Source organism: Cajanus cajan, chromosome 2 (genome assembly GCF_000230855.2).
Source record: "Cajanus cajan strain Asha chromosome 2, NIPB_CcT2T_4, whole genome shotgun sequence".
NCBI classification, from domain to species: domain Eukaryota; kingdom Viridiplantae; phylum Streptophyta; class Magnoliopsida; order Fabales; family Fabaceae; genus Cajanus; species Cajanus cajan.
The window spans coordinates 21,440,772-21,512,860 of NC_138518.1; the positions used below are offsets into that span (position 1 = coordinate 21,440,772).

At 33.3% G+C, this 72,089-nt stretch overlaps 1 protein-coding gene and 1 long non-coding RNA gene across 2 annotated transcripts; both read left to right on the top strand.

The window, feature by feature from the left end:
- Positions 1-6,328: 6,328 nt before the first annotated feature.
- LOC109804718 (RNA-binding (RRM/RBD/RNP motifs) family protein) lies at positions 6,329-16,217 on the top strand. The gene is made up of 4 exons (XM_020366545.3): positions 6,329-6,586; positions 6,678-6,746; positions 15,852-15,958; positions 16,028-16,217. Exons 1-4 carry the CDS (start codon positions 6,478-6,480, stop codon positions 16,100-16,102), a joined length of 360 nt encoding a protein of 119 aa, XP_020222134.2. The 5' UTR covers positions 6,329-6,477; the 3' UTR covers positions 16,103-16,217.
- Positions 16,218-30,634: 14,417 nt separating this feature from the next.
- On the top strand, positions 30,635-31,804 carry LOC109805268 (uncharacterized). The gene is made up of 2 exons (XR_002240278.3): positions 30,635-31,106; positions 31,445-31,804. It is a non-coding gene; the product is annotated as an uncharacterized LOC109805268 (long non-coding RNA).
- Positions 31,805-72,089: the final 40,285 nt, after the last annotated feature.

A 72,089-nucleotide genomic window follows, 5' to 3' on the forward strand; every position in this document is an offset into this window, starting at 1 on the left:
CAAATTAAAATTTCCTATTTCTTCCTTGTCTTTTGAGTTAATAATAGAGACACCAACTAGTGGTTCAGTGTCTACTTCTGAGGTCTGTTTAAAATGTCCTTTGATTATTGAGGGTAGAGATTTCATGGTTGACTTAATTTGTTTGCCTCTAAGTCAGCTAGATGTTATTATGGGTATGGACTGGTTATCTTCCAATCATGTCCTTTTGAATTGTGCTGATAAATCTATTGTCTTTGGTGAGCTTGTTGAAAAAGTGAGTAAGGATTATTTGACTGCCAACCAAGTTAAGGTATCTTTACAAGAGGATGCCCAAGTGTACATGTTGTTAGCTTCTTTGAATTCTGAGAGTAATGTTTTGGTGAATGAACTGCCTGTTGTGTGTGACTTTTCGGATGTCTTCTCTGATGATATGACTAGCTTACCACCTAGAAGAGAAGTAGAATTTTCCATAGACTTAGTACCAGGTACAGGACCTATTTCTATTGCACCTTATAGGATGTCACCCGTAGAGTTAGTGGAGCTTAAGAAACAAATAGAAGACTTGTTGGAGAAGGGGTTTGTGAGGCCTAGTGTATCACCTTGGGGAGCACCCGTACTATTAGTTAAGAAGAAGGATGGTAGTATGAGATTGTGTGTAGATTATTGCCAGTTGAACAAGGTGACCATTAAGAATAAATATCCATTGCCTAGGATAGATGATCTTATGGACCAGTTGGTGGGTGCTTGTGTATTTAGTAAAATTGATCTTAGATCGGGGTACCATCAGATTAGAGTTAAGGGTGAGGATGTACCTAAGACAACATTTAGGACTCGTTATGGACACTATGAGTATCTAGTAATGCCTTTTGGTGAATGAGATGTGGTTGTGGTTCTTCACACCTATGACCAGGGGTGAGCACAGCCCTAGGTTAGGGGTAACGTGACCTTGGCACAGTGTTATATCAGGGGTGAGCACGGCTCTGGATTGTTACGTGGGTATCGTGACCTTGGTTAACATGTCAGGGGTGAGCACGACCCTAGGATAGGGATAACGTGACCTTGGCACAGTGTTATATCAGGGGTGAGCACGGCCCGGAATTGTTAAATGGGTAGCGTGACCTTGGCATAGTGTGAAGTGCAAGATTTGTGATGATTGGTTTGATTGAGAATTATGACGTGATGACAATGCATGATTGATTGAAATACGATATGTTGAAATATTTACGAATATTAAATAATATATTGTGTTTTCTTATGTGCTATATATATAGATGTTTTCTTTTCTCACCGTGCGATTTGTGGATATTTTAGGTGAGGAAGATCTGGCTACGAGTGGTATCTAGAATGCCAACGGTTGAATTGTCAGGATGCTCTGATATTGTGACATCGGGGCAAAAAGGATTTTTAGAACATAGTTTTTTATTGTAAATGTTATTTTGAAAATAATTTGAAAACTCTTGCATTTCATTTTTTTGTTATTGTGGTTATTGAAGGATAATTTTTAAGATTCTCATGTGAACCCTTTTACCGAAATTGAAAAAAATTATTTATAAGTTTTTATTATTACAATATATATGTTGGGGTAGTAAGGGTGTCACAAAGGCCATTGGACCTTTGACTAGGTCCATGGTTAGGAAGCTAGAGGAGGCTTCTACAGAGGAGGTGCTTCTTAGACCTTTGCTCTTCATGAGCATTGAGTATGATTCCTCTTATTAGTCTCTTGAGTTTCCATTCTACATACATTGTATAGTTTGTTTTCTTGTACCTTGTATATAATAGATACTTGAAGAGGTGTATTTTTGCCTTTGTATTTGAGAGGCACTTTATTTCCTTTAATTAGCTATTGTATATTGTTTCTAGGGTAGGTTACTTGGGCACTTTGACTCCATTTAACCTAATCTAGAAATACACTTTTTTCTTATTTTTCTAGTAGTAGGATTAGGAGTGGCATTAGCAAGCTAGAGAGTGTTACTAGCAATTGGACCAAGAGATGGACCTAGGCTAAAATTTACATATTAGACTCATTTTTCTCCTAATTTTTCATAGATTTGATTTAACTAGGTTCCATTCACATTGGATGAACCTAACTAAACCAAATAACATTTTTCAAAACCGGTTGGAGCATAAATGAGAGCTTTGAGCCACCCACCTTGCCTAGTCCTTCACTTGGTCGGAATTTCCTTCTACCTCTCAAAGCTTGTAGCATAAGCTTCTCCTTAGCTTGTTTACCAAGCAAGCTAAATGAGAGGCTTGCTCTCCAAGCTTCTAAACCGTGGAAGGTTGGCTAAATCTTACCATGATTCCTAGTGAACCATTGTTAAGGTTAGCTTGCCCTCCAAGCTTCCCTATCCTATATATTTGTTTTTCCTTCATTGTAAAAAACTTTTGGCATATATTGAGATTTATTTTTGAAGATTGTTCAGAATTCTCTCTTCTAAAAGTCCCTAAACCTCTTTAATATTCATCCAATTCTCTTGTCCCTTCCCTAGAAGAGTGTGGTGAGAATTGAAAAGACTTATCTCTTCATCAAGGAGTGGCGTCTCTTGGAAGAGTTCTCCACCAAACCATGGTGATTCTAAGGTCTCCTCCTCCATTAAAGACCTTAGGCAAGCTTAAGAAGAATCAAGGAGCAAAGATCTAGGAGGAAATTGAAGGGAGTTCCACATCAATCTGGATTCTCCATAAGGTTTCCATCACTCACCTTGTGGAGAGAGAAAGTGGCTTATCCAACTTCAACTATAACATCAGTTGGTATGTCTTGAGAGAAAATCCTGCAAAAAAAATGCAAGAAATTAGTTATTATAGAGATTGATTGGAGAGTATAGTAAGCATGTGCATGGATGCATGGTGCATGGATTTAAAAATGAAATTAGTTGAGTGTGTTGTGTACCATCACTACAAGAAAAATGATGAATTGCAACGAACAAATTGCGATGGTTATCCTGAAACCGTCGTTGCTTTGATATTGCGACCCTTCATACGACTGTTTCTCCCAATTGTCGCAAATTTTTTTTACATTGCGACAGCTTGTAGTAAACCATCGCAAAATTTTTCAACATTGCGACAGTTTGTAGTAAACCGTCGCAAAATTTTTCAACATTGCAACAGTTTGTAGTAAACCGTCGCAATCTATATTTAGAAATTTATCTATATTGAGGTAGTTTATAGTAAACCGTCGCAATCTACAAGACAAAAAATTGAAATAAAAATTCACACAAAATCATGCACACTCCAAAATTTTATAATTTTACTTTCAATAAAAAAATAGAAAAATAAAATCATAATGACATGTAATTACATTTAGAAATGTCAAAAAGGAAAAATACTTTAATATACTATATTAATTTTATTTCTCTATCTTTTAAATTATTTTAGAATAAAAAAGTTTTGTGTTAATCCTAGGAAGCTAACAATTAAAAAATATATATATGTATATGTTGCATTTTTTTATGTGTTAGTGAAATTAATAATACATCTTAATTGTGGATTGAATCGAGAATATTGAACAACTAATAAATAATTTATGAAATTTATTATTTTAATAGTTAATTAAATATGAGATATTTGATAAATTAAATTATCTTTTCACACATATTAACTTAAAAATCACTTCTAGGTTTGAATATAATACACACACATATATAACCCCTATTTAATTAGAACTTAAAAGTTATTTTTAGTACAAACTAAATATTATTTTGTTCAAATGTGACGGTGAAATTTGATAAAATTTAGGATTAAAAACACATTTAATAGTAGACTAGACCAAAAGTAATATTTTTCTTTTAGAAATATTATATTATCTTAATAAACTTATATTTTATTAATAATTTTATATATATTTTGTTTAATATGAGATATACAATTATCATCAACAAAAATTTAAATATATATATATATATATATATATAGAGAGAGAGAGAGAGAGAGAGAGAGAGAGAGAGAGAGATGATGAATCAAATGACTCACAAAGTAACTCTTTATAAAGTTACTCCGCTCAATAACTCATGTTGTAAGTTGAATTTTATCAATCCAATTATTAAATTAAAAGTTCTTAAATTTTATTAATAATTAATATAGAAAAAATTGATTAGAAAATAAAACAAGGATAAATATATTTTTTCAATTTTATATCTTAGATTTAAGATGAATAAATAAATTAAGTTAATTAATAATTTATTTAAATGTTAAAATTTAATTTATAAAAATAATATTTTAAAAGAGAAAGGTTATAATAACACCGGTGTAACTTTTACTAAGTATTACACCGCTCAATAACTTTATATTAAATGTGAATTTTATAAATTCAACTGTTAGATTGAAAATTTTTAGTCTTAGATCATATATACAAAATTTTATATTAATTCAAGATGATTTAATACTTCATTCTTGTAAAACAAAATTGACGTAATATATACATTTCAAAATATACTAAAATATGAACACTTGATTACCTTCAAGTTGTTCAATTTTAACAAAATTTGATATAAACATATAAAGTGATATGAACTTTTAATCCAACTGTTGGATTTAAAAAATTCACATTTAATATAAAATTATTCAGCCGTGTAATACTTAGTAAAAGTTACACCGTGTTATTATAATATTTCTCATTTTAAAATATATAAATTATTTAAACTTTTAAATTTATAATAAATAATTTAAGTTGTATCATAATATTAATTTTAAATAGAAATAAGTAGATTGTTAATTATAAAGTAAATATATATATATAAATAAAGATTAATTAAATATAATATAATTATTTTTAGTAATATAATTATTATATATTTATCACGGTTCGGACACACCAGAATGAGAGAGATCCAAAGATAGTATAAGTATGAGATTGTATAGTTGAGAATGACTTAAATGAATTAATTTGTACTATTTATACTGACAACATGTATCTGCTTTTCTATAGCTTATCTCATCAAAACTCCACAGTTAAGTGTGCTTGACTTGGAGTAATATATGGATGAGTGACTTTCTGGGAAGTTTCCTAGAAACTGTGTAAGTAAGGACAAAATATGCAAAAAAGTTATTGTGAAATAGAATCCTTGAGAAGAATATCAACCGAATTTGAGAGGTCTATAAAATTTAATAAAATAAAAAATAAATATTTAGCGATTGATTTAAAAGCAATTAGTGCGTCAAGTAGCGTAAGGGTCGCAATTCCAATTTTGCGACAGTTTGTGCAACAGTTTCAATAACCGTCGCAAAATTCACTCGTGACAGACATTTTTACGATAGTTGCAATGGTGTCTCTGCGGCAGTAACCATCGCAATATAGGTCGTATAACTATCGCAAAATCGTTATTTTCTTATAGTGTATTGCTCAATTCTCTCTTTGACGAGAGAGAGTCTATTATTGGGAGTAGTGGCCATTGCCTGTGGGTGGTTTGGTTTAGGGAATGGGACATTTCGGAAACTAGCAAGGCAAAAAGAATGGAATCGATGAGATTGGAATAAAGAATAGGTGTCTTGGTACGGACCATTATAAAGAATGAGTTACTTTTTACAAGTGATTTTCACCTGCACAACGTCCTTTTTTATTTCCTAATCATAGTGCAAAATCATTTAAAAAAACGTCAACCAGCATAACATTTTTAATTTTAAAAATTTATGCGCAAATTGTCAAATGGTTTAATGCTTTCAAGTTGTTTGTATTTATATATTGAACGTGTTATATAGTGTGAATTTTTTTTTTCCACTTTTTATCATCTTACGTGTTAAAAATAATTTTTTAATAAAAAATTTTAAATTAATTTATTTCAGTAATTTTTTATTTTTATTTTATTTATTATGACCAAAAAGCCTCATTTTTCATAAATTATGTTAAAAAACACGATCTTGAAATGTGGTGCAATTATTGAGTTGTTACCAAAATATAGTTGCATGACAAAAGACTTCAATAATAACTTTTATAAAATAAAAGAGTTTTGAATTTGCATTAAAAGAATATAATGGGCCATTAGTATCATAAACAAAAGGATAAAAATGTATTAAGGAAATGTCACACCAAAATTTGATTAATATTAATTATATATATATTATAAATTATAAATTATTATTATATATTAGTAGAATTACAACTCTTCACACTTCTATATTTATTTAAAAATATTTAAATTATTAATATTTATTAAATCAATTGATATTATATTTAAATTTTTAAAGTCTTATAATTGGTATATATATATATATCACCAATTTTCTTTAACTTCTACTCACTTTAGATTTAAAGAGAAATTAATCACTATTTTCGAGAATAAATACTTATTACCTATATTATATTTAAAATGAAAAAAAAAAAAAAAAACTTATTTTAGAGCTAAGCTTTCTCTTGGTGCGAGACCCGCACGCTACTTTTTTCTTCCTACTCCTACTCTTGTTCTACACTTTACTGTGGTTCCTGCTGCGAGACAATTAAAAAAAAAAAAAAAAACAGACATTCTTGATTGCTTGTTGTCATTTTACGTTTGAACATTTGGAAATATGATGAAGATTTCTCTTACAACCATTTCGAAAAGATTCCACGTTCCTCCTTCTCAAACTCAATTCCGATTCTACTGTTCTCTGCCCTCGAACAAGCTCTTCGTGGGAGGTCTCTCTCTCTCTCTCTCTCTCTCACTTCGATTTTGCTTCTGTTTGTTATACCCATTCTTCAGTGTTTATTGACTCCGAGAGTGTTTCAGGCTTGTCATGGTCCGTGGACGAGAAGTCCCTCAAAGACGCATTCCTTTCCTTCGGAGACGTCACTGAAGGTATTATGTCCTTAATTTCTTTTTCCCATGTTTTTTATATGCTTCTATGTGTTCGACGTTTTGTCTCACTGAACTAATGTTGCAAAAATTGGGACTAACGGTTGTTGGAAGTGTAATTTTTGTAACATATCAAATTTAATAGCATTTTTAATCGTGGTGTTTCTATCTCTGCTTGATTCTCGTAGGACCTAGTTATGGTTATATGAAAGGTTTTCAATCGTGGTGTTTGCGTTGTTGTTTCCAAAATTACAGGCAAACACGGATGAATTGCAAACCACACTTTGAAACTTGATTCTGTTTATATCTGCTATTGATGCTTATTTTCCTTCTACATTTCATTTTATTTATTTATTTATTTTTAATTTTTAGATCGATTATGTTTTTAGTCATTAGACTTTTGGCAATTTTTGTTTTTAGTCATTAGACTTTTGGCAATTTTTGTTTTTAGTCCTGAATGCTTTTTTTATTTTTTATTTTTTTATATATATTAATTTTAGTTCCCAAACTTTTACCAATTTATATTTTTAGTCTTTAAACTTTTACGTCAAAATTTTTTGTTCATGTATAAAAATTTCAGAAACTAAAACTAAATAAAATTTGTCTAGGAACTAAAAACAAAAATTAATAAAAATTTGGGAATTAAAAACATATTTAATCCTTAATTTTAATTAGCTTGATTCAATTTTTCCTTGTTTGTTCATTCCTCTGTGTTGGGTCAGTCTTATTTTTCTCGGACTGTAATGTAATTTGCAGTGGTGTTTTTGACTTTGCATTCACCTAATACGTGGAACAATAAGATTATAAATATAGACTTAGAGAGAGAATAAAAAAATGCTTGGAAATTGTTCCTATAGTGACTAATTGAGTCAACTAGAAATTTATTAAAGTTTGAGCGGTTTTTAAAAATTAAAAAGTGGTGATGGAAATGGAATTAAGAAGCAAAACATCTAACCTCCTTTTAATAAAGATTAGTTTGATAGTGTTTGATGGCTGAGCTGAAGAATGTTTGTTCTCGTACTTCCAATTTGATGTTCTGCACTCATCAATCAACTATAGATTTAACTTACAAATATCAGTAGCTCAGTATTGCAGGAGAATAATATAGTAGTGATATATATTTTATTAAGAAAAAGAAACACACATCTCATGTTCTTTGTTGACTCATGCTTGAATGTATTTGATCATCAAGCACAAGATGATTGGCCAAAGATTAAGGAGGTTATGAATTTTGGATCCAGAATTGGAGGAAAACATGTCTGAATCTTGTCATTTGGATTCGGTTCTGTCAAATTCTAATAGCTGTTATAAATTTATGATGATTTTTTTTTATTAAAGCCGGAATCCACACAACACAGAAAGGTGAAACACATGATTTTTCAGTAATAAAAAATAAAAACAACAAGTGTGTATCATTTCTGAAATATGAAATCAACAGTAGTATGTGGTATTCCAACTGCCACCGAGCTCGAAGAAATATATTTATTATATTAAAATATATGATCACTAAGACATTATTTTACTTATTTTTTAATTGATTTTTTTTATTTGTTTGAAATTGTCTCTTTTTTGTTTCAGTTGTTATAATTGAGAGACTTTTTCTGTTATGTAGATTGTAAAAAAGAAAGTTTAAAAATACTATTGTCCTCCTTGTGCTACGTCATGGGCACACCGAAAGCGTAGAAACTGGATCAGATTTATTGAGTAAAAGGGGAAATTCCCGAGTATAGTATGACCGCTGAACTTCGAGGGTCTGCAACTCCCAATGCTCAAAGGCCCTAACTCTTCTCAATTAACAAGATGAAACAACCCCTCTCAATCCCTTTTCCTATACAGCTAATGGTCTCCTAAGTCCTAACCTAGAACCTCACTCAATGGACCTAATCAATTGTAGACCCATTTCCCTTCTGTTAGATCCTTTCTTTGACAGAAGTAAACACCCAAGAAAACAAAACAGAAGTACCCACAGCAGCACTCTCATTTCACACTGTAAAACCCAGTGGACTAAAACATACAGATTACAATTCCCCCCACCTCTTCATTTAGAGGGTTATTTATAGTAAAAACTTACAACTACAGCTAACCCCTTACGACTTAGTGACATATATATGTAATATAGATTTCTAACCAACTAATTTTCGCCTTTTATTTTTCCTCCTATAATAGACTTGCAGGGTCCGTTTTGGAAGTTCTTTCTCAAGCCTAACACCTTTCTAACACAACTGCTAACTGACCCTATCAATATGCCTTATTTCTTTTTATCCAAACCCCTTACAAACTAACTGAACCTAAAGATAAACCAAGGCCCTCAATTAACTTGAAGTTATTAATACTCTCCCCTAATCATTCACCTTGTCCTCTAGGTGAATAGCTATGACAGCAACAAATAAAGCTCTCGTCAATGTTCTGATTGTTTGAAGAATGGAGACCAAGCCAACCAAACCACTGCAGTCTAAAATTAACTTTGAATCCTCCTAGGGTAAACATAATTATGTGAATACCTCCATTCTTCTTTAATTCTCTTTTTCTTGCAGTAATTTTGCCCATAAGATAGATTGTTAATGCTGTTGCAATGTTGATGAGGTCTCATTGCTGCTTTCCATTTTGTTGGGCCATTCAAACCAAACTAAACCATTTTTTTTTTCCAGTTTGGTTTGATTCGATTTTTGTGGTTTTTAAAATTTATTATTTAAAATTCAACTAAAAATATATAATACTATGTTATTTTTTTAAAATCGTATGTTAAAAAATATACTAAAAGTATATAAATACTAAAATATTATTTCCATTTAATGTAGTTAACACTAATCCTTATCTTATTATTTTAGTAAAAATATTTCTTTAATAAAATTTTGGTTTTCATATTAAATATTTTTTCCCCATATAGTTTGTCACTTAAAAAATTATATTTTTGAATGTTATAAATAATTCATAATTTTTCATTTTAAAATTCAGTTTAGTAGCTTACAATTTTATAAAACACCTTTTTAAATATTATAACATATATTTGGAAAGAAAAACATCTTTTAATAGTTACAATTTTATAAAAACATTTTATGTTTTAATGGAGTATTAGATAGCATTGCTTTATTTGTATGTTTTGTATTCTGTTGTAAGCTGAGTGGTTGTGCCATGTCAGCAAGCTAGTTAGGAGTGTGGCTTCTCTTGTAAGCTTTATATGCCTATATAATTCACTCTATCATTTTTAGAGAGTGATAGAAAATAATAATAGAACATAATTCATTTTACTTTTCTCTCTCTCAAATACTTCACATGGTATCCAGAGCTTCCCGAAGTCTCGCATGGCTTTCGATCCAAAACCTAACTCTTTCACATCTCGCTCGTCCCACTTTGCCACTTTGCTTCTTTTTCGTTTTCGATTACAGAGAAATTATCAAATGACAATTATTTTGTCTGGCTTCAACAAATTGAACTTGTTCTTCGCGTGTATAGATTGCATCATTTTTGTGCATCACCAAAAATTATGAGTTGCTATCTTACCGAAGAGGATCATCTTGCTGATAACGAGAATCTTGCGTTTGTAGCCTGGGAGTTGCAAGATCAACTTCTTCTTGCATGGCTTCAATCTTCGCTATCGTCGTCGATTCTACTGAAGGTTATTGGATGTCGATATTCATGGCAACTTTGGGAGAAAGTTCATCATCACTTCCATTCGAAGACTAAAGCTCAAGCTCGACATTTTCGTTCTGAGCTTTGAAACATCAAAAAAGGTGATCCATCAGTTTCACATGTTCTCACTCGCATTAAATCGATCTTTGATTCTCTTCTTTCAATTGGAGAAACTATTTCACCATAAGAGAAACATGATGTGCTTCTTGACGGTTTACCTACTAAGTATGAATCCTTGGTTACATTAGTGAATAGCAAGCCTTAGTGGTTTGATTTTGATGATGTTGAATCCTTGCTTTTAGCTCAAGAATCTCGTGTTAATAAATAGAAGGACATTGTTGATTCTGTTTCCACTCCGAATTTAACAGAATCCAAATTACTTGAATCAGCTTCTTTACAAAATGTGTCTGTATCAAATACTACACCTCAGGTAAATATAATTGGTATAGCACCTCAACTTGCAAGTGATGGTTCTCAACACTCTCGTGGATTTCAAGCAAGTTGAGGTGGCAAGTTTGGTTGCAAAGGTGGTAGAGGTGGACTGTGGACGTTCAGGTAGAGGAAATATTCAGTGATTATACCTATCAGCTTATCCTGTTGGCTTTTTGAAGAATCCTTTTCATTATGTCCGACCACAGTAGAGTGTTACTTCCTCTGCTCTTGCTTCATCACCTCAAACCTTTGTTACTAATGTAATTCCTCCACAACAATCACAAAACTTGCCTGTTGATTCAAGAGCTCCTCATCATGTTACTGCTAATCCAAATAATCTTGCTACAGAGGTCCCACTGACTGCTCCTAAACATGTGTTTTTAGGAAATGGTAAAGGTTTGCCCATAAAATTTGTTGGTTTGGTGTCTTTTACTTCTCCTAAAAATCCAAACACTATTTTACATCTTCACAATATGTTACATGTTCCATCTACCACTAAGAACTTAGTGAGTGTTAGCAAATTTGCTCGTGATAATCAAGTTTATTTTGAATTTCATTCAACTCATTGTCTTGTTAAATCTCAAGTTGATCACTCTGTTCTGCTTGAAGGTCATCTCAATGTTGATGGCCTCTATTCCTTTCCTCATTTTTCTTTTAGCTGCTATTAGCCACAACACATACCATCATCAATCAAGCCTTCAAGTTCTACTACTTTATCAACTACTTGTACTTCTAGAGTTTGCTCAAACACCGTACAATCACCCACTCTCACCACATTGTCCTTATGGCACAATAGGCTTGGCCATCCTTGTTTTTCCGTTTTACAAAATGTATTTAAATTTTGTAAAATTCCTGTTTCTAATAAAAATGAGGTTCAATTTTGTGTAGCTTATTGTATGGGCAAATTTTAGAGGCATCCTTCTTCTCCTTCTACTACTGTGTATTCCACTCCTTTGGAATTGTTGTTTTGTGATCTATGGGGACCAACACCTATGCCTTCTTCTATGGGATATCATTACTATATGTCTTTTGTGGATGCTTATAGTCATTTTACATGGATTTATTTTCTTAAAAATAAATCTGAGACTCTTACTATATTTAAACAGTTTCAAGCCATGGTTGAACTTCAATTTAATCATAAAATCAAGTTTGTTCACTTTGATTGGGGTGGTAAATTTCGACCATTTACTCAGTTTTTAATTCACAGATTAATCTGTCCTCACACATCATCAAAATGGTGTTGTTGAAAGAAAGCATAGGCATATTGTTGAAATGGGATTAACTCTTCTTTCTCAAGCATCCTTGCCTATGAAATATTGGGATCATGCTTTTCACACTACTGTATATCTTATTAACAAATTACCATCTTTATCTCATAACAAAACTATTCCCTATCAGGTTTTGTATAATAAAGATCTGGATTACACCTTTCTTAAGGTTTTTGGGTGTGCATGTTATCCTTTACTCACACCATATAACACAAATAAACTCCACTTTCGGTCAGCAAAATGTGTTTTCTTAGGATATTTTTCTTCTCATAAGGGATATAAGTGTCTTGATAACAATGGTTGTTTGTTTATTTCCAAAGATGTTACTTACAATGAGCAGCGTTTCCCATATCAACATCCCATACCATCTACATCTGTTTCAACTTTCAACCAGTTCCACTAATTTTCCTCTTGGGGTTTTGTCCTCTAATGATGTTGCGTCTACTACTACTTCAAATTCATCTTCTAATTCGTCACCATTCTCTACTCATAGCTTACCTAATTCTTCTCCTTTTAATTCCTTACTGCCACCATCCTCCAATATTCATCCAATGCAAACTAGATCCAAGTCTGGAATTGTTCGACCTATACTGCATCCCACACTTTTGCTTTCTACTACTGAACCTACATCCCTTAAACAAGCCTTATCATCTCCATCATGGAAAACTGCTATGTCTCTTGAATATGATGCTCTAATAAAAAACCAAACCTGGAAACTTGTTCCCTTACCTTCTAACCGTATTGTTGTTGGCTGTAAATGGGTTTATCGTATAAAGGAAAATCAGGATGGAACTATTAATAAGTATAAAGCTCGCCTTGCAGCTAAAGGATTTCATCAAAAGTTTGGTCGTGACTATAGTGAAACTTTTTCGCCTGTCATTAATTTTGTATTATACACTATGCATTATGCATGGTATTAAGTATCGTAGGAATCGCGATTCGTATCGTACGATACGATACGATTTCGTGCTTCAGCGATTCGAATCGCATGGTGTATCATTTTTGATCTTGAATCGTTTCCGAATCGTTTGTATCGGGTTTAGAATCGGAAAGTCGCGATTCTGGAAGGTCTCGCACGATTCTGGGAAGAAACGGGTCGCGTCCGAAACCGGGTCGGGTCATGCGCGACCCGGTTCTGAAAACCCTAAAAAAATGATTTTTTTTAATTAAAAAAAGACGAAACTGAGACAGAAAATGCCGATACCCATTCCTGTACATGACCCACTTAGTGGGTTTCACTTTTAGTGGTCCCTTTGTCTCGTCCAGGTTCCCAGCTTCGTTTGGGTTGCTGTTTGGGTGGCTATATTGCTGATTAGAGTAGCAAACAGTCCCTTGTATATGCATATATTTAGCAACAACAATGATTTTTTTGGAAGCTTTGTTGTTGAACTGTGCAGTCATTTCTTTTGGCTTTGAGACTGTTATTATTTGTATAATTCTATCTTTGTTTGTATTTTGAAGCTTATATATTACTGTATATTTATGTATGACTTCATTTTGTCTGTTTCTTTATATTAAAATGTGCTTAGAGTGCTTTTATATGTCTTGTATGCATATATATATACACTGTTTTTATTGATCATGAATCTTACGATTCACGATACGATTCGATTCACGATTCAAAAAATAAGTTTTCCGATACATTATGTGTATCTCGATTCAACTACCATGGCATTATGCATTAAGAAAAAATAAATTTACAAATAAATGTGGTTTGGTTTGATTTGGAGTGGTTTTACATTCCAATTCAAAAACCAAATCAAACTGCACAGTTTTGGAAATTGAAAAATCAAACCAAATTGTTAATTTACAATTTTCCATCGATTTGTGATTTGTTTGATCAATTTGTGGTTTTTCATTTGGGTTGGTTTGGTTTTGAACATCCCTAGTTGTGACCTTCACCTCTGTATTGTTGATCCCTTTTGAAAGATTAATTAGGACAGCTAACCACAATATTTGGTTTCCCATTGTTCAGCTGTGGTTCCATGGCCAAGGTTGTGCTGACGACTTGACCACTCAAGCCAAAGATATTCCCGCCATAGATCGTATTCGTTAGCAGTGAGTAGACGCCTTATTATGCAACATCCTTTGGTTCACCATCGCTCCCAACCGCCAGCCCCAATATTAGGCCTTTCCCACTAGTTACTAGATTTGGACCAAAGCAAGAAAGTGCATTCCAATGATGTCCATAATCTTTACAGTGTCATCACCACTATGATGAATACAAAGTTGGAGAACATGGATATGCAAACCTATCATGGTAAGCTCAATCTGCTAATTGGTGATTATGCCACACTTATGCCCTTTACTAGTGATACAGACGTGTTTCTCAAGCAAAATGAGTTCCTTATGGTGTTGTCTCTTGTCGGTCTCCCATTTAATCTTGATGTTGTCCACAATTAGATTTTGTCAAGACCAACAATGCCTATCTATGACATGGTCCAAGAACAATTGTTACGTCTTTGCACTCCACATGCTTTTGAGCACTCCACCCCTTTCAGCAATTATTTCGCTCTCGTCTCCTACTCTTTTACTCGAGGTGGACGATGTGGGGGTCGTGGTGGCATCATTGGCCTTGTTGCAATTACTATAACTGTTTTAGCCATGTTGAAGTTGAATGTTGCACCAAGGTTAAAGATCGGTCAAAGTTAGTGAATGTGGCCCATGTTACTTTTCCTGCCCTAACTACAGATGTAACTGTCTCTGTCACTGAGTATAATGAACTTCTTTAGCTTTGAATAGCTAACCCACTTGCCTCACCTATTACTATTGTGGTTCGGTCGCCTAATCCTATCGCTTTTGTTTCCCAATCTTATTCTCTTGGGCACTAGATCCTTGACTTCAATGCCTGTGATCATATGATCGGTAACCAAACACTTTTTCTTGTTTGTATTTTTCAACCTTTCTACCCTATGTTACTCTTGTAGATGGCTCTCAAATCCCCATTTGAGGCCTTGGACTAATAAATCCACTTCTTAACCTTTCCCTAAATTTTGTCTTATTTGACCTAAGTTGACATTTTAATTTAATAAATCCAAAAGTCTTTTTTTCACAAGCTTCAATGCGTAATTCTCAATTAATAAAAGTCCTTTAAAAAGGCTTAAATGAGCCTATTAATACTCCCAGCCTAGAAGTAGGTCTTAATCGGAGTTAAGGTGCTTAAACAAGCCCAAATGGAAGTCAAATACCTAAATACATACAAATTTGTAAAATACGCCTAACTAAAGAGGTTTGCTCAATGAATTCAAAACTCTGATAATAATAGAGATGAGGAAAATATGCTTAGTCAAAGGATGTTAGCTCAAACAAAATTTAAGTAAACAACCAATTGTTCAGTCACTGATTATGTCTCTAATATCCAGATAGCCTTATTCCTTTTTGGCTTTTCCTTCCATTTCTTCTCGTCAGTGACTGATTTTGCCTTCATCTTTGGCCCTCCAAGATCTTCAAAGGAAATTTTAAAAGGATTTTCAAGTCTCTCCCTGGTTGGCAATCCTAATCCTTTAACAAAATGCATTGAGAAAAAAACTGAGGCCAAATTGGAAGAGTTGTTGCATACAATGTCCGGCCGACTGTTTAATGCTTTAATTGAAATCTTCTATTGTTATTTTTATTCAATTATTATTTAAAACATTTGCATTTGCATTGCACTTGAGGGCCCACTTGCATTTTTCCCACCAATATCTGATTTGTTTCTTTCGTTGATTCACATCAATTCAATATACAATATAATTATCCTTGATTCTGTTAATGTCTTGATTGGGTTATTTTCTTGTAGTGAGGGTAGTGTATGATAAAGACAGTGGCAGGTCTAGAGGCTTTGGATTTGTCATTTTTTCAAATGAAGATGATGCCAAATGTGCTAAGGATGCAATGGATGGAAAGGTCAGACATAAAGTATACCATATATCATTGCTTGTAGAAGTTCCTTCTGAAGTTGATGTTTTCTTGCAGGCACTTTTAGGTAGACCATTGAGGATAAACTATGCTCTTAAGAAGGCTCGTGGTGTACCTGTTGTAGTTCCTTGACTTTTAGATATTGTACATTCAAACAGACGTTGAGTTTGATTTGCCTTACAAAATTCATGTAGGTAAATTCTTATTAATTGTTAGTTGATGGCTACAAAATTTGTTTTGATTTTCACGATATGCGCTCAATTTGTCAAATGAAAATGTAATTTACAAGTAACTTCAATCATTTCCTTAAATCGGGATAAAAGTAACTTAAAATTTGTAGTTTAGGGTTTAGGGTTCTAAATTAATCCTAACAAAACATGCTTATAGTTATGCAGACAAGTCATTGAGTGATGTGACAAATTATGCTCGAGATGACGATAGGTAGGATTTGAGTACAATATTCTAATAATTGTCTACGTATTTATGTTCAAAAAATAAATTCATACTTGCATAAGTAATAACTTTAATTCTCAGCTCTGTATCTATTATGTACCTATATACATACATATATTTACATCTGTTATCCATATGTGTGAAGTCAATAAATTATTTAAATATTAATAAATTGTTACAACTAAAATTTGCTAGTTAAAATTTGTTGCAGACTTTTCTGAGTTAAAATTAAAGCTGATTTATTACAACTAATGGTGAGAGTTAAACTTTCAAATTTGAATAAGTTTTATGTAGATCTAATTTCTGTTATCATGTTGAATTTAGTCTTTTTTTTTTTTTTTTTAATTTAAAGTGAACTATTGTAATTCCAATCTCATGGTAATTCAGTTTTTTCATAAAGGAAATTTTACGAGTTATATGCCTATAAAAGATTGTGTATTCTTGTTAGTGAAATATTGTATTGTGCAGCAGGTGAAGTTGAGTGATTTATTTTTCAAGGTGTTGAGTGAAAGTATTACTTTCAACCATATAGCTCATTTGTAATTCTAGTGTCTAATGGTAATTTCTAGGTAATCTTGCAAACTTGTGAGTGAAAATTGAGGAAAATAAAAACAAAATAATTATTCAAATTATTAGTTTTAAAAAATTAAAGATATGTTGCTTAAGAAAATATTATTTTATTGAATCAATTATAAATACCTCATTAAATTGATTTTTGATTTAAAAATAAATTAAATATATAAAATTTTATATGTGTGATAAATTAATGAAAATAAATTTTGATTTAAGGATATTTTTTTTAATAATAGTTAGTGTAATTTTTAGTAATATTAGTATTTTACTTTGTACAATGCACAAGTTAAATGTTTATTATAAATTTAGGGTTTTGAGTTCAAGAATGAGAGTGAGAGAAATTACAATTGAGACAATTAAGTTTTTGAAAATGTGTGAGAGAGAATAGTCTGAGTCATTAAGACATGAGAAAGATCTCATCGTTTGTAGAATTCTTTGAGCTTTCTATCTCAAACTCAGCTTTGAGAACTTTGTCGCATTCATTTTTCTTGTTGGGTTCACAACTTTTCAAAGAAATAATGTTATTTTCTTGTTAGGTGAACTTCATGAACTCGAAGAGCTCTAAGAAGTTCATTAAGCGTCAAGATTTGTAGGTCTCGAGCTTTAGTGATTGTTGTGGCTTTGGGTTCTCAGATCTTGGGTAAGTTGTCTAAGATCTTCAGATTGTATTGAGCTTTAGAAAACTTAATTCGTAGGGATTTTAATCCATTGAGAATTGTTTGGAAGCGTCCAAACATCTCATCAATGATTTTTTTTCTCCTTCATGGAGAACAACTCATAGTGCCTCTGAAGAGTAGTTGCTCTTTTGAACCGCACGTCTTCTGTCCCTTAACGAGTTACCTTGATGGCATCCTATATTTCTTTGGCTATAGAGTAGTTGCAAAGCTTGTTGTACTTGGTTCATGACAATGAGCATGCAATGAGATAGCACCTGCGCCTTGGTGTTGTTCTACAAGATGTTGTAATCTTCCTAAGTATATTGATCCTCAAGCTTAGTGACAGCAACATCACCTTGTGTTATAATCCTCCATAAGGGATACTGGGTGGACTTAATGAACATTTCCATTTAGTCAGTTTAGTATGGGTAGTCTTCTCCATTAAAGGTTGGAGGCCTTGTAAGAGAAGCTCCTTCACTACTTCCCATTTGGATCATTTTCCTTTAGCACAATTAGATGCTCAACCTCATCAAAGGTTGATCTCCAATATCAAACTGTTGAGAAAAGATAGACATTAAAAGAGGATTGAATAATGTATATAAAAAATTTGCATGTTTTGCAATAAGTGAAGTAGTATCTACAACAAACGAAGGGTTGGCAAGAGTAATCAATGAACACAAGATTTTTTTATACTGGTTCACCTCAACTATTGAGGCTATGTCTAATTCTCAATCCAACCAGATTGAATTCCACTAACTTTGAACAAAGTTACAAGTATTATTTCATGGATCCATTTCTGGCTCAACATAAGTGTTCTTTGACTAGTCTCTTCAAGTCACTACTCAAGTATTCCTTTTACAAATAAGCATCTTTAAACTCAACTACAAGTATTCTTTTATAGTCAAGCCTCTCCAGGCTCTATCCTATAACACTGGTTATGAAGGCATTATAAGGTTGTTGTCGTCGTCTCTTTTACATGTGATTACAACGAAAGTTTAAGTGCAAGAAATTTGTTGAAGGTTTTCAATGTAAATGGTTCTTTCTTGAGTTGTATGTGTTCTTTATTTCTTTTGTTAGTGTCTTTCTTTCTTTTGTGTTCCAAAACTTCTTATATAGTAGCTTCAAAAGAGATAACCGTTGCAGATTCTTGAGTCTAATTCACAAAAATGTTTTATCTTACTCCTTGATCTGATCTAAAGAGAGAGGAAGTATTCATAGGTGCATTAAATGTTTCAATTAATGTCTTTCATCTAAATGTACTCCTTATCTTTGATTGATCAAGCTATTTATCAAAGTAGGATGGAAAAATGGTAACAATAGGAAGCAAAGTTAGTGTGAGGTGAGAATGTAGTACTTCTCCTACACCTTTTCTATGAGATCCGGGATCGTAGTCCTTTATTTTGACGCTCTACATTCTTTTATACACCTTTAACAGAGTATGAGTTCCAAGACAATGACTTTCTATTTGTTAAGGTATAAAGCATTCATTTGAAATTTCAAACGCGCCAGTCATAATAAATAGTACACATTAAGAACATGATAGACAATTGTATGTCTAATTTGTTTTGTCTTACAGATGCTACTTTGTCTTACAACATCTAAAATAACGTCTTTTCAAAAATGTTTTCTTACCAAAAGACATAGTGTTTGTTATCATTAAAACTTACAAATAATGAGGAATCTAAAATCGTCTTTTAACTTAATAAAGAAGAAAAGGTGTAGAAAACATCTACATAAAGGAATCAAAGCTCTTGATATCAAAGATGATGGAACAAGGTTGAAGTAGAATGATGTACTTTTTCAACTAACTCTATTTAGCTCCCAAATCTTCTTCCATGGATTCCATAAGATTCAAGATCAAAAATGATGGAGAAGGAGGGAGTGATGGTCCACCACTTCCAATGGTGGATGATAAACAAGAGAGGAGGTTCTAGCCATAAGAAGGATACCTTGATAAAAGAACTTAAGAAGAGGTTTCTCCTTCAAAGAGAACTAAGACTTTTGGTAGAGGGAAAAATACAAGAATGTTTCTCATAAATATCAAAAGTGTCAAGTTATACAAGAGAGACATCTATATGTAGGAGTTAGTAGCTTGTGGTGCAAGCTAAACTAAGTTAGGTTAACTTAAACTCAAACTAGTAACCCTAAACTAACCTTACTAGGGTTCAGCCAACCAAGCTCCAAGTGTCACTTTGTTATATCTAAAATGGCCAATGAGAGGTTGCCATATGGACCAATAGGGAAAGTGTGAGTCTTGTCATCATCCTAGACCTAGAAGAGCCATTAGGAGCTTGCCATGTGACATGTATGTTTGGTGTGACTAGGCAAGGCCATGCACTATGTTGGCTTGCTTGGATGGATAATAGACCGATTTTTGTATATCTTTCTATACATTGTTCCTGGTTTATTTGACTTTTATTAGTATCATATTGTGATATATTAGCTTTGATTTGTTCTAATGAGTCATTTTGGTCTTAGTTGTAAGTTCTAGTTAATTTCTATAATTTTTTTTCCTATTTTGACATTGTTTTTTGTGTAGGCCATGTCTAGAGCTCCTAGCATCGGATTTGGACGTTTTTGGTGTCCTTGGAAAGATAAGGGAAAGTTCTACAATTTCTGTATTAGAAGTAAAGGCCAGTTCAAACATTAAATGACCCAAAATTGTGTTTCTCTCTCTTGCTTACACAAATTGGATTGTTGTAACATGATTATGATGCATGGCTAATTCGTTAATCGATTCTAGGTTTCAAGAACTATGGTAAAATCTGGGTTCCCGATCTTTTTACGGAAAAAATTCTTTGTTTTTCTTCTTCTTTGTTTTAGGTTTTTCTTTCATTTTTAATGATTGTGAATTTATTTTTGGATCTAGGATAGGATAGAGATTGAAGATTAATTTTATATCTAAATTTAGATTTAAATTTAGACCTAAAATAACCTAAATTTTCTAATTCAACCATTCACCTTTCTTGAATTTTATTAAAATTGTGAGATCGCAATTGCGTTTCATGTTTTGATGGAATTTATAGATCTAGATTTATATCTACATTTTTTTATTAAGTTCGTGTTGAATTAGGTTGATTGAGAATTTGTATTTAATGTTGAACTATGAAAATTTTATCGTACGAATTGAAACCTTGAATTGATACTTCTTTGATTGAATTTCCGATTCCTAATTCTTTGTTTGCTGATTTTATAATGTTCAAATATTAAAAATCCTCTTCCTAACTATGTGATAAAATATAAATTTAATGTGTTTGTGTCTTCATGAAGAATGACCTAAGTTGTTGGGAAAATTATAGTAATTTTTATAGTGATTTGACAATGCTATCAATGGACAATGGGAAAAATGATCCCCATATGTCTTGGACATTTAAGCCACTTGCACAGGGCAAGTGACATCCAAACTCCTGAAGCAAAAGGCCAAATTTGGCCCATTGAAGCCCAACATCAACCAATTGACCTTTTATAGTTACACCCCCTAAACTACTATTTATATCCTAAAAAGAAAAAAAAAATACAAGGAAAAAATATCTATATTACATGACCAAAATACAAGGTCAAAATAAGAAAAGTATTTATAATGGTAAAAATATACACAAAGAGAAAATAGGCTAAAAGACAAGCCTGTATGCTAATAAGATCTTAGACTTTTTATCTTCATAACATGCCCACTCTTCTTGTATCATCCTTAACATTTCCCTTGTGATAGGTCCAATGGTAGGCACTATGTCCTTAAAAGCTTGCCATATTTTATTAGGAAAACCATGACAATTTGATAGAAAAAGCATTCATAATGGTCTTACTAGTGAAATATCTCTCACTCACAATGATAAAAAATTTGTATTACAACCTCTTACACCTATCCAAGTGGAACATGATGAAATACAAATGAAACTTATGAGGGAAAAGGAAAATAGTGATAGGAGTAAAAAAAAAAGGAAAATGTTTTTTTTCAAGTGGTAGTTATGAAATATAATCATTTTTCTATATAAATACAAATCAAAAAGCTTTCTATCATAAACAATCCATTATTGTACCACTTAATGAACTGGTAAAGAACATATTCCATCCTTCTTGGATGGAAAACTTAAATAGACTTTTCAATCTACACAAAATGAGCTCTCCCATATAGGTGTTTTTTTTTTTTGTTCAAACATTTATAAAACTTTTGATATAGAATGTTTTGCATATGGATTAAGTGTGGGAGTTGTTTTATTGAAGGGTGGGCACCCTATTACTTCTTTAAAGATAACTTTTTTTGATACCATTCTCAACTACCTTATCTATAACCAAGAGTTCAATGCTCCTTTCCAAGTATTTCAAACATGGGAACAACACTTTGTTCCTAAGAAGTTACTTAGTCATGGTGGCCTTAGACCACCTCTATCTTTAGGAAGGCAAGAAACTTTTGTTGTAAATAGTTTAGATTCTACGAGCCTAGGTGATCATATAGGACACTCAATGCAAATCCTTTTAGACTTTAGTAGTAGTACACCTATTTTAGCAAAATATATTTGTAGTATAAATATTGTAGATAGAACAAAAAAGGGTTCAAGAAAACCCAAAAAAAAATAAAAATCTTTATAGATAGGTCCATTCTTCACTTAAAGAGGAATATTAGGCTAGGCCTCATTGATCATAAATAACATTTTTAATACTTTCATTTTATTTTCTTTTTCAAGTATTAAAGACAATGAATGAACTTGTGATTTGAGGACAAATCCTTTTGAAGAGGAAGGAGATGATAACATCATATGGAAGGGGGTAATCTTGAAGGAATCGATGAGGAATGGGCTAAACTTAAATAAAGAAAGACTAAACTCTTATTGATCCTTAGGTCCTTTTTTAGCTTACTTTCTTTTTCTATTTTGTGTGTATATTTTCTCTTGTAAATATTTTATTTATTTTGACCTTGTATTTTGGGTCAAGTAGTATAGGATTTTTCCCTTACATTTATCTTATTTTAACGGTGTAACTAGTAGTTTAGAGGAAGTGTAACTAGCTAAAGTCATGTAGGATTTACTAGGATTATATGTGTCAAGATTTTATTTGGGCCATGACTTGGACATCCACTTGCATAAGCAAGTAGTTTGACATCCAAACCATGCTAGATAATCCATACAAGTAGTTAAGTTATCACATGGATTTCTTTGAACAACTTATATTAGTAATCATTAGTTTGTTAGTTGTAATGATTAGGTTAAATAGTTGGAGTTAAGTTACGTTAAACTAGGTTATTCTTAATCTAGGATTAGCTTGACTTGCTCCATAAGCTTCCATACATGTAACTAAAGTTGGTTAGCTTAAGTACAAGATAACTAACATTGATTACACTTAACCAATGTTAGTCTAACTTACACTATAAGCCAATCAAACTATATATATATATATATATATATATATATATATATATATATATATATATATATATATGTTCTCCATGTACTTTGCCAAAGGACTTTTGAGAGTATATGAGAATGCACCTTTGAGTTTTCTCTCCCAAAAGCCATAGTTCTCTTACTTGTAGAAATCTCTCCCTAGGAACTTGATGGAAAACCATTCTTGAAGGCCATAAGACCTTTGACAAAATCAATGTCAAGAAGGAATGCAAGAGGAGTGGGCTTAAGGTGAAGGTAGAAAGCCTAAGCTTTTGTTGAGTTATAAGCTTACTTCATAGTTCATTTTTTTCCTTGTAGATATTTTCATTTATTTTGACCATGTATTTTGAGTCAAGTAGTACAAGCAAATTTGTCATTGTATTGTTTTTACTTAAGGATGTAATTAGTATATTCGGGAAGGTGTAAATATTCAAGTCTTGTTAGACTTATTTGGGTTTGGATGGCTCAAACTCCTTTTGGCCCATTGGTATTGGACATCCACTTACTTATGCAAGTGGTTTGGATGTCGAAACAAACTCAAGTTTGTCATCCAAATTACAAATTAAGTCACACGACTTTGATAGTGACATCTCAAAGTAATCATTACTTAGGTTAGGTAGTTGGTGTAACCCTCTTCTAGATTATAAATATTAATCCCATGTAATTAATAAGGTTAATAAGTTTTCATATAATTATGAATAGAAAAGATACTAAAATAAACAAATAAAGTTCTATTATATAATAGAACTATTACAAGTGTTCTAATACAAAGTTTCTAAATATTACATAATATTCCTTCTATGCACATCATAACTTATCAAAATAACTCCTCATCCTAAGTTCTGGATTTTGCATCTGATGTCTAATTTTGATTCCTATTTTCCTGCTTTAAGAAATCTCTAACATCTTAATTTCAAATATTTATGGGGTTAGACATTTAATTTCATCCATGTCAAACAAACAAATCATACAACCAGGTAGAGGAATTTATGCAAATTACTGATAAACACAAAATATTATTAATTCATCAATATTAACAATTTAAAATATGCAGTATACTTAGAAATGTAGGTTTTGACTCAAAATATTTTTTTGACTTAGTACTCCATTACAATTTTTTCTCTTGAGTGTTTAGTGAAGTTAGAACTTAACATCACTCTATTTAGTGATTCGAAAATACCTCACTAAACACGAACAAGTATATAGTAGTCAGAGTGTCAGTGCACTTGGTAGGCTACCATGGCATAGAATCAAATAAAGATTGGAAATTTGTGGGATTGCCCATGTCCCAACTTCCTAGGCCAAAGGTTTATCCTCCCCGACCAGAGGTCTTACATATTATACTCAACCTCATTTATTATTAATGATATCGATAGTTCAAACCATAATTTCATATTTCATATACTATCTCATTCTTTTCTTCACTGTCCTTCATCACTATCAATGTCACATCACACTATTAAATGCTTTTGATAGTAAATTTAAAGAAAAGAATTTCAATAAAATCTTTAATCAAAACTTTATTTCTCATTTCTTTTACTATCAATCGTCCTTGATAATAAAATAATAATATTTTCAAATTTTTCACAAACTCTCTTCCTTTTCCCCCAAAAAGTTTTGACTCAAAAATCACATTATGCATTATGCTCATGCAGTATGTAATATGCATTAATAAAAATTCATTATTTCAGTAATAAATCAAATCAAATTATTTTATACAATTTTACATATGTTTAGTAAATTAAATAACTTTTTTATTTTTAACTAATTATTAAACTAAAATATTATTTTTATTTTAAATTTATTTTTTAATATACTTCTAATGTTATCCAAAAAATTTAATTGAACCTATGATTATTTTTTGATATTTCAATTCTACCACTAATTTTAATTACTATTTCTAATATTACGCTTGGTTAATTTTAGTATTCTATTTATACCCTTGATCATTTCCTACCATTCTATGGCTCTTATTAATTAATTTTCCATATTCTAATTATGTTTCAAACTATTTTATAATATTCTAATTTTACCCTTAGAATTTCCTAAATTTTCAATTTACCCCTACTTATTTTCAAAAATTCCAATTGTACCCATACTTTATTTCTAAAATTTCAATTGTAGCCCTGAACATTTTCTTTTATTTCATTTATGTGTCGAAGTTGTTATTGAAAATTGCCATTATACCCTTAATCTTTTTTGAATATTTCATCTGTCCCTAGCATGTGAAATGACCATTTTGTCCTTGGACTTTTTGAAAAATTTCCATTATATCCCTTTCTCCAACGTTGGGGCTGCACCTTCTCCCATTATAACATCCATTTTTCAATTTTTCAACATCAAATAATCAAATCCAAACACAATTATCATCCCAAAAATGAGAAACATATCAAATTTACATCAAAAGCAATAATTTCAACATAAAATCAAAATTTAATCCAAGTCTTCTAACCTAAGGTTTCAAGTATCTAACCAAGAAAATGATGATCAAAATCTACTCTGCAACTATCCTAAGCATAAAAACATGAATAAAATTAAACATCTAATCCATACCTTTTTCTCCAAAATTTTGCTTGTTTTCTTTCAATTTCTCTTAACTTTCTCTTCCCATTAATTTATTCTTCTTCTTCTTCTTCCTATCTCCTTCTCTTCTCCTTCTTTCATTATTTTTTGTTAAAAAATATGGCCTAAACAAGTGATGGAATCATGTCAAGGAGGTCAAGAGGTGACACCTTGAAGGATCCAAGAGGAATGAGTTAGACATGAAGATTTGGGCTAGTCAGAGCCCAATGGGCCTAGTGGGCTTGGAAGGCCCAAGTTGCTCCTCACATGGGCCACACCTTGAGATATCCATTTTCTTATATTTCGTAAATATTATATAAGTATAGATTTCATATATTTTTGTCTTGTATTTTAGACCACATAGATTAGCATTTTTAGGCCATAGGCTTATTGAGCCTATTTTTGGGCTTCATGAGCCTTTGGGCTTTTGGTACCCAATATAAGGCTCATTTTAATTCTTGTAATTTTTCTTATTGATTGTATTTGGTTGGCCATTGTATTTAGGCCATTATAGTAGGGTTTCAAAGGGAATACATATTAGGTGTGGACATTAGGATTTTAATTACATTTAAGAGTAATTAGAGTTGCATTTGAGTCACATGTTTTGTGCCAAGGGTAGCTGCACATATGACTAATCAAATGAACTCTAAATTACACTTAAATGTAATTAGGATTCTAGAATGGGACGACCACATGGGTGACATGGCTTGGACATGCAACTTTGAATTCAAATTTTGAATTTTGAATTCAAAATTGGCGCCAATTTACATGGATCCTTGGCCTATATATGCATGCTCCCATTCATTTGTATACACTTTGATTGATATATGATAATTTCTGAAAATTTCTTCAGCCAAGTTCTCTCTCAAAGTCCCTTATCCGAAGCTTAGGTTCTAGGAATTTTCTCTAGGCTCAAGCTATTTAGTGAGTAATTCTTTACTCACTTTGGCATTGGTGCTTCCCTCCTTCACTTTGCTCGGATCATCCTTTCATTCTAGCTGGAATCAACGTCCAACCATCCTCAAAGAGAAGATCAAGTGACTGCACAAATCCAGAATGAAGAACATCAATCTTCTTCACTAGGATTTTCCATCAACAAGAGGGGGGTCAATTGGTTTTCCACAATTTTTTGCCAAGTTTTCTTGGTTTTTAAAAATTTTCTAAATTTTTCCAAAGAAGTATGTTGACTTATAAATTTTAGATAGGATACTTAGTTCAGATTTAATATAAGCCTAAATTCATTCAATTCTTAATGCAATGAACATGCCCAACAACACATCAATAAGCATGAAAATAGAAATGTAAGAATATGAATTCAAGTTTAGGGAGAGAAAAGAATGCACAACTAATTTTATATTTGTTCAACCACATCCACTTATAACCTACATCTAATATTCAATCAACCCGATTGAGATCTTCCACTAATCTTTAATATAAGAAGTTTTACAATCATAATACCACAGGTAGTACACTTTTACACTATTAAAGAACCCACATCCCTGAAAAGAACCTACTTGTAGCACGCCACTACAACATTCTCTTCTCTTAAGAAATCTACTTAAGATAACAACTAGTACAAAGAATTAAGGAACAAATTCACCTAATTTACAAAATAAGTTAGATAAGATGAATCAACCATGTAGCTTAGCCTTTCACCCTATGAAAATGATGATCAACTCAATTCTTGTAAACTTTATTGAGGTTACCACAAATGTCAAAAAAAAATTTCTTGTAGATAGCAAATGTGTTACAGAGAGTGTTTTCATAAAATGATATCACAAATATTTAAGTCCCTCCGTTCAAGGTGTGGAAAATTATATATATAAGTTTTTTAACTAAAATAATCGATTATTTACATGAATAATTAATTATTTTATTCTTAGCAATTTTGGAAATCAACCAAGAACATTTTAGTTGATTATTTTGAGCAATAATCGATTATTCCAAAGACCTATTTCTAAAATAATCGATTATTTTGATGAGTAATCAATTATTATAGCAACTATTATTCATTTAATTGAAAAATAAAGCAAATAATTAATTATTACTTGAAATAATCGATTATCTTAAGTGAAACTTAATATCTCGATTTTTCATATATACCATTTCTCTTTACAAATAAATCTTTAATAAATATCCAAGTCATCAATCATCTTCTAGATAGAAATAAAATGCAAAATTACTTATCAAGTACAAAATACACAAGTAACAAAGCTTAAAACCACACAAAACAAGATACAATTTGCACTCTTATTTACCAAGAGGCTCAAAACACAAAGTAAACTACAAGTTGCACTGTTATCTCATAAGAGACTTATTTGTGATCATCAAAACTAAATAGGATCATATTTTCATCTTAAGCTTGATCAACATTTTTCTCTTCAAATTTTGATGGTTTCCTCTTTTTCCTCTCTTAGCTGTGAGCTTGGATTGAGGTTTGGGTGGATATGAGTTTTATTTTGTGTTGTTTTTTATCTTATGATTTTAGTTCAATTTTTTTTTCCAATTTATTTGGGCCCTCCACCGACACACTTTTTGGTAAAGTGTTTTGACCCATTTTGTGGTGAGACTCTCAGTCAAATGGCTTCCCAAAATGAGCCACCCTTTGATTTTCTTATTAGACCATCTATGTAAGAATTTGTACCATTTTCAATAAACTACCATTTAGGTTACAAATTTCTTAAATTTTCTTAAATCTAATTTCTCACATTTTGCAGGTTTTCATAATACTATCCAGAAAATAGTCAAATTCGATAATAAAATACATGTCATTGAATTTATAAAATTTTGCTGGATAACATTGCATAAATTTGATTCACAATAAACTTACATAATATTTATTACAATAAAAATATAATCATTTATAGAAAATTATACAAATAAGTAATATAAAAATTAGAGTGTTATAGTTGGAGTTAACTTAAGCTAACTTAGGTTATTCTTAAATTAGGATTAGCTTAGCCTGCTCCATAAGCTTCTAGACAACTAACTAGATTTCTAGATATTTAACTATAATTGGTTAGCTTAAGTACAAATATAACTAACCATGGTTATTTTTAACCATGGTTATTTTTAACCATGGTTAATCTAGCTTGCACCATAAGCCAACCAAACTCCATATAATTTATCTTTATACCCATTTTATACTAACTTTGAGTATTATATAGTGTTTTGGATGAAAATTCTTCTCCAAATTCTCTCTTTCAAAGCTTAATTCTCTCTTTGAAATTCTTCCTTTTTTTCTTTTCCTATCTTTAGTATGGTGAGAAATTGAAGAGACTTATCACTTTTCAAGAGTGTAGCGTCACCTAAGGGAGTTTCTACCTTCTCTTGTGTGTTAGAAATGACTTCTAACATCAATAGAAGTCATTGAAGAAGCTTGAAGGAGTCCAAGAAGTGAAAGATCCATTGAAGAAAATTGAGGGAGAAGCTACTTCAATCTAGTCTCTCTTAAGGTTTTCATAAAATCTTTTATCAAGGAATTCCTTCTTGTGGCAAGATCAAAACCTCTTACTCAAGGAAAGTGGCGCACCCATTTCTCTTCTTTCTCACCATTTTGGATTTTCTAAAGCTTTTATCATCCATAAAAGAAGATTGAGCATAACAAGGAGACTAGTGAAAGAAATCACCAACCATCTCTCCAATGATTTTCATCAAAAGCCTAATACGATTAGTACAAATAGTGATTCATATAATAAAAAGCTCTATTAATTAAATGTTTACATTTATTGCACATAATGAATATCTTACTTAAACGTTGAAGTGCCATTTGCAACTATCCATCCCTCATTGTGCTTGGAAGCTTAGTACAAGAAGTAAGAAGATAGGAGAATATTACCATAGTACTTGTAGACCGGTACAAGAAAGATTTGATTTGCTCAAAAATTTAGAAAACCCAAATCATTCATACTTTAAATTTTAGAGGTTAAAAATATAAGTAAACTTATTAATTAACTTATTTCTTAAAAAAAAGAAAGAAAGGATAACTATCTTAATTATGAGTTTTTTTTGGATAATTGTTTTTAAAGACGTGATGATAAAATAAAAAAGGATAAATAAAATAATTTTCTGCATAATTTGCTAAAGTTCTATTATATCAGTTTTATTAACACACACATACATATATATATATATATATATATATATATATAATTTTATAAACAAATTATTTTATTTTCTTTCATATTTTTCTGTCATAAATGTCTTGAGAGAAATTCTAAACTACATGTCTTTAAAATGATTTGTACGTATCCAAAACTATGTTTCAAATAACTATTGGTTCTTAAAATGATTTATGAACTAGGTCCTTGTCTTTTTGAATTCTAAACTCTGTCTTCAACTATAAGTGTTTTTGTGTGAAATTTATGCCATGATGCTCAAAAGGATGGCAAAGGAGCCTAGCCTAGTGACGTGCTTGAGTGCTTCGGTAGCGAAATAATGTAACCTGAGGGGAAAATTTTGATATATGAAAAGAAATATCAAAGCAAAAGTATTCATCAAAATGAAATCCACTACGGTGGATGTGGATGCGTGACTCAATAATTTTTATTGTTAATTGAACTACTAAGTGGGACTATATAATCAATATTTTAAGACAATGGAAGGATGAAAGTCAAAAGCTACAAAACTTTTTAAGAAGGGTAGGAGTGGAATTACGCTAATTAATTAAGGCAAGGCAAGGAAACAAGAGGGGCAGAGGTTGCTTGCGCAAATGTAGCAAATTTGGTCTTCGTTGGCAAGCATCAAGAATAAAGAGAAGGGAAAGATTTGGACTTTGATGTTTTTTTTTTTTTTGTTTTTTTTTTTTTATGAAAAATAATTCGATCAATATTTCATATTGATAATTAAAGATTGACCTACATAGAAAATTTAATTTTCTATAAACAAATATTATTTTAATTTAGATCAATATTTTAAAATTGATAATTAAAGAATGATCTATGTAAAGAAACTTAATTTTTTGATGAATAAATATTATTTTAATTTTGACTGAAATTGATCCTAAGAGTAAAAGATGGGGTCCATGTTGAGTTGAGGGAATGTGGTGGTTAAGCCGAACCAAACAGATTTATCTCTTGTTCTAAATCTGCACTCAAACGCTCACGCACTTCCACCGTTCATTTCTCTTATTTTCTTTGCCTATATTTGTTGGGCCATATCATCTTTATTGGACAGAATTGCTCACACAGAACAGCTAGACATCCTTAACACCATCCTTTTCAAACATCGACAATACTTGCCTTCATTCAACCCTTTTCTTCTTGTTTTCTTTTTCCTTTTTATTTCTTTTAAGAAAATATCCACCCACACCCCACCATTTGGTCGCTTTCCATTTTGTCTTCAAATACTGTCAAAGTTTAAGTTTTTTCTTCCCCTGTCCCTTTTTTTTGGTGATATGTTTATTTGATGATTCCATTGTGCGGGTGGTGGCAGCAGCTGGAGCTGAGGCAAGTGAATATAGTGAGGCTTGATGCTGTCAGGCCTACTGGATCCAAGAATACAGTCTTTGATGACGTGAGAATCTTTCTCAGCCAAATGGGTTTTCTTAACTTTTGTGATTCTGAACTCCAATTCATGCAAGCTCACTATATTCTTGGTCTTTCTCTTCTGCTTTGAGTATTGATTTGATGTTGCTGATGGTGATATTGGCTAGATGGCTCAATCTGTTAGCTTAGTGATAGCATTGCTATTATGTGTTTTGTTTACATTTTTTTTTTCTGCTTTTTTCTTTGTTGTTCTTTGACCCATGTCAATATGCAAGAAGTGGATATATAAATTAGTTTCAAATAAATAATTATTTATCACGGGATTGATTTATTATTATGATCTCAGTTCTTATTTTGTTTTTTTAGATTTTGGTAATTTTGTGCATTTATTTCTACTCCATGAAATGATGGCCAATTTTCTGGGAAAGGAAAAGGGCGGAAGAAGACGCTTCTTCACTTCAGCGTTGGGTTTCTACATATTACTGTAAATGGAGATGCATGCAATCCTGGAGCTTTTTGGTCAGTGATCTTGTAATTTTGGGGATCTTTGTGGTAAAACAGAGACCCTTCAACATCCAGGGACTTGATATTTTCTTTTAATAAAGAGTATACTTCTTTTTATTTGATCAATTCCTATGAGAGGAAAGTATTATTTTCCGTCATGATTGTAACAACCTTTACATTTGCTAAGGGCAGTTTCATTCTATGACACTTCATATAGTGACACCTTATATACAGCTTTTCATTGATATGAACTTTTCACTAGTTAGAATCCTTCATGCATTACCCTTTCTGAGATGTTCATCCGTTCTTAGAATCAACCGTTGATCCTACATACCAATACAAGACTTCAACGTATTTTGTCTTTACTTATACAATTTCTCTCATTCTAGTGTGTCCGAGCTGTTATAATGATTCATGTACAAATCAAGGAACAAATCCATTCTTCTTGACCTCCAATGATCCATACATTTTTCTTGAAGCTTAGAAATGTTATTAGGAGAAAGCGCGCACAAAGTCTTCTAAGGAAGGAAGAACAAGAAGCGCAACTTCAAAAGGAAGGTCTCCTTGTTGAAAGAACTTAAGAAAGCTAGATTCCTTAAGCTATTTGGCTCTAGATTTGAGAGGGAATACTGAATGAAAATCTCATATATAATCCAAAGTCTACAATTTACATGTAAAGGAGGCCTTATATAGAGCTAGGTGGTGTCTTGGAAAAGCTAGGTTAAGCCTAGGGTCAAGTTAAACCATGGTATGATTTACTTGACTCTTAGGTGCGACAAATTTGAATTTAAATTCAAATTTGTTACGAAACCTCTCCCCACCATGTGCTCTTGCATCTAGGAGGTTAGGCTAATGCATTTAGGTGTCCTTTAGAAGACATTTGGGGATACATTTGGGACATGCCATGTACGCTACCCTTGACCAACCACATGAAGTTCAAATGCATTTCAAATGGTTCTTAAATGAAACTTAAATATATAATTGCCATCTAGGTAGGCCTATATCCTATCCAGTGGCCCAAATACACGACCTAAAGAAAATCCTAACTATGCTAGCCCAAAATACAATGCTTATGAAAAATACAAGATACAATCAAAAACATTATTAGAAAAACTTGAACTTACAATCATGTAATAGCCCAACTTTAATCAATATGAGCCTATCCCACTCTAAACTAGCTTATCCCTCTTGGGCTCTCCTTGTCATGGTTCTTGTAGTAGGTCTCTTAGCCCATGTTCCCCCAATCAATAAATGATGAAACAACCTATTATCATTAAGAAATTGTTAGTCAAAAGTTGGCTAACCTAATGGATAGTGTATCTAAAATCTGTTTGGTGATATTGGTGGCAAGAGTTATGATACGCATAAGCAAAGAATTCAACAAATTGGTATGGGATTCAAAATTCAATTAATGTTTTGATAATTAATAAATAAAAAGATCAAAAGTTGGGGGCCGAAAAATAAAGGATCATGTTTTTAGTGGTTAGAAAAGTATAAAATCAAAAAGCCCTATGCTGTCAGAGCACTTCCTAAAAAATAGGATCATGAAGTATTTGCCAACACTAGAGCCTAGTTGAAATCAAGTAAGATAACCAAAACTGTTGAAATAACACTAATTAGCGATCAAAATTGTTGAAAACATGATTTAGAATATTAGTCATAATTTATTTTGTATGTGTGTAACAAATATATTTGAATGAACGGTCATCCATCTAAATAAATATTATGTGTTCGATTTTTCTTTATATCTTGTCGAATTTACAGATTCCAAAATTTAAATTTTGTCATATTTAACTTTTCAAGTCTTTCATTCGAATTTTAGTTAGTTTACCTATACCTTAAGTGCTTTCTGTAGTAACTTCAGGACCCATATTCGGATGAAAGGCAAATTTTCTCTTTCGGTATTCAAATCGCTTGATCAAAAGTTCAAATTTTGGAATCGTGTTGCAGATAAATTAACCGAACTTCACCCAGCTAAACCCAATTATTCACGGGACAACAAAATTGGCACAGTTGATGAGACCATTGTAAGTGATCTCATAAAGGAGTTTGAAGCAAAAAGTGGTTCAATTCAGTTTATGTAACTTCATTCTAGGAAAAATATATGCAAAAATGGATTAACAACCCTAGAAAAAGAAGAAAAATAGATCAAATTTAGGAGATACCACACTAGGGATGCAATCATCCTTAATGACAACAACTACACCCACTACAACATCTTTCACATTTAACAACATTTAAAAAATGTTACCAAATTAAGAAAAATGTTATCAATCATAATTAGCAACACTTTTACAAATGTAGTATAAAGTTTATGTTGCTAAAAGGTTTTAGCAACATTTTAACATATCAATTGTAACATTTTATAAATGTTACATATTGACATCTTTTGTAATATTTTAGCATATCACTTGCAACATTTTATAAATGTTGCCAATTGACACCTTTTACAACATTTATCAAATGTTACAAATTTATGTTTCAAACATCTAAATTATAACAACTTTGAATCCATTGTTTCCTTTATAACTTCAAACAGTGAATTGAAAACTTACTATATTATAACACTTGCAAGTATGAAGTTATGCATTTAATGAATTACAATAAAGATAAATTTCTTATTTAAATCCTTTTTGTCCATCATGGCATCATTCAAAAGGCAACACTAATTTGTTCTTTGTCAAAGATAAAACCAAAATCATCTAAGTGTTACTATTGCATTTTTCTATGAATTCTCATTTTGAGTTGTGTAACTTCCATATCAAATAGTAAGATGCCTTCAATATACACACAATCTAAATTGCCACAACCACCACCACCACCATATTCACTCTAAAACCTGCAACATAAAAAAAATAAAGGTATAAAAAATTAAGAACAAGTATAAAAAAATGGCTATATTAAATGAAGTTAGCAAAAATACACACAGAAGGGGGGTTGAATGTTTGTATGTGTTCGAAGGAATATTTTTTAAAATCATTTTGTAAAGATACTCCTTTTTCTTTTAATAAAAAGAATATTCAAGTACTGTTGAAAACTTGTACAGGCTTGTCTGACTATAAAGCCTTTTGCGTCCAATAAAACTGATTGCCTGCTTCAAGAAACAAGTTGAGTAAATAAGTTTACCGTCTGAAAGGATTTATCGTCCAAAAAAAATGTTTCTTCAAAAATAGTGGACAAATGTGTTTTCGTCTAAAATTTTGTTGAAATGAAAGTAGATGAAAGACGAAATTTTTAAACAAGTAATGTTTGAGAAGTAGAAAAAGATATTGATGAGTCATTATTTTCCCCTATTTTCTTACCTTTCTGTACTTATTTTAATCTCTAATTTGCGCTTAACTGTTGATTATATCCACTGTTTTCTATTTGGGCTTTAATTGGACCGGTAATTCATATTTTAACTAATTTGAGTTTTCAAAATCTAATTATTCCAAAATTTTATTTTCAGGGCAGTTTAGTAATTATCTGGGCTTGGAATTAATTTCTGGATTTCAAGTGGAGCTGCCACATCATCTGCCATGTCATTTTTCCACCTCAGCATTTAATTTCATTTTTTTTATTCTGTTTTATTTGTAATTTTCGGGTCAGACCTAACCTAGGGCCCATGTTGACTCTTTTAGGTTTATTTTAGGGTCCTAAGGAAGCCACCAACCTCCAGACTTGATGTGACCACGTTGGGGCTGCCTCTCTTGAGTTTTCTGGACGTTTTTCCTTCATGCAGCTACAGTGTTTTGATGTTTCTGATTCCCTGTTGCTTTCATTTACGTTTTGCTCTCTTTAGCTTCCATTTTCGTTTTACTCTCTTCTTCTCCTCTTATATGCATTTTGTATCTGAACTGAACCTTTACATTTGAAATACAGATTGTCATTTTCGTTTCCTTCTCTGCCTTGCATTTTCGTTTTCTGTTTTCATTTTAATATGGAAGGCTAAAAACCCCTGGGTTGGGTTCTTGTTGTGGATTGTAATCTCTCTTTGAGGTTGGGTATGTTTGTATGTCTCTGTTCTGCTTGTTCTTCTCCATTTAACCTCTTTGTCCATGCTTAATGGGCTGTGCTCCAAGCCACAATTGCTTAATCTGTGAAGAGGTTGATGTTGTATACGTTTGCTTAATTCGTGTAGGGAAATCTTGAGTTAATCTTCGCTTAGTTGGTTAACTCGGATGGAACAAGGATTAAGTGGTTAATAGAGTAATGTTTGAGAACCAGGGATAAAAGAGTTACAATTCGAACAAGGAGCCAATCCATTTTTACTTGCTGTTTTATTTCGTTTTATTGTGTTACGAACTGAAAACCTGAAAGCAAACCCGCCTACTGTGTGTTTAAGCCTTTAACATTAAACGACGGTCCTTGGGAGACAACCTAGGAGTCACTTCCTAGTACTACATTTAATTGTATTTATTTGACCGGATACGACTCCGATCAGATATGCACAGATTTTTATACTGGTTCACTCAATTTGAGCTACGTCCAGTCTCCTTCAACTGAAGGATTCCACTAATCACTGATGATTACAAGTATTCTCAACCACTTATGGCTCGTCAACCTCACATGTCGACGCTAGTATTCTTAACCACTTCTGATTTTCCAAGTATTCTTGACCACTTCTAGCCCACTAGCTTCACTTACTAGCGCTAGTATTCTCAAACCACTTTTGGTTCACAAGTATTATTTCAATCAGCCTCTTCAAGCTTTATAGAAAATGGAGGTGTTGAGTGTGTTTGCAACTCTCACAGAGAGGATATGATAGTTTCTACACTCACTAAGGTGTGTAACCTTAGTTTTACAGGAATAAATGTCTGAGTGTTTTGTTTACTCTCGTAGAGAGGATAAAATATTAGCAACACTCACTAAGATAAGCTATCTTAGTTTTTACACAGATATAGAGGAAATGCTTTGAGAAGAAATGTAGCTTATGCTTTTTCGCTTTCTTTTTCTTATTGCACGTTTTCTCTACTTCTCAGTTCTCTACATCTTCTTCTTTGCCTTGATACTTATAGCCTCTTGATAAATCTGCCCATTGTTTGAATTCAAATTTTCTCGTTGGAGTAGAGCTTCATGTCGTTGCATATGGAGATTTGTTCATGGCTATGTAAATATTTTCATTTAATGCATTTGATCTTGCATTAAATGTTTGCTTGTATACGTGAAGTCCTTCTGTGTAGTTAATTATTTCAATGTCTGACTTCAATCATGATCTAGGTATATTTGTACTTTTCTCATTAGTTTAGTTGCTGAGGTGCTGTCTTTCTCTGAAAAGTAGGTGTCCTTTTTCTGACACACGCAACTTTGACTTGTGAATCCATGCTTGTCTATTTTTCTTCTTTCTATATTCAGGTTTGATGTCCTTTTGTGTTTCTTGTATGATTTCACTCAATGTGATTAGTGGACTTTAGACGCGCTTCATTATTTTTTGACTGTGTCTGGATACATGATTCTTCGTCTGGTCTTGACTATCCTTTACATCTAGTCATGAGAGTGATGACTTCATTTGCTTGTTCGTTAGGCTCTATCTGATGATTTTACAAATCCATGTTGATGTTTAGCCAACTTTCATCCTGTTCTTGACTTAGTCTCATATGATGCCTGTTTTGGTCTTACATCTGATCCCTCAGGCTTCAACTAATAGATTCGTCTTATCTTGTATTTGATTTAGGCCTGGATCAACCTTAGTCATGATACTAGCTTTGTTATCATCTAATGTCTTGTTCAATTTGATTATGCTTGATCATACTTTGTCCTTCATTTTTGCCTGAACTTATTGTTATCCATCTGAAACACTAATGCACATGTTAGGAACAACAATATGTATTATATTTGTCATATTCAAAACCTTGGTGGGAATTGCGAATGCGCTTCGTCTGACTTAACATTAAATACTGTCCTAAACTCTTAACTCATTCCTTAGAAATTAGAATTGGTAGATAAAGTTAATATTCTGCATTTGCTATGAATTTTTCATAGTAAAATAAAGTTGATATTGATAAAAATGTTGAGGTCCTTAAAATGATGTTACAGTTCATGTACCAAAAGGGGGGACCAATCTCATATCTCATTTTTTTCGTCACTAGATCCTAGGACATTCCATTCCAAAATAGGAAATAAAATTAGAATAAGATACTAACCTGAATGGTTTTAGCAAGATTTTCCTTATTCTGAATGCCTAAAGAAAAAGACAAGAATGAAATAAAAGAGAATAAGTTTCTTCATAAGTCAAAATAATATAACAAAATGAAACCACCAAGATGAAACTCTTTCAACTTACTCTTCTTGTGTTGTTTCTTGTGAGTTTTTCCCTCTTTTGACTTATCCAAGTTAGTCATATCAAAATGAACTTTGGGCTTATGTTCTCTTTTCCCCATTTGTTTTATTTGAAAATCATTGATTGTTCTACTTGTGCCAAGTGGAGTGCATTTACCTATTTAGACCATATATCCATATAAATAAGGTAAAAAAGAGAAATAAATGTAGTTAATTCTTATAACGTGTACTAATGCAATTTCTTATTATAGCTCACTTTATTGTTAAAAACTTGATACAAAAACATACCTATTTGATTAGACTGAGCCAACCTATTTAGAATCAACAAAATCAAAATGAAAAATGTCATAAATCATAATTTATGTGAATAAAAATTATTATAAATTAATAAATTATAAAAATAACCTTTCATTTAATGCAATATGTTGCAATTGTCATAAAAAGAGATTCAATCAACAATAAATTACTTTAAAATGAAAATAAGGCTTAGACTTACCTCATTAGTCATGGACTTCCATGTTTTAACAACCATTTTATTAACCTATATTTTTCAAAATAAAATATTAATTGGTTTATGGCTAAATAAAATCAAAAGTAATTATATCAATTTAATAACTTTCACTTACCCTTTCAACATTTTCTGAATCAAGATTTGCTTCATTGTAAAGTTTTTTAAATTTTTTCCTGTAATAAAGATTATTACTAAATAAAACAATAAAAAAATAGAAAAATACATTAGAGAAAGAAGATTACAAGAAAAGGGAAAAGACATTGAGTGGACACTTTAGCATATTAGGATCTTTTTCAATAGCAGTTTCTTTAGCCTTTTCTTCATTTGATTTGCTGTATAAAAATAACAACATATGAACCATAATACAAAAAAAGTTAGACAAAAAAATATAAATAAACACTTTAAAGACTTAAGCAAGTGAGGTGAATTCACCTTTTGACTAACTTCTCAACTTCAGCTAGATTTTCCACAATTTGAATTTCTAAATTAAGCAAGATAAGAAAAAAGTAAAAGAAATCAATTATCTAAAAAGTAAAATTTGAATTTGATCATGAGAAAAGGAGCAAGAGGTATCATCCGAAGCCAGGTTCCTACTTAAAGCATCAACAAAGAGGACTAATAATCTAAAACAGTTAAGACTTGAAAGCATTCATTGAATCCAAGAAGTATCTGCATTAGATAATAAGAAATTATATTTGAAAGGAAAGTATAAATTCCAGCAATTATCATACAAATAAATCAACTAATCTCTTATGGACTTATTTAAGAAGCAGATAGACTACAAATTATGGTTATCCTTTTGCCTCTAAAAATAGGAACTGCTTAAAAACCATCAATACATTGTATGATATGCTCACTGCAATATATATATATATATATATATATATATATATATATATATATATATATATATCAATTAGTAAAATGACATGAATGAGCACTTTTTGAACCAAGCCCAAAAGTTGTGAAACAACTTAAAAACCCTATAAGATAATATGACAATTCCAAGCATTTTACATTTACAGTTTTATACTGCATATCAAATATGTACCAAGTTTTCAAGCCCCAAGAAGCATTATCTATTTGTGCCAACACTAAGCAATGCTTATTTTTTCTATTCAACCACTACTAAGTAATTGTTGGTTCTATTGAAATCTTGGAGTTTTAGGTACAGGGTGAGGAGATTGAGAAAAAATATACTTTGAATAGTATTATCTTGAATATGATGTATTACAATGTGATGATATGCATATTAAACTTACTTATAGCACTGACCCTTATTTATACCAAGTAGAATCCTAACTAAAAAGGGGAAACAAATCAAGAGACAAGAAAACATTGGAAAACTAATCTTGAGAGATGAAAAATTGGAAAACTAATACTAAAGGATAGTTTAAGATATGATCAGATATATGTTAACATATTTTAATATATTCTAATAGATTCTACATTCAAACTCCCACTCACAATAAACAAACCAAAATGTTGTCATCACTCATCAGTATTTGACATCAGATTGCTCTAACAAGCTAAATTACACTATCAGACAAACAATAATCAAAAGAAATGGAACCTGGAGTATGAGATATGTAGGCTTCTTTAGCGAAGGTAGACACATACAGAAAACGTCATTCTGTGTAAAACCACTAAGAAGCCATTGCCTTTCAGTTTACCAATCAATTACATTTTGGTAAAACACACTCCAAACAAGTAATAATCTAATAGAAACAAGTAAAACATGTTGAGATTCATGGAGCAGTGAGTCAACTCAGCCCTGGAGTATGAGAGTTTTGATAATAACAAAGGATGAATTCTGAGAGTTGAAGCTGACCAAGGACACAAACCAGTCAAGAAGAAGATATGAATATCATGATGTGTAATAGGAGTAGCTTATAAGTTCTTATGTGTTATATTGTTTTGATTAGCTTATTTTGCATGTGTATGCTTTGTGCATGAGTTAATTTTAATCTAAATTGACTAAGAGTAAGTATGATGATGATTTAAAATACTTGGAAAGATTTTTGAAGTATAAAATTGAGTTTTTGAAAGCTAACTCAAAATAATCGATTATCATTAAGTGTAATAGATTATTCTAGCAACAGGTGAAAAGAGCCTTGCTGTAATAATCGATTATCTATGAAATAATTGATTATTCCAGGAAGTACTCTATGGAATAATCGATTATCCTACAAAATAATCGATTATTCTGTTCTTGAGTGGTTTCCAGAAATCATGAAGAACAAAATAATCGATTATCCTTTAAAAGAATCGATTATCTGGATCTGAAAACTTTATAAATAGCTTTCACACTTTGAAACTTTATGAAGTGAGATAAACTGAGAATCAAAAAGAGAAAAACTATATTGTGAAGTCTTTGTGACCTTCTTGGAGTGTTTTCTTTGTGAAACCAAGAAGAAAAACTTTTTGTGAAATTCTTTGAAAGAGATCATCATCATCACTACATTCTTGGGAGAGAAAGATTAAGATTTTTCTTGGAATTCACAGTCTAATTTGTTCAGCTTCCAGGTGAATTCGTTCCTTTAATTCTTTGTGTAAAGTGTAAGGGAAATCTTGAGTAGGTGTCTCAAGTGTTAAGGAACTCCTGTAGTGGGTTTCTATAAGAAGTGCTTTCTTGGGGGCAAGAAAGTGGTTATCTTGAATGTATAAGTATATGCATGTGTAGTGTGCTTGTAAAACTTCTTCATTGAGATAGTGGAACAAATCTTGATCAGGTTATGATTGAAGATTTGATGTAGGTCACATGTGGAGTGGCTGAACCAGGATAAAATACTTGTGCATTCTTCTCTGTCTCTCTTATCTTTTACATTGAGCAAAATCTTCGTTGAGTGTTAAAGTGGTTGATCTTGATTAATATGTTTGTATGCATAACATTGCTTTAAACTAAATCAAAGTATTGCATATTAGTTGTTCTTAACATTGAACTTAATCAAGATTAATCAAGAAAGCATATAGGACTCATTCCCACTGGCAAGTTTTTCAAGGAACTTCTTTGAGAATTCATATTAGAAAAGTTTAAGTTGAAATAAGGATCCTTAGAACTCTGAAAAGATTTTAAGGCTCATAGAATCCAATTCACCCCCTCTTGGATTGAGCCATTCTTTTCTAACAATTGGTATCTAGAGCAAGGTTCTTGAGTGTTAATCAAGATTTCAAAAATGGCCAACAACAACCTGCCTTATGGTGAAGGTGTGTATATTCATAGACCTTCTGTTTTCAATGGTGAAAACTATGTCTATTGGAAAATTAGGATGAGAATTTTCATTGAACCAATTGACATTGCTGTGTGGGATGCAATTGAAAATGGACCCTATATCTCTATGACCAAAGATGGTGATAGAAAAAGAGAAAAACATTGGTGTGAGTGGAGTGATGATGAGAAAAAGAGAGCTCAATATGACTATAAAGCAAAGAACATAATAACATCTGCATTGTCAATTAATGAGTTTTTTTAGAATTTCTCAATGCAAGTCATCTAAAAAAATGTGGGACACATTACAAGTTACACATGAAGGAACAAGTGATGTAAAAAATCTAGAAAGAATAGTCTTATAAGAGAATATGAATTGTTGAGAATGAATCATGGTGAATCAATTTCTGATTTTAAAAAACGGTTTACACACATGATAAATCACCTTGTTGATCTTGGCAGGAAATTTGAAGAAGAAGAACTAAATTTGAAAGTCCTACAATGCTTGGATAAATCTTGGCAAGCAAAGGTTACTGCAATAGAAGAATCAAAGGACTTAACTTCATTGACCCTTGTAACTTTCTTTGGAAAGCTAAGAGAGCATGAGCAAAAGCTGCACATTTTTTAAGAAAATGAACAACAAGATAAAAAGGGAAAAGAAGTGTCTCTAAAAGCCTTAAAATCAGTCAAAGACAAAGAAATATATGAAGACTCAAGCTTCGAAGATTCTGATTCAGAAAACTTCAACTTGTTTGTGAAGAAGTTCAGAAAATTCCTAAGAAAGAAAAGGAGTTCCCCCTACAAATTCAACAAGAAGGCTAATAAGAAAGATGAAGGAAGCACATCCTCTTACAACTGTTTTGAATGTGGAAAACCAGGCCACATAAAAGCTGAATGCCCCAACCTTCTAAAGAAGCAACAAGAGAAAAAGAAAGAGAAGAAAAACTACAAAAGAAAAAGAGCCTACATAGCTTGGGAAGACAATGACTCAAGCACAACAAGTCATGAATCTGAATTTGAGGAAAAAAACTTATGTTTGATGGTTGGAGCTGATCAAGATACGATAGTAAGTGATTCTGATCTTGAATCTAATCCTGATTATGATCAACTGCAAGAAGCTTTCATTCAAATTCACAAACAGGTTGTGAAATTAGATGCTTTAAATTCAAAGCTTAAAAACAAACTGTCATGGTATGAAAATGCTTTAATTAGATCTGAACAAGAGCTTGAAAATTTGAAAAATTAACATGAAAATCTTCAAAAAAATTTAAACTTCAATAACGCTCATTGTGAAATCTCCCATTCTTTAAAAGTTAGTTGTGAAAGTTGCAAGGTTTTGGAAAAAGAAAATGCTGATTTGAAAAACTCTCTTGCAAAATTCACAAATGGAAATGCAAATTTGAATATCATTTTGGGAAAGCAAAGCATAACATTCCATCAAAATCAAAGGAAAAGTTTTTAATAGGAACCAATCTTTTAGAAAACTTAAAGGCAATTTCATAAAACAAACTACTTGCTTTTATTGTTGTAAGAAAGGACATACAATAAGAAATTGCTATTCTAAGAAATATGGTATTCCAAATGGAGAAATGATTTGGATTAAAAAGAGCCAAAGGCTGAGAACTAACCATCAAGGACCCTTCACATGGGTACCTAAATCAATTTTCTGATTTTGTTGTAGGAATGCTTGAGAGCTAAAAGCTTACTATGGTATCTTGATAGTGGCTGCTCAAGGCATATGACTGAAGATTCTTCAAAATTCGCAAGTCTGAAATTAAAGAATGAAGGATTTATTACATATGATGACAATAACAAAGGGAAGATTCTTGGTCATGGAAATATTGGTAACTCTTCCTCCACAACATTGATTAAAAATGTATTGCTTGTTGAAGGGCTGAAACATAACTTGCTTAGTATAAGCCAACTTAGTGACAAAGGATTTAAAATTGAATTTGATAATACTTGTTATTTAATCTGTGATAAATTGACAAAAAAAATTAGATTCATCGGAAAAAGAATTGACAACATTTACATGCTAGACTTAGAAAATTCAATTACAATTTCTAACACCAAGTGTTTAATAACCAAAGAAAACAATATTTGGCTTTGGCATAGAAGAGCTGCACATATATACATGGATCACTTAAACAAACTTAGTAGAAAGGAGTTGGTAATTGGATTACCTAAACTCAAGTTTAGCAAGGACAAACTATGTGATGCTTGTCGAAAAGGCAAGCAAGTGAAGGCTAGATTTAAAAGCAAAAATCTGATTTCAACTTCTAGACCTTTACAATTAATTCACATGGATTTGTTTGGTCTTTCAAGAACCATGAGTCTAGGAGGGAATTACTATGGGCTGGTTATGGTAGGTGATTATTCAATATTCACTTGGGTTATGTTTTGTAGACAACCAATTTCGTCCGGGGGGCATACAAATAAAGAAATGGACGTCTATTATCAAGGAAAGGAACTCCCAAAGCAGGAAAACAAAAAGACAGGACATTAGAGGGCCGAAAGCCCAAAACAACTAGTTTTAGTGGCCTGGAACTGGCTATTCCAAAATCGGAACGGGCCGCTCCCGAATCTGAAATGGGTCGTTCCTAAATTGGAACGCGCCGTTCCAAGCCACCTAAAAGGCTTAAAGACTCTTGGTTGGAACGGGCCGTTCCAGACCAGAATGGGCCGTTCCAAACCAATCAAAAAGCCTAAAAACTTGGTCTGGAACGGGCCGTTCCTAAGCCAGAACGGGCCGTTCCAAACTGTTAAAAAGGCCTAAAAACGTAGTTTGGAACGGGCCGTTCTAAGCAAGGGAACATAGTGTTAATCTCAACTCCGGAACAGGCCGTTCTCAGTTTAGAACGGGCTGTTCCCAGGTGCGTGATTAACACACAATGTTCGGATCCAGAACGGGCCGTTCCAATTTTGGAATGGGCCGTTCTAGAAACCCTTCTGATGCTTATAAATAGAAAGCTTGGGCACAGTTCTCAAGGCTAAAAAATTGTCCAAAATTCCTTAGAGCTCGAAATTTCTCTCTTTCTCCCTCCTATTGTATTTCTTGAGATTTGTGAGACATTTGTGTAATGTGAAAGGTTGCCACAAAGCACCTAAAATTTCCGTATCGGAAGATTTAACAAAGCTTGCTACGAGGTATTTCAATCAATCTTCTTCTCTCTTTTTTTATTTCTTATTTTTTATAAGTAGTTATAATAAACTCACTGATGTAGATATTTCAAAGTCAATTGTTTAATTTAAATTTCAAGCATGTAAATAGTCATCAATAAAAGGGAATTTAATATTTATATTATTATTGCTTATAATGTTAACTTCGTCATAGGGTACCGATTAAGGGCGTTGTAGAGGTGCTTAATACCTTCCCTACGTGTGACCGACCCCCGAACCCAATTTTGGTTATTAAGGCCATTATTGGACTTTAAAAAACCTTTTATTTTTCCAATGTTTTGAGTAAAACATTGGTGGCGACTCCTAAGAACCTATTTTCAAAACCATTGATTAAGGATTAGTCTGGCGTCCGGGCATTCCTTAATTGATGAGATTTCAAAAGGATGTCTAAACCATAAGTCGCAAGATCAAAAATTTTCGGGTTGCGACAGATGGCGATTTTGCTGGGGACGTTTAAAGAGGGTCAGGCTCATTTAATTGATGAAGTTAATAAAATAAAAATAATAATTTAAATATTTTTTCCCTTTAATTTGTTTGCTTTATTTGTTTGGCTTTAATATCTGTTTGCCTATTTAAATTCTGCATCTGTTTGAATAAAAATAATGGTACACAAACCTTTGCACACAATAGTTCCCCTTACACCCGAGGGCATGAGGGTATTAAACATAGGGAGTGGTTGACGTACGACCGGCCCAAGTTTGGCCTTAGAGCCTGCGAGCCTTGTCGAAAATCACACTCAAGGTGATAACTGGTTACTCTAGCCTGAAATACTGTAACAGACCTTAGAGTTTGCCAGGTGACAGCGTCAGAGATACTGGGTCCCTATAATGGGGGCACCTTGGGGGCCTTAAAACTAGTGAGATTAGAACCGTCCTAGACAATACACTTTTCTTGCAGGGATCACAGACCAAGGATTTGAACGCGACTGTCCGCGAGTGTACATTTGTTTGAGCATATGTGTGTTGCATTTGTTGTGTCCTTTTTTTGCTCATTTCAAATAGAGAGAAATTATAGACAAGTAAAAAGATATCAATAAAAAAAACTAACACTCTTCTGTATACCCTAACTCTAAAGCATCATATAGGATAGTTTGTTTCAGAAAAAAAAAAAACAAAAAATATATAGCAAAAATCATGCATCATAACCTTAGTAAAAAAATGATAAAATTTAGGCAGAAAACAAATATCATGCATCATTTAGTTTAGCATATACATTCATTAGAAATGGAAGACACATAGTATGCAAAGATTTTTGAGAAAGGAGAACATTCTAAAGTACAAGAATCGTGTGCCCTTATACTAAGGAGGCCTACTAGACTTTGAACTCTCGTCATCCTTTCAACAGAAGGCAAAGTCTACATCTTCTCAGACTTCTTCCAATCTAGAAAGATGTCATTCCTCAATTCAAATAGGAGATTATTTGAAAAGGAGGCACGCAAAAAAAAAAGGAAATTGAAGCAAAAAAAAAAAACAAAAAAGAGAGAAAAAGAATTTGCTTCAAAAAACATAGTTTGGGAAGCTAAAGAAAACTCCGCTGATGAACGAGAAATCATGAACTTAGGGAGTTTGAAAATTTATAATAAGCACCCATACACCTCCAATTCATTATTAAATCACTCCAAGCTGCATCTTTGCAAATCAACAAAATCATCAAAGTGCACCGAAAGATCTTGTACAAAGAATGTTTCTCTAAACAAACAAATCAATGAGAATGATATTTGTTGAATTTCTCAATCATCTTTGCATCCTATTTTTCACTTCATATAGATAATATGTCTTCGTGGTAAATAATAAATAAGAATAAAAAGGGAAACCTAACCTGTGCATGTTAACCGGATAATGGAAATTACTGTAATCAAATGCGAACCCGACACATCAAATCGGGGAACACTTATCAGTAATTGGGGGCATCACACGCCCAAATCGACGATTCAAACACCGAGACTTTCCCATGCAAAAACGACAATTTTCGAGATAGGAGGAATGATCAAGAATGGACGAATCATTACTTCTAGGGAATTACAAGACAAAACCCAGTTAAAGAATAAAGGCATTGCATGACAAAAACCTGCTAGGATAAAAACCTGTAAAGGGCGTCCTAGGAAAAAATTAGGGTGAAGAAAAAAGAATCAAAATCCCGATAGGATACATCCTATGCAAAAGTTAGGGACATATAAAAAAAAGAAATGTCTATCTGAGTTGGAATCGAAAGGTGACTCGAGTATTCCCTTTGAAAGCAAGAATTCATAAAGGTTTCACTCCAAATTCAAAACACCGACGTTCAAGCAAGTGGAACAATTTTTTTGAAATTATCAAATCATCCATGACTCTCTAGGGGGCAACCTCGGTTAATTTCTCTATGTACGAATTAAGAACTCAGGGCATGCCCGGGCCTCCGAGCTTTGCTAAAGGGGCACGTGTAAATTGGAAGTACTATTTTAAAATGCCATAACATTGTTTCATTTCTCTTCTCCCTTTAAATATTCACTCTAAGCCTCATCCATTAACCCTTAATAAACAAGATGTATTTACGACAAAGTTGTTACTCAATTATAGCATGGAAAGGATAACAAAAGAACTATCAGGAATCAAAACATTACTGGGTTTAATAAAAATAGGGCGTCCCATACAAACGTTGCAAAAATGAAAGCCTGGTAGAAACCCACTAAGGGGGGCTACTCAAAATTAGGGCAAGATCCGCTAGGGGCTCACAATCGAAAAGGGAAAGCTAGGCAAAAGTAAGGATCAAAAGAAAAATATCTACTAGGAAACACATCTAAAGTAACCTAGGCAAATAACGTTAAAGTAGCGACCTGAGTTGAAAATTGAAAGGCGGCTCAGGAGGGATCATTCAATCAGAGCACAAGCCCAAGTCATCACTCCACTTTCCAAAAAGATTAAAACACAACGATAACTTCCTTGTAGTAAATACGTTTTGTTTAGTAACCCTAAACACCAAAGCCTACCTTGGCAAACCATTCTTCTAAAAAACCCTTTTAGAAAAAATACCCATTCTAACAACCCTTCTGAAAAAATACAAACATCCCCTTTCTTCTTTTCTCTTGACCCTTATGGCATTAAAATGCTATCGAAAAGATACACGGAAAATGCATAGTGAATACTCATAGAGGGAAGGCCGAGACGTCCCCGAAAGGAGTTTGAAGACGCTTGACTATACATCGACTAGATAATCAAGGAGCCACTGAAACCTTGAGTTCAAAATAACATATCCCGGCGATAATCACAAACGGCATGGATAAAAAGGAATCGTCAATATTAACCTTAACGAGCACAGGTTAATTTCCCGACATTAAAAAAAAAACTGAATTGCATGTTTAGTTCTAAACACATGAGCATAAACTGCATCACATGCATATGAGGTAGGGGCATATGGAAGGGCGTTACACAAAAAAAATGGAATAAATAAAAGAATCATTCCTGTCTTGCATTTTCATTGCATCCATGCATCCATGCATTCTACTTGCTATGGGTCAGAAGGAGTCCTCAGGACAAAGCACTCGTAAAAGCAAAATAGCCGAGCATGAGCCAAAGTGGTGTCAAACGGCAACTCCAAGTAATTCTATGTGCCCACTAAGCAAAGACATATCAACAGTGGAATAGAATGGAATCGACCAAACAAGCAAGTCTATAAGCATGAAGAGGCCACCACGCCTTACTTCTTCACTAAATGAAAGATGATCCAAGAGAATGCCAGACTAGGAATGGTTTCCTCACCAAAGCCAGAGTAGCTTCAGAAATAATACTCATTAATAAAGATTCAGCAAATAACATTATCATGGGATAGGATCTCTCCACCAATGATGACAACACAAGATAAAACAGAAAAAAAAAGAAAGCTTCATAAATGTTGAAAAAGCCAAAGCATTTAGAAAAATAGCAGAAAAAGGCAAGCTTCAAACATGAAAGAGCCGAAGCTAAACAAAAATGAAATTCAGAAAAAACTCTATCACAAGCACACGCCTAGAGAGGCATCACAATACTCACATGGCAGGGGCAGCACTAGAATCTTTTTCACCCATTTACTCCTTTGTCCACCATCACAAGGGCACTACCTACCAGCAATCCTCGTCTTCATCAGACGTCCTCCCAAAGAAAGGGGTAATCACATCATCAACATCAACAGGCAACCTGGAAAGGCTAGGCATAATAATACTCAACATTCAGTAGCCAGCCTGGAGAGGCCAGGCATAATAATACTCAGCATTCAGCAAGCAACCTGGAGAGACCAGGCATAACAATAGTCACCATTCAACAGGCAGCTTGGAGAGGCCAGGCATAACAATACTCACCGCTCAGCAGGCAGCCTAGAGAGGTCAGACATAATAATACTCACCATTCAGCAGGCAGCCTGGAGAGGCCAGGTATAATAATACTCACCGTTTAGCAGGCAGCCTAGAGAGGCCAACCATAATAATAATCCCTCTTAAACAAGATACAAATGAAGGGACACACTATCACAATAAAAACAATGGAGAATCTACTCGAAGACTGAAGATTAGGTGTATAATTTGTCACCCTTGTTACCCCATAGAGTATGCAACCTAACACTCAGCTACTGTAAAAGGTAATGATACGAGCAAATACATCTATCCAAGGGAAGCAATGTAGAAGCATCACACAAAGAGATAAGGAGAAGACCCGAAAAAAATGTCTATGTCTTTACTTTCCTTTGGAAAAGAAACACATAGCTATTCCAAAGGACAAGTAAAGAGGGGTAGCTGTTGATGGAAGCACTTGGAGAAGAAAGTTGATTCTTCAAGTTTTCCATGCAAGGACTGAAGAAACTCTTGAGGTTGAACTCCTTGAGGTGGCGGAAACACCTTGGAGGATTATCCAATGGTGGAGAAGCAATGGAATTGGTTCGGTTACTTCCTAGCTTGTGAACGAAGTTTGAGGAACCAAGGCAAAGGTTGAGAACCTTTGGTGAGAACCTTAGAGAGAAAATTCTCTTTGGTTTTAGGAGAGACTTTTGGGAGAGAAATCTGAAGTTTTATTTCTCAAATGTTCAAAAGTGATTACAAGTGAAGAAAATACAAATATATAGGGAGAGGTAGCTTATAGTGTAAGCTAACCTTAACCATGGTTCACTACGAACCATGGTAAGGTGTAGCTAACCATCTATGGTTTCTAAAACTTGTAGCAGAAGCTAACCTTGACCATGGTTCACTTAAGAACCATGGTGAGGTCAGCCTAACCTACGAAGGTTTAGAAACTTGGAAGGAAAGCTTCAAAGCTTGAAGAAAGAACTAGTCAATTTCGGCCAAGAACTAAGACATAAGCTAGGCGGCCAAGGCTCCAAAATGCTCCATGATTTATTTTGAAATTCTTTGATTTGGTTTAGTTAGGTTCATCATATGATGATGAGACCTAGCTAAATCAAATCTATGAAAAATTAGGAGCAAAATGAGTCTAATATGCAAAATTTTGCCTAGGCCTAGTTCTAGTCCAATTACTAGTCACACCCTAAAGCATTGCTAAATGCCACCCCTTTTTCCCAACTGAAAAAATATAAAATGAATGTATCATCAAAGGAGGTTAAATGGAGTTAAACTCTCGAAGTAACCCACCCTAAAAACAATATACAATCACTAATAAAAGCAAGTAAAGTGCCTCACAAATACAAAGGCAAAAATAAGCCCATACAAAGAAACTACTATATGTACAAACATATGAAAAGGTCTTTAAGATCATCCCATTCCTCTTGGTTCTTTTAAGATATCACCTCTTGGATTCCTTGGCCTTGGCCATAGTCTATCAGCTGTAGACACCCAATTTTGTCTGGGGGGCATACAAACAAAGAAATGAACGTCTATTATCAAGGAAAGGAACTCCCAAAGCAGGAAAACAACAAGACAGGAAATCAGAGGGCCGAAAACCCAAAACAACTAGTTTTAGTGGCCTGGAACGGGCTGTTCCAAAACTGGAACAGGACGTTCCCGAATCTGGAACAGGTCGTTCCCAAATTGGAACGGGCCGTTCCGAGCCACCGAAAAGGCTTAAAGACTCTTGGTTGGAACGGGTCATTCTAGACCAGAACGGGCTGTTCCAAACCCATCAAAAAGCCTAAAAACTTGGTCTGGAACGGGCCTTTCGTAAACCAGAACGGGCCATTCTAAACTGTTAAAAAGGCCTAAAATCCTAGTTTGGAACGGGCCGTTCTAAGCAAGGGAACATCGTGTTAATCTCAACTCCGGAACGGGCCGTTCTCAGTTTAGAACGGGTCGTTCCTAGGTGCATGATTAACACACAACGTTCGGATCCAGAACGGGTCGTTCTGGTTTTGGAAAGGGTCGTTCTTGAAACCCTTCTGATGCCTATAAATAGACAGCTTGGGCACAGTTCTCAAGGCTCAAAAATTTCGTCCAAAATTCCTTAGAGCTTGAAATTTCTCTCTTTCTCCCTCCTATTGTATTTCTTGATATTTGTGAGACATTTGTGTAGTGTGAAAGGTTGCCACAAAGCACCTAAAATTTTCATATCGGAAGATTTAACAAAGCTTGCTACGAGGTATTTCAATCAATCTTCTTCTTTCTTTTTTTATTTCTTATTTTTTATAAGTAGTTATAATAAACTCAATGATGTAGATATTTCAGAGTCAATTGTTTAATTTAAATTTCAAGCATGTAAATAGTCATCAATAAAAGGGGATTTAATATTTATATTATTATTGCTTATAATGTTAACTTCGTCATAGGGGTGCTTAATACCTTCCCTATATGTAACCGACCCCTGAACCCAATTTTGGTTATTAAGGCCATTATTGGACTTTAAAAAACCTTTTCTTTTTCCAATGTTTTGAGTAAAACATTGGTGGCGACTCCTAAGAACCTATTTTCAAAACCATTGATTAAGGATTAGTCTGGCGTCCGGACATTCCTTAATTGATGAGATTTTCAAAAGGATGTCTAAACCATAAGTCGCAAGATCGAAAATTTTTGGGTTGCGACATGTTTCTTGCAAATAAGAGTGAAGCTTTCAATGCTTTTAAGAAATTTGCTAAGTTTGTTCAAAATGAGAAAAACACAAATATCACCTTAATTAGAAGTGATCATGGAGGTGAATTCCAAAATGTTTTGTTCCAAAATCTGTGAAGAACATGGAATTAGTCATAATTTTTCAGCACCTAGGACACCTCAACAAAATGGGATTATGGAATGGAAAAATAGGTCTCTTGAGGAATTAGCTAGGACTATGTTAAATGAGACTAAACTACCTAAATACTTTTGGGCTGATGCGATTAACATAACATGTCATGTGTTAAATAAGGTTCTAATTAGGCCTATTCTAAAAAGAACACCGTATGAGATTTATAATGGAAGGAAGCCTGATATCTCATACTTTAGAGTATTTGGTTGTAAATGTCAAGTGAACAATTTCCTGAGGAATGGAAAACTTCTAAGGACTTATCAATTGAAAATATAATTGGAAACATTGGTAAAATAGTGACAACTAGAAGATCCATCAAGAAATTTGTAACACTATGGCTTTTGTTTCACAAGTTGAACCCAAAATAATAGATGAAGCACTACATGATAAACATTGGTTAATGGCTATGCAAGAGGAACTAAACCAATTTGAAAGAAATAAAGTTTGGGAATTAGTGCCATTACCAAGTGATTATCCAATTATTGGAACTAAATGGGTTTTTAGGAATAAACTTGATGAATCTGGAATCATTATAAGAAATAAGGCAAGGTTAGTGGCTAAGGGGTATAATCAAGAAGAAGGATTTGATTATGATGAGACTTTTGCCCCTGTAGCAAGAATAGAAGCCATTAGATTTCTGCTTGCTTATGCTTCAATAATGAACTTCAAGCTATACCAAATGGATGTAAAGAGTTTCTAAATGGTTTCATACAAGAAGAAGTTTATGTAGAGCAACCACCTGATTTTTTTGATTTTAGATATCCAAATCATGTGTATAAACTTAAAAATGCACTTTATGGCTTCAAACAAGCTCCAAGATCATGGTATGATAGGCTGAGCAAATTTTTGATTGAGAATGACTATGTTAGAGGTAAAGTAGATAATACATTGTTTGTGAAGAAATTTAAGAATGATACAATGTATGTTCAAATCTATGTGGGTGACATTGTCTTTGGATCTACTAATCTATCTCTATGTAAAGAATTTGCTAAGACCATGCAAGGTGAATTTGAGATGTCCATGATGGGAGAGCTTACATTTTTCTTGGGGTTGCAAATCAAACAAATGAATGATGGAATCTTTATAAGTCAAAACAAGTATTGCAATTAATTATTGAAAAAGTCTGGTATAGAAGGGTCTAAGGAGGCTATAACACCAATATCAAACTCATGCAATCTTGACTTGGATGAGAAAGGGATAGCTATTGATAACTTAAATTACAGAGGTATCATTGAATCACTTCTATATTTGACAGCTAGTAGACCTGATATAATGTTTACTGTGTGCTTGTGTGCAAGATTTTAAGCAAATCCAAAAGAGTCTCATATGAAATCTTTGAAAAGAATTCTTAAATATCTAAGAGGAACAACAAATGTAGGACTATGGTATCCAAAAGAAGTCTCACTTAGTCTGATATGATATTCGGATTCAGACTATGCTGGGTGTAGAGTTGATAGGAAGAGTACAAGTGGTACTTGTCACCTACTTGGAAGTTCACTTGTCTCATGGCATAGCAAAAAGCAAGCATGTGTTGCTTTAAGTACAACTGAGGCTGAATACATAGTCGCTGGTAACTGTTGTGCACAAAAATCCTCTGGATGAAACAACAATTAAAAGATTATGGAACTGAATTGAACAAAATTCCTTTAAGATGTGATAACACAAGTGCAATCAATCTCACAAAAAATCCAATCTTACACTCTAGGACAAAGCATATAGAAATAAGACATCATTTTTAAGAGATCATGTTCAAAAGAATGATTGTGTAGTAGAGTTTTTTGAGACAAATAAACAATTAGCTAATATATTTACAAAACCTCTACCAAAAGAAAGATTTAATCAATTGAGAATTGAACTAGGAATTATCAATGAGTCTTGTTTGAATTGATTGTGAATGTGCACTTGAGTGTGTTTGTTTGAATAAAACTTAATTGATGTGTGTATAGAACATTGAAATGTGGTGTTAAAAGAGTGTTTTCAAGAGTTGAAATGGATGAGAAATGGTTTAAAAGGTCTAAAGTAAGTGAAACAAAACTTTTATGAAATAATCGATTATTGTAAAATTTAATCGATTATTGTAATTAAGACTAGGCAAATAATCGATTATTCGGGAAATAATCGATTATCTGGGAAGAAGTAGAATTCCATAAGTCTCTGGAATAATCGATTATTTGGTAAATAATCGATAATCCGGGAAGGATTGAAAGAGTAAACCTCTAGAACAATCGATTATTCTGGAAATAATCGATTATCTGGGAGCAAAAATGAGACATGAGTCTCTGGAATAATCAATTATTCAAAAAATAATCGATTATTTAGTGCAGATAGGGTTTTTAGACTGATTTTACTGATACAAATAATCGATTATTTGTATAGATAATCCATTATTTGCGCGACCCTTGGTTTTCTAGACGATTTTTGAACTGTTTTATTCGTGCCAACTCCCAACCTCCCACTTTCCTTCATAAGTGGCACCTCTCTTCTACCTAATCCGGTGTCTAGGGCTTTAAAATCACTTAACCCTCTTATTTTCTATAAAACCCATCCATTCTCTCAAGTTTAACACACAAACCCTAACCCTAAGCATTCATCTTAATCTTCTCTTCTCCAAATCAAGAACCCATCTTTAATCACAAGATGACCTCATCTTCTAAGAGAATTAAGAAGCTTGAAGTCAGGGGAAGCAAAAGACCTCTGCCCACAGGAGCTGAGCAATTGATCTCCAAATGGTTTGCTTACAAAGAAACCTAAGACTACTACTTTGAGTGGTATGCAGGTAGGAGAATCATTCCTCCGAAGACTTTGAAGTTGGAATGGTTCAAGAGTGAGGGTTTCAGTTTTCCTCCTCTCTTGGAGCATCAAGAGCTTGGAAAGTTCTTGGAGTTAGAAAGTTCGTATTACCTGGAACTTATTAGGCTATTTTTGTGCTTTGCCTCAAGTAATGAGGGAATACTGCAATCAGTGGTGAAAGGGAAGCTTATAAAGCTTGATGGACCAACCTTAAAATAAGTGGCTGGGCTAAGTGGAATAGGAAGTATGAAGCCCCAACCCTTCAATTTTGGTGACTTTGAAGAGCTGACAACCTTTCGGGATTTTCAAAGAAATTCGGAGACCACAAATTACAACAAATTCTTGGCTAGAGGTATGAAGAAAAACTCTAGGTTGATTTCTTTCATAATAGCTTGGATGCTTAAACCTAGGCTTCATAATCTTGCTCAAATGTCTAGAGATGATATTTTTTTATGCATGTAATTAAGAAAAAGGAAAAGATAGACTAGGTATCTGTTGTGAATGATTGTATCTGGAAGGCTAGGAGAAAGGAGGATGGTACTATACCCTATGCTTTATTGTTGTTTAGAATTTTTGAGAAGGCCGGAGTGGATCTTCAAGGGGTGAAAAAGATAATTCTCCATGCCTCAAATAAGATTGAAAAATCTTCTTTGCATCATATGGGGATGCTAAAATAAGAAGATAAATGGGTGTTCAAAGGTGATGTTCCTCCAACACCAGAACCAGCGACGGACGAAGATGGGGTTCCATCTCATGATGAGGAACTACCACCACAAGTGGAGCCTGAACCAGTGCAAGAGCAAGAATCGAAACCTAAAGCATTTTCTCTGTTTGAACATATTATGATCAATAAGCTTGATGCTGTCATGGAAATGTCAAGGAAGCATGAGTCATATTATTCTAGCATTCTTGATCGGTTTGATAACATTGATCATGGGATTGCAAGGATTAAGGCTCAACTTGGAATGCAAGAGGATTCGGAGTGATGCGTTTAGGAGTTTTAGATGTTCTAGTTTTAGTTTTAAAATTTCTTGTTCAAAATTTCAATTTGGTTGTAATGATTTTAATTTTTGAACATTTGAATTTGGTTTTATCTTGGTTATTTTGGTTTGAACAATGGTATTTCTGAAGCAATTTAAATTTGGTGATGTTTCTTATATTGTGTTGTTTGGTATGAATTCAACATGGTTACATTGATCTGAATTTTGATATTACCATATTGTGGTTTGAGCATTGGTATGTATTTTTTATTAAGTTGATGCACATTTGTTAATGTTTGCTGGTGAATTAGAAATTATTCTTATGAGAATGTGGATGGTGAAATGTGTTTGAAATAAAATTGTGTTAATATGGTATCAAATTCTCTGATACAAATTCTGGTATTATTTTGGATAGATTGGAACAATGCCTATGATAAAGATGCTTGACTGATTTCTTGTTATCAATTTAGTCTTATGGCATTGATCTTGGGCAAGTGACTCTTGTGCATGGATCTATACATGTGCAATCTGCAAAATTTATTTCTCTATGCTTGGACATATATATATATATATATATATATATATATATATATATATATATATATATATATATATATATACCTGTTTGTTTTTGATGTTGTCCAAAGGGGGAGAAAGGTTTGAGTTGTTTTGCAGGTCTAAATATGAACAAGGCATAATAAGCTACTCATATCTAACAATGTGGAATGCTGGTTTGCAAAACATATTAGTTTATCATCATCAAAAAGGGAAGATTGTTGAGATTCATGGAGTAGTGAATCAACTCAGCCTCGGAGTATGAGAATTTTGATGATAACAAAGGATGGATTCTAAAAGTTGAGGCTGACCAAGGACACAAACCAGTCAAGAAGAAGATATGAATATCATGATGTGTAATATGAGTAGCTTATAAGTTCTTATGTGTTGTATTGTTTTGATTAGCTTATTTTGCATGTGTATGCTTTGTGCATGAGTTAATTTTAATCTAAATTGACTAAGAGTAAGTATGATGATGATTTAAAATACTTGGAAAGATTTTTGAAGTATATGCTAGAAAAGAATGGCTCAATCCAAAAGCGGGGGTGAATTGGATTCTATGACACTTAAAATTTTTTTCTAGAGTTCTAAGGATCTTTATTTCAGCTTAAAATTTTCTAATATGAATTCTCAAAGAAGTTCCTTGAAAGACTTTCTATTGGGAATGAGTCATATATGCTTTCTTGATTAATCTTGATAAAGTTCAATGCTAAGAGCAGTTAATATCCAACATTTTGATTTAGTTTAAAGCAATGTTTTGCATACAAACATATTAATCAAGATTATTCACTTTAACACTCAACCAAGATATTGCTCAAAGTAAAAGATAAGGGTGAGAGAGAAGAATGCACAAGTCTTTTATCTTGGTTCAACCACTCCACATGTGACCTACATCTAGTCCTCAATCATAACCTGATCAAGATTTGTTCCACTATCTCAATGAAGAAGTTTTACAAGCATACAACACATGCATATACTCCTACATTCAAGATAACCACTTTCTTGACCCCAAGAAAACACTTCTTGTAGAAACTCACTACAAGAATTCTTTACCACTTGAGACACCTAATCAAGATTTCCCTTACACAATACAAAGAATTAAAGGAACGAATTCACTTGGAAGCTGAACAGATCAGACTGTCAATTCCAAAAGCAAATCTCAATCTTTCTTTCCCAAGAATGTAATGATGATGATGATCTCTTTCAAAGCATTCCAAAATATTTTACTTCTTAGTTTCACAAAGAAAACACTCCAAGAAGGTCACAAAGACTTCACAACAACATTTTTCTCTTTTTGATTCTCAACTCATTGTCTGTTCTAAAGTTTCAAAGTGTGAAAACTATTTACAAAATTTTCAGAACCAGATAATCGATTATTTTAAGGGATAATCGATTATTTTTTTTCTTTATGATTTCTGGATTCACTCAAGAACAGAATAATCGATTATTTTGTAGGATAATCGATTATTCTAGAGAGTGCTTCCTAGAATAATCAATTATTTCACAAATAATCAATTATTACAGCAAGGCTTCCTTTCAACTGTTGTTGGAATAATCAATTACATTTAATTATAATCGATTATTTTGAGTTAGTTTTCAAAAACTCAGTTTTATATCTCAAAAAAATCTTTCCAAGTATTTAAATCATCATCATACTCACTCTCAGTCAATTTAGATTAAGATTAACTCATGCACAAAGCACACACATGCAAAATAAGCTAATCAAACTAATACAACTTATAAGATCTTATACACTATTCCTATTACACATCATAATAGCCATATCTTCTTCTTGACTTGTTTTTGACTTGTTGATGTCCTTGGTCAGCTTTGATTCTCAGAATCCACCTTTTGTTATCATCAAAACTTTCATACTCCAAGTTTGAGTTGATTCACTACTCCATGAATCTCAACAATCTCTCTGATGGAAGCCGTATCCGGTCAAATAAAAATAATTAAATGCAGTACTAGGAAGTGACTCCTAGGTCGTCTCCCAAGGACCATTTTTCTTTTTCAAAGGCTTAAACACGAAGGGGGCGTTTGGTTCAGATTTTTTTGTTTATAACACAATAAAAAGCAGATAACACAGCAAGTACAATAGATTGGCTCCTTGTTCGGATTGTAACTCTCTTATCCTTGGTTCACAATAAGATTACTCTATTAACCACTTAATCCTTGTTCCATGCCAGTTAACCAACTAAGCAAAGATTAACTCAAGATTTCCCTACACGAATTAAGCAAACGTATACAACATCAACCTCTTCACATATTAAGCAACTGTGGCATTGAGCACAGCCCATTAAGCATGGACACGTTGATACAGAGGTTAAATGAAAAATGACCAAGTAGAACAGAGATATACAAACATACCCAACCTCAAACAGAGATTACAATCCATAACTAGAAGCCAACCCCAAGGGTTTTAGCTTTCCATTCAACAGAAATGAAAACGAAAATGCAAGGAAGAAGGAAAACGAAAATGAAAGGAAGAAGGAGAAGAAAATGAAATTAAAAATCTGTATTCTTTCAACAAAAATGTAGTCTCAAAATACAACTAGCAAAACCAACGTGACTGGGAGCAAAAAAAAGTGAAGAAAAATGGAGAGTAGAAAAACAAAGAGGAAGCAAAACGTAAAGAACAAAATGGAGGCTCCCATCAAACGTGGTCACATCAGAATATTCATGTTAGTGGCTGCCAAGACAGCCCTAACCTACATGACCTAAAACAAAATTGGGCCCCCATCTGGATGTGTCTGGCCCGAAAATGAATAATACAAGGTTAACAAAAATGTAAGTATGTTGCTGATGTGGCGCTGACATGGAAGATAATGTGGCAGCTCTTTTTGAAGTCCAGAAATTAATTCCAAGCCCAGATAATTATTAAACTACCCTGAAAATAAAAATTGGAATAATTAGATTCAGAAAATTCAAATTAGTTCAAATATGAATTACCAGTCCAATTAAAGCCCAAACAGAAAATAGTGCAGAATATCAACAATTAAGCACAAATCAGAGATTAAAATAAGTACAGAAAGAGAAAATAAGGGAAAATAATGACTCATCACTCCCCGTTTTTGAAGATGACAAACCATACAAGACATTTTGTTTTGCAAACCAGCATTTCACATTTTTAGATATAAGCTTTGTTCCTGCAAAACAAACTCAAAAACCTTTCTCCCCCTTTGGACATCATCAAAAACAAACATATGGATATATATGTCCAGATTACACATGTAATGATTTATGCACAAGAATCATTAGCTCAAAATCAATGCCACAAGACCAACTTAATATCAAGAAATTAGTCAAGCAATATCAGTATAGGCATTGTTCCAATTAATCCAAATTAATATCAGAATTTGTATCAGGGAATTTGATATCACATTCACACAATTGTATTTCAAACACAATATCTCAGCCACATGATACATCAGCTATAATAAGCATCACTCCAAATATACCAGCTAACATCAACATATATGCATCACTACTTGCACACATCAATGTGCAAACCAGAATATAGAATTATCAATCATCCAAATCAATTTTACCATAACCAAATCATTCCAAACACAATATAATCACTATGAAATTCATAATGCACCAGAATTTAAATTTTTCAAATCAAGATAAAACCAAGATAAGAAAATTGTTCAGGAATTAACATGATTAAAACCCAAATGAAATTTAAAACCAGAAATTTAAAACTAAAACTTCTAAAAACAGAACACTAAAGCTCCTAAAACCATCACTCCGAGTCCTCTTGCATTCCAAGCTAAGCCTTAATCCGTGCAATCTCATGATCAAGGTTATCAAACCGATCAAGAATGCCAGAATAATATGACTCGTGCTTCCCTGACATCTCCATTACTGCATCAAGCTTGTTAATCATAATTTGTTTAAACGGAGAAAATGCTTTAGGCTCCGATTCTTGCTCTTGTTCAGGTTCAATTTCCAGTTGCGGTGGCTGGTCCTCATCATGAGATGGAACACCATCTTTATCTGTTGCTGGTTCCGGTGTTGGAGGAACGTCTCCTTTGAATACCCATTTATCTTCTTGTTTCAGCATCCCCATATAATGCAAAGAAGATTTTTCAATTTTGCTCGAGGCATGGAGAATTATCTTTTTCTCCCCTTTAAGATCCACACCAGCTTTCTCAAAAATACTAGATAGTAATAAAGCATATGGTATTGGACCATCCTGCTTTCTCCTAACTTTTCAAATACAATCATTCACCACAGACACCCAATCTATCTTAATCTTTTTCTTAATAACATGCATAAGCAAAATGTCATCTCTAGACATTTGAGCATGATTATGAAGTCTAGGCTTAAGCATCCAAGCTATAATAAAAGAAATCAACCTAGAATTTTTCTTCATACCTCCAGCCAGAAATTTGGTATAATTTGTGGTCTCCGGGTTCCTTTGACAATCTCTAAAATTCGTCAACTCTTCAAAGTCACCAAAATTGAAGGGTAGGGGCTTCATACTTCCGTCTCCGCTCTGCCCAGCCGCTTCCTTCAATGTTGGACCATCAAGCTTTATGAGCTTGCTCTTCACCACAGATTGCATTATCCCTTCATTGCTTGAGGCAAAACATAAGAACATCCTAATAAGCTCAGGGTAATACGGTCCTTCTAACTCTAAGAACTTCCCAAGTTCCTGATGCTCCAAGAGAGGAGGAAAACTAAAACCCTCATTCTTGAACCATTCCAGCTTCAAAGTCTTAGGAGGAATGATTCTCCTACCCGCATACCACTCAAAATAGTAGTCTTGGGTATTTTTGTCAGCAAAGCACTTGGAGATTAGTTGCTCAGCTCCTGTGGGCAGAGGTCTTTTGCTCCCCTTAACTTCAAGCTTCTTGGGTCTCTTGGAAGATGAGGCCATTTTGAGGTTAAAGGTGGGTTCTTTGTTGGAGATGAAAAAGATGAAGAAGAAAGTGTGATAGAGGGGTTAGGGTTTGTGTGAGAGTTGAGAGAATGTATGGATATTTGTAAAATAAGAAGGTTTAGGTGTTATAAAAGCCCTAGCACCGGATTGGGTAGAGGAGAGGTGCCACTGATGAAGAGAAGTGGGAGGTTGGGGGTTGGCGCGAATAAAACCATTCAAAAACTGTCTGGAAAACCAAGGGTCGCGCAAATAATTAATTATCTATACAAATAATCGATTATTTGTATTAGTAAAATCTTTTGAAAAACCCTTTTTGCACTAAATAATCGATTATTTTTTGAATAATCGATTATTCCAGAGGGTCATTTCCTCTCACTTTCCCAGATAATCGATTATTGCCCAAATAATCGAAAGGCTCCATATTTTCTTATTACCCAGATAATCGATTATTTCCCAAATAATCGATTATTCCAGAGACTTCTAGAATTCCTCTTCTCCTAGATAATCGATTTTCTTCCAAATAATCAATTATTTCCCTAAGCTTACTTACAATAATCGATTAAATTTTATAATAATCGATTATTTCAGATAAGTTTTACTTCTCTTATTTCTAAACTTTTTAAACCACTCTTTTATGCTTCATATTTCAGTGTTTTACACATACATCAACCAAGTTTCAATCAAGCAATCAAACTCAAGTGCACATTCACAATCAATTCAAACAAGACTCATTGATAATTCCTAGTTCAATTCTCAATTGATTAAATCTTTCTCTTGGTAGAGGTTTTGTAAATATATCAGCTAATTGTTTATTTATTTCAACAAACTCTACAACAAAATCATTCTTCTGAACATGATCTCTTAAAAAATGATGCCTTATTTCTATATGTTTTTTCCTAGAGTGCAAAATTGGATTTTTGATTAGATTTATTGCACTTGTGTTATCACATCTCAAAGGAATTTTGTTCAACTCAGTTCCATAATCTCTTAGATGTTGTTTCATCCAGAGAATTTGTGCACAACAACTTCCAGCGGCTATATATTCAGCCTCAGCTGTACTCAAAGCAACACATGCTTTCTTTTTACTATGCCATGAGACAAATGCACTTCCAAGTAGGTGACAAGTACCACTTGTGCTTTTCCTATCAAGTCTACACCCAACATAATCTAAATTAGAATAACCTATCAGACTTAGTGAGACTCCCTTTGGATACCATAAACCTACATTAGTTGTTCCTCTTAGATATTTAAGAATTCTTTTTACAGATTTCATGTGAGACTCTTTTTGATTTGCCTAAAATCTTGCACACAAGCACACAGTAAACATTATATCAGGTCTACTAGCTTTCAAATATAAAAGTGATCCAATGATACCTCTATATTTTGAGTTGTCAACAGCTATCCCTTTCTCATCCAAGTCAAGATTGCATGAGTTTAATATTAGTGTTGCAGCCTCCTTACACCCTTCCATACCAAACTTCTTCAATAGTTCACTGTAATACTTGCTTTGAGTTATAAAGATTCCATCACTCATTTGTTTGATTTGCAACCCCAAGAAAAATGTAAGCTCCCCCATGATTGACATTTCAAATTCACCTTGCATGGTCTTAGCAAATTCTTTGCATAGAGAGATATTAGTAGATCCAAAAACAATGTCATCCACATAGATTTGAACATACATTGTATCATTTTTAAACTTCTTCACAAACAATGTATTATCTACTTTACCTCTAACATAGTCATTCTCAATCAAAAATTTGCTCATCCTATCATACCATGATCTTCGAGCTTGTTTCAAGCCATAGAGTGCCTTTTTAAGTTTGTACACATGATTAGGATACTTAAAATCAATAAAACCTGGTGGTTGCTCCACATACACTTTTTATTTTGTTAAACCATTTAGAAAAGAACTTTTCACATCCATTTGGCAAAGCTTGAAATTCATTATTGAGGCATAAGCAAGAAGTAATCTAATGGCTTCTATCCTTGCTACAGGGGCAAAAGTCTCATCATAATCAATTCCCTCTTCTTGATTATACCCCTTAGCCACTAACCTTGCCTTATTTCTTATAATGATTCCAGATTCATCAAGCTTATTCCTAAAAACCCATTTGGTTTCAATAATTGGATAATCACTTGGTAATGGCACTAAATCCCAAACTTCATTTCTTTCAAATTGGTTTAGTTCCTCTTGCATCGCCATTAACCAATGTTCATCATGTAGTGCCTCATCTACTATTTTGGGTTCAACTTGTGAAACAAAAGCCATAGTATTACAAATATTCTTGATGGATCTTCTAGTTGAAACTCTTTTACCAATATTTCCAATTATGTTTTCCATTCCTTAGGCAATTTTTCACTTTTATTTTTAGTGGTTTCAATTGATTCATTTTCTTTAGGCTTTTCACTAGGTTCACTTTCTAATGGCGGTTGATCAAGCAAATCAGTCAAGTCCTCTATTTCAGTTTGCTTTGTTTCTTGCTTGTTAGTCTCATCAAACACAACATGAACTAATTCTTCAACTATTAGAGTTCTCTTTTTATATACTCTATAGGTTTTGCTATTTGTGGAATAGCCTAAGAAAATTGCTTCATCAGCTTTTGCATCAAATTTTCCAAGTTGTTCTTTACCATTGTTCAGCATAAAACACTTACACCCAAATACTCTAAAGTATGAGATATTAGGCTTCTTTCCATTATAAATCTCATAGGGTGTTCTCTTTAGAATAGGCATAATTAGAACCTTATTTAACACATGAAAAGTTGTGTTAATTGCATCAGCCCAAAAATATTTAGGTAGTTTGGTCTCATTCAATATAGTCCTAGCTAATTCCTCAAGAGACCTATTTTTCCTTTCCACAACCCCATTCTGTTAAGGTGTCCCAGGTGCTGAAAAATTGTGATTAATACCATGCTCCTCACAGAATTTTTGGAACAAATTTTTTTGGAATTCACCTCCATAATCACTTCTAATTGAGGTGATGTTTGTGTTCTTTTCATTTTGAACAAGCTTAGCAAATTTCTTAAGAGCATTAAAAGCTTCACTTTTATTTGCAAGAAACATAACCCAAGTGAATCTTGAATAGTCATCTACTATAACTAGCCCATAGTAATTCCCACCTAGACTCATGGTTCTTGAAGGACCAAACAAATCCATGTGAATTAATTGTAAAGGTCTAGAAGTTGAAATCTGATTTTTTCTTTTAAAGCTAGCCTTCACTTGCTTTCCCTTTTGACAAGCATCACATAGTTTGTCCTTACTAAACTTGAGTTTAGGTAATCCTATCACTAACTCCTTTCTACTAAGTTTGTTTAAGTGATCCATGTGTATATGTGCAGCTCTTTTATGCCAAAGCCAAATATTGTCTTCTTTGGTTATTATACACTTGGTGTTAGAAATTGCAATTGAGTGTTCTAAATCTAGCATGTAAATGTTGTCAATTCTTTTTCGAGTGAATCTAATTTCTTTTGTCAATTTATCACAGATCAAGCAACAAGTGTTATCAAATTCAATTTTAAAACCATTGTCACTAAGTTGGCTTATACTAAGCAAGTTATGTTTCAGCCCTTCAACAAGCAATACATTTTCAATCAATGTTTAGGAGGAAGGGTTACCAATATTTCCATGACCAAGAATCTTCCCTTTGTTGTTGTCACCATAAGTAACAAATCCTTCATTCTTTAACTTCAGACTTGAGAATTTTGAAGGATCTCCATTCATATGGCTTGAGCAGCCACTATCAAGATACCATAATAAGTTTTTGGCTCTCAAGCATTCCTACAACAAAATCAGAAAATTGATTTAGGTACCCATGTGAAGGTGATGGAAATCTAATCCCCAAGGATCCCTTTGGAAGAGGTAAGACCAAGAAGGGTGAAGGTTGATCTAAGGAGTCTCCATTGTACATACTTGTATAGTTGATTTCTTGTACCTTGTATATAGTAGATACTTGTATAGGTGTATTTTTGCCTTTGTATTTGAGAGGCACTTTATTTCTTTTTAGTAGCTATTGTATATTGTTTCTAGGGTAGGTTACTTGGGCACTTTGACTCCATTTAACCTAACCTAGAAATACACTCTTTTCTTAGTTTTCTAGTAGTAGGATTGGGAGTGGCATTAGCAAGCTAGAGAGTGCCATTAGCAAGCTAGAGAGTGTTAATAGCAATTTAGCCAAAAGGTGGTCCTAGGCTAAAATTTACATATTGGACTCATTTTACTCCTAATTTTTCATAGATTTGATTTAGCTAGGTTCCATTCACATTAGATGAACCTAACTAAACCAAATTATCAATTTCAAAACCGGTTGGAGTAAATTAAAGTCCAAAGAGCCACCCACCTAGATGTGTTCACACCTGTGTTCACACTTGGCCGAATAGCTTGGTTCTTCTCAAGCTTGGAAGCTTGAAGCACAAGCTTCTCCTTAGCTAGCTTACCAAGCAAGCTAAGTGAGAAGCTTGCTCTCCAAGCCTCTAGACCATGGGTGGTTAGCTAGACCTTACCATGGTTCCTAGTGAACCATGGTTAAGACTAGCTTACTCTCCAAGCTTCCTACTCCTATATTTTCGTTTTTCCTTCTTTGTAAAACACTTTTGGATGTATTGAGATTTCATATTCTGAAAAGTGTTCAGAGTTCTCTCTTCTAAAAGTCCCTAAACCTCTTTGATATTCATCCAATTCTCTTATCCCTTCATAGAAGAGTGTGGTGAGAATTGAAGGGGCTTATCTCTTCATCAAGGAGTGGCGCCTCTTGGGAGTGTTCTCCACCAAACCGTGGTGGTTCTAAGGTCTCCTCCTCCATTGGAGACCTTAGCCAAGCTTAGGAAGGATCAAGGAGACGAAGATCTAGGGGAGAAACTTGAAGAGGATTCACATCAATCCGGATTCTCCAAGCAAGTTTCCATCAGAAGGGTCCTTGATGGTTAGTTCTCAGCGTTTGACTCTTTTTAATCCAGATCATTTCTTCATTTGGAACACCATATTTTCTAGAGTAGCAATTCCTTATTGTATAACTTTTCTTACAACAATAAAAGCAAGTAGTTTTTTTTAATGAAATTAGCTTTGTATATTCTAAAAAATTGGTTTTTATTAAAAACTCTTTCCTTTGATTTTAATGGCATGTTCATGCTTTGATTAAAACCAAGTCCACTTCTATCAAAAGCATGTCTTTGCTTTCCCAAAATGATATTCAAATTTGCATTTCCATTTGTGAACTTTGCAAGAGTGTTTTTCAAATCAACATTTTCTTTTTCCAAAACCTTGCAATTTTCACAATTAGTTTTTGAAGAAGGGGAGGTTTCACAATGAGCTTCATTAAAGTTCAAAATAGTTTGAAGATTGTCATGCTCATTTTTCAAATTTTAAAGCTCTTGTTTAGCTCTAATTAGAGTATTTTCATACCATGACAGCTTGTTTTTAAGCTTTGAATTTAGAGCATCTAATTTCCCAACCTCTTTGTGAATTTGAATGAAAGCTTCTTGAAGTTGATCATAATCCGGATTAGATTCAAGATCAGAATCACTTACTATTGTGTCTTGATCAGCTCCAGCCATCAAACATAAGTTGTTTTCTTCAAATTCATATTCATCACTTGTTATGCTTGAGTCATTGTCTTCCCAAGCAATGTAGGCTGTTTTTCCTTTGAAATTTTTCTTCACTTTCTTTTCCACTTGTTGCTTCTTTAAAAGGTTTGGACATTCAGCTTTTATGTGTCCTAGTTTTCCACACTCAAAATAATTGTAAGAGGATGTACTTGCTTCCTCTTTCTTATTAGCCTTCTAGTTGAACTTGTAGGGGGAATTCCTCTTCTTTCTTAGGAATTGTCTGAACTTCTTCACCAGCAAGTTGAAGTTCTTTGTCTCAAAATCTTCGGAGCTTGATTTTTCACTTACTTCTTTGCCTTTGACTGATTTCAAGGCTCTTAGAGACACTCCTTTGTCCTTTTTGTCTTGCTGTTCATTTTCCTAAAAAATATGCAGCTTTTGCTCATGCTCTCTTAGCTTTCCAAAGAGAGTAGTAAGGGTCAATGAAGTCAAGTCCTTTGATTCTTCTATGGCAATAACCTTTGCTTGCCATGATCTATCCAAGCATTGCAGCACTTTCAAATTTAGTTCTTCTTCTTCAAATTTCCTGCCAAGATCAACAAGGTGATTTATCAAGTGTGTAAATCTTTTTTGAAAATCAGAAATTGATTCACCATGATTCATTCTCAACAATTCATATTCTCTTATAAGAGTATGCTTTCTAGATCTTTTTACATCACTTGTTCCTTCATGAGTGACTTGCAAAGTGTCCCACATTTCTTTAGTAGATTTGCATTGAGAAATTCTAAAAAAATCATCAATAGATAATGCAGATGTAATAATGTTTTTTGCTCTATAGTCATATTGGGCTCTTTTTCTCTCATCATCACTCCACTCACTCCAATGTTTTTCTTTCTTACCATCATCATCTTTGGTCATATGGATATAGGGTCCATTTTCAATTGCATCCGACACAGCAACGTCAATTGCTTCAATGAAAATTCTCATCCTAATTTTCCAATAGACATAGTTTTCACCATTGAAAACAGGAGGTCTATGAATAGACACACCTTCACCATAAGGTAGGTTGTTGTTGTCCATTTTTGAAATCTTGAATAACACTCAAGAACCTTGCTCTGATACCAATTGTTAGAAAAGAATGGCTCAATAAGGGGGGTGAATTGGATTCTATGACACTTAAATTTTTTTTCAGAGTTCTAAGGATCTTTATTTCAGCTTAAACTTTTCTAATATGAATTCTCAAAGAAATTGATGGAGGACCATCCTTGACTTCATGTGAAGCCCACCAATGGTTAAATAGAGTAGTCTAGTATTAAATTTTGTTTTCCATTTTTACCCTTGTATTTTGGGGTATTTTAGTCATAGGATTTATTTTCTTTGTATTTCCTATTTTGCCCTTGTATTATGGGGTGTTTTAGTTAATTAGGACTTTTTAATTGGGCTAGGGTGTATTACAAGGAGGTGACGCCAATTTGGTAGCTATTTTTGGACCATTTTTGGTATTAGAAAGGCTTAGGCCCAATGGTGGGCAAAGGTTGCATGAACTTGTCATGCACCTTGTTATAGCCAATCTAATCCCATAGATTCCAAACTTGGCCACCAAGTTGCATCTAGGGTTAATTTGGCATTGCATTTAGAGTGAATTTGCCTTGACATTCACGGCCACACTCACCCTAAATGCAACCCTAAATGCAACTTCTCCTATAAATACCCCACACCCCACCACTTGTAAATACTTTGGAATATATGAATTTGAGTGAGCCTTTTTGTGCCTCAAATTTCCTCCTTAGTCACTAGGTTGCTTCGGCTAGCCTCCTTCATTCTCCTCCCTTGGAGAGTGAAACCTAGAATGGCCTCCACCTACCTTGGAGTGAGCCAACTTGAACCACCCTAAACACCTTCACCTAAAGCTTCCGCCAACCTTCACCATTTTAGCATCAACTTCATCCTTTCTCACCATCAAAGTGTGCTTGTCTCCTTGTTGAAACCTAGATCAAGGGCTGGAGTTCTTCTTCTTCTTCATCATAACGCATAGCATGGAGGGAGGAAATCCATCAAGTGGTATCATGAGCCAAGGTTTCTTCAAGGGTAACATCTAGAGTCTTTGAGTCTTTCTTTCTTTGAGTCTTTTTTTTGCTTTCGGTTATCTCCTTCTCCTTTCTTCTTGGATGACCGAATAGCTTTGTGGTTCATAACTTGTTCTTGTGAACTTCCTTGACATCTTAGGTTTCCATGCTTTTAGGTATTTTTTTCCATGCTTTCATTTGAGTCTTACATGAACATGAAAAACATGCTATAAACATGCTTTTGTTTTTTTTAATCTACCTAAAGTTTTGTCACTTGTTGTTCCCTATATTTTGTCTACTTTTATTCCATGTATGTGCCCAAACACTTTGCATGAAATATATGAAAAAAATATGCCATCTTGCATGATATAGTGGGCGTGACATATCTTGCATTTTTAGGAGTCATTCATGCATGCTAACTAGTCCTAGCATGTTCCTTGTTTTTGTTGAATTTCCATGTGTAAAAATACTTCCTTGCACATGCCTATCTTTGCTGCCCACTTTTCCCTTGCATTTCACTTGATTTTGTTAACTTTGTATGCCTAAAAGAAACCCTAAAAGAATCTAATAGCTGGCTGGAAAATTTAGTGCAACAACTTGTACCAACTAGTACAAACAATTCCACTAAAAAGATTCCCTAAAGACCTATCAAGTGCCGCCACTTGTCATCACATTTTGCTCCTAAATTTTAACCTAATTTTTGGACCAACCACAAGTGCAAAACCTAAGCAACAATTGGGCTTAATTACAAGAAAAATTTCGGACCCAAGACCTATTAAAAATCAAAGTGCCGTGAGCAACAAAAACAAAGGAACAAAAAAAAAATTCTTGGACAAAAAAGGACTTGTTGCTAGACTTGTGGACTTGGACCAAATACCTTTGCATTTGGGAGTTGAACTTTGGACATTTTGGACATCATTTGGGACTTTCTTTTGGCTGGACAAAAATACAAAAATTAACTTAATCAAGTGAACTAAACACCAAACCTATTCTAGTGCCTTTCTAAGTTGAATTCTTTGTGTGCTTGCTTTATTTGATTGAGTCTTAATTTTTTGCTTGTCTTTTTGGCCTCTTTTGTTTGTCATCTTCAAATCTCTTTGAGTTTAGCCTTTCATAATTGTGCTTTTCAGTTTTCTTTCCTTGGAACTCTTGCTTTGGGTTGGTTTCTTTTCATTGTAGGTCCAAAACTCACTCTAGTCATTTTCACACCTTTGGTGGATTTGAGTGGAGGGGTGAACCGAATCCAAGCTTAGCCTTTGGAGGGAATTCCACCATCTAAAAGAGAGATCAAACACTTGGAGAGGGCTAACCTTTGTTTGTTCCTTGTGAAGGGAAGGCGAATTTGAAGGAGCTTTGAAGAACTTAATTTTTGTTCTTAATCTTTTCTTGAATTTTCTTGTTCTCGGCCACCTTGTTTTTAGGCCATTATTTTCTTTTATTTGGTTTGTAATTTTGGCCATTTTAAACCTCTTCAACTTGGATTTTAGTGCGTGTAGAGAAGGTGATTTGAAAACCTTCACTAGGACCCCGACTAGTGTATGTTTTAAGTTGCTTTCCATTGCATGTTTTCTAGCTTTCCTAGTATAATTGTTTAGGTTTTTACTTTGCTTTCCAAAACGTTTAGAAGGCTTACTTTGCCTACTAGGGGTGCGTGCACACACACACTTGGTAGTGTCAAAAATTGTTTTGTAAGAAAGGTAGTAAAGGGCTTAGTGATTTTTTACTTGAAAAGGGCTTGGTTATTAAGTGATTCATTGTAGTCCACCTCCCCTTGAAGGTTCAATTTGTGCACTTAGGCCTTTTCTACTTATCTTGCACCTTTAAAAACTTTTTGTGAAAACCTTTTTGTATCACTCATTCTTTGTGAAAACCTTTTTAAACCTTTTTCAAAAACCTTTGTGAAAACCTTTTTGATCAAGGATGAGTGAACAATCTAGTGTTCAAGGTCATAATTCCCGTAGTACTAGGTCTAGTGTTAGGGATGAACTTAGGCAACTCAAAGAGTACCTAAGGAGAAAAGAAGAAGAAAATATAAAAAGAGAAGAAGAGTTGAAAAGAAAAGAAAGAGAAATGGAAAGAAATAATGAAGAAATAAAGAAGTTGTTAGAAAGACTAGTTGTGGGAGGAGAGGCTAGTGGGTCAAGACCAAAAGTCACTTCTCCTCAACCTTCAAGAGGTAAGGGGCATATGCACTCAAGTGTTCATGAGGAGGAAGGGCATCATACCCAACCTCCAAGTGATACCTTATTTAGTAGTCATCACAATGATGATTACTACCAAAGACCCCCAAGACACCATAGACATAGGGAGTCTTCCAATAGGGAACCTAACATCAATCTTCCCTCATTTCATGGCAAAGATAATGTTGAAATTTATTTAGATTGGGAAATGAAAGTTGAACAACTTTTCTCTTGCCATGGAATAAGTGAAGATAGGAAGGTTTCCTTAGCAACCCTTAGCTTCCAAGGGCATGCTATGTATTGGTGGACCTCCTTAGAAAAAGAAAGAAGAATAAATCATGAGCCCCCAATCCAATATTGGAATGAGCTCCGTAGTGCCTTAAGAAGGAGGCATATTCCTCCATACTATGACCGAGAACTTATGGATAAACTTCAAAGGTTAAAACAAGGGTCCTCTAGTGTGGAAGAATATAGGCAATCTATGGAGTTGCTAATGATGAGGGCTGGGATTAGGGAGGAAGAGAGGACCACAATCTCTAGATTTCAAAGTGGTCTTAATCTTGAGATAAGAGACAAAGTTGAACTTTTACCTTATAGGGATTTGAATGAACTAGTTCAACTTTGTTCAAGGGTGGAGCACCAACTTCAAAGAAAACCTTTCCGAAAAGACTCCACTCCCTCTTATTCCAAGAATTTTAAAAAGGAGGGCCACTCTTCCCTACCTTATCCCAAAGAAGAAAAAGAAAAAAAAGAAGAAAAAGAAAATTCATCTTTTAAGGCATCTTCCAAAGACACTAAAACAAGTGACATCAAGTGTTTCAAGTGTCTTGGCCGTGGGCACATTGCTTCACAATGTCCCACCAAGAAAACCATGCTTTTGAAAGGCCAAGATCACTATAGTAGCCTTGATGAAGCTACTTCCTCATCTTCAAGAGATGAAGAAGAAGTTTTAGAATCCGAGGAAGAAATCTTACCTTGTGAAGGAGACCTATTGTTGGTTAGAAGGCTCCTTAACAATCAATCTAGTGAAATTGACCAATCCCAAAGAGAGAACTTGTTTCAAACAAAATGCAATGTCTTAGAAAGTACTTGTTCTCTCATTGTAGATAGTGGGTCAACTTCTAATTGTTGTAGCACTAGATTAATTGATAAGTTAGCCTTGACTACAAAACCTCATCCTAA

Excerpts from the sequence above, each read along its gene's own strand:
- LOC109804718 (XM_020366545.3), top strand. The coding sequence starts at position 6,478 with ATGATGAAGATTTCTCTTACAACCATTTCGAAAAGATTCCACGTTCCT. Across the intron at positions 6,747-15,851 it reads CTTCGGAGACGTCACTGAAG|TGAGGGTAGTGTATGATAAA; the intron begins GTATTATGTCCT and ends ATTTTCTTGTAG. Across the intron at positions 15,959-16,027 it reads AGGATGCAATGGATGGAAAG|GCACTTTTAGGTAGACCATT; the intron begins GTCAGACATAAA and ends GTTTTCTTGCAG.